This window comes from Canis lupus, chromosome 12, assembly GCF_048164855.1.
Source record: "Canis lupus baileyi chromosome 12, mCanLup2.hap1, whole genome shotgun sequence".
Lineage (NCBI taxonomy): Eukaryota > Metazoa > Chordata > Mammalia > Carnivora > Canidae > Canis > Canis lupus.
In genome coordinates, this window is record NC_132849.1 from 36161399 (window position 1) to 36233487 (window position 72089).

Here is a 72089-nt window from a genome sequence, read left to right on the forward strand (position 1 = left end):
ACAACTTTTATTTAAACATTTAAAAATCAACAGCAAACTGTTATTTTGGGAAAAAATTGCGACTTCTTTTAAGCTTCTTTATATTCACTGGGGTTGAGGGATTCAAAATCAAGGTGGAGGAGCACAGAGAATTTTTCAGGCAGTGCAAATATTCTGTGTGATGCTATAATGCTGGAACCATGTCTTGATGCATTTGTCCAAACCCACAGAATGTATGACACCAGGGTGAATCTTATGGTCTCTGGGTGCTTATGATATGTCAATGAAAGTTGACATATAGTGACAAATGTCCCACCCTGGTGGGGGATGTTGATTGTTGAGGGGAGGGTGTGCTGTGCATGTGTAAGGATGGGGATATGTGGCAACTCTCTGTACCTTCCTCTCAATTTTACTGTGAACTTAAAATACTCTAAAAAAATAAAATCTTAAAAAAAAAACAAAAACAAAAACAAAGGGAGACCAATTGTACTGAATAGCACTTCCCCAAGGTAGGCTGAGAGCAGCTGCATCAGAATTACATGGGCTGCTTCTTCACCACACAGGTTTCTAGACCCCAACAAGGACTACTGAACCAGAATCTTTGTGTTTTGGACCCAGGAAGCTGAATTTTAAGAAAAATGTTCAGATGAGTTTCTTTCCCTCGCCACCCACCCCCACTGATGCTTGGAAGCTACTGGTGTAGAGAAGAAAGGCCTGAGCTCTATTGTCTGATGGACTCGTATCTTGATTTTGTCATTTTGTAGCAGTGTGACTGTAGGCAAGTGCTTAACAACTTGATGTTCCAGCTTTCTCAACTGGAAAATGAGAATAATACTTTTTCCTGGAAAGGATAGATGGTCTGAACAACCACCGCCTGGGATAGCACTGGCACATTGTGAACACTTCACACCTAACAGCTACTGTTGTTACCCACGTGTCATCAGAGTGAAAGAACCTCTTCTGAAGCCAACAGAACTGCGAGTCTTGTAGTAAAACACCAAACATTTTCCATCAATTTACTTTTCAGGGTGTTACTTGAAGGAGAAGGAAGCAAGTGATCACATGGAAGTATGTGTTATCTTAAAAAGTTCTTCTTTTAAGCTGTGGGCACCTGTGCTTTAGGGGACATCATCTGCCAGAACAGGGGTTCCCTCCTACACCTCAGAAACTGCCAGAGACTCCCAGGGTACTTGTTGGACACCTGGATTCTGGAGCTCCAGTCCATATTTGCCAGATCAGACCTCTGACGCTGGAGAATTGGAACCTGTATATACAAGGAGCTCCTGCATTGGTTTTTAGGAAACCCAATGAAGCTTTCAATCATAGACTGACTTTGGGAAAGCACAGCCCAGCCCACAGTGTTTTATCTTCTGACATGATATCACTTTTCACTTCTTTCGTCTGAACACTGAGTCCAGGGAATATGATTGCTAGTGGTAGTGCTAATAGGAGCAGTAATAGTAATAATTACAGCTAACGTTTATTGAGCACTTCCTGTAAGCCAGACGTTGTTCTAAACTTTACATGCATAGGCTCTTCAATCCTATAGCAATCTTCAAAGATAGGTATTATAATTACCTACATTTTATAGGAAGGAAAACTTAGGCACAGCTGTTAAGTACAGAGACCTGGGAGCCCCTGCTCTTAATCACTAGGCTACCCTGCGTTTCTCTGGTTAATTAAAGAGAAAATGAGTTTGGGAGTGGACTGGATGCAAGCAGCCCCTTTAACCTGCAGCTCGGAGGTGAGGGGGCTTTCCTTCTTCAGGATGAAGGTGCCCCTGGGATGATGGGTGTGGGGGCAGGGAGGCCTGGAAACAGCAAGTACATCTTGGAGCTGCATCATCCCATAGTGTGGCCGGGATGTTGCTGAGGGGTTCTCTCCCAGCTGCTGTCACATGCTGGCATACCGCAGGAACCAGGGGCAGAGAACACCAGGTCTGCCATGTTGAGTCCATCAGAGTGACTGTGAGCTGAGAGAAACATCTTCCACGCTCACCTCCTCACTCCCATCAGGAAACACAAGGATCTTCCTGCCTGGAACTCCCCATGCCTCATTTTCCAGGACTTGGAGGCCATTTTGTGGAAGCCCCAGAGCCTAAGGCTTCATTTATTCTCTGTTTTCCGACTCTTCCTTCAAAAATGGCAGGTATTTCCATCATCCATGTCCCTGCAGATAAACACATAAACTCTTTTCTGTAGCTGGTTTTGTTAATAATTGCTAAAATGAACAAGGAGATGGCAGGAATCAAACCAAATGCATACAGTCACCTCGCAAGGGGATCAGGAATCGCAGGTTTTCAATCCGGTTAATATATCTGGGATCCCTTTCTTATAGACTCCTCAGATCAAATTCTTCTCTTTTATTCATTATCTCACCAACCCTCCAGAGCCTCAGCCTTCAGGTGCTCTGGGAGACTGTTCTCCACCTTGAGCGTATAGCAGAGTCTCCCAGAGGCCTTGGTATAATTGCTGGGCCCCAGGCATGGGTTAGGTCTGCACTGGGAAGGAGGATTTGCATTTCTAACAACTTCCCAGGTGCACGATGCAGGGACCGTCCTTTGAGAACTGCTGTTCTGGTAGACACAGGCCTACAGGTACAATTCAGGCAGAAACATCTGTTATTTAAAGGGGAGGAGGGGCCACCAGACAAAATACAGAATGCTCAGTTGAATTTGAATTTCGGATAAACAAATAATTTTTTAATGTACATATGTCCCAAATATTGCATGGGACAGACTTCTATTAAAAAATTATTTGTTGCTGATCTGAAATTCAAATTTATTGGAGTGCCTGTGTATCCTGCATTTTTATTTGCTAAGTCTGGCAACTCTATTTCAAGGGCATAGCATTTGCAAGCTTCCTGATAGCATAATAGCTACTCGGTGATTCAGGCTATTTTCTTAGATATTTTCCTTCTACCATCTAGCTCTCAGGCTCCTGAAATGGATTTTCTAACTCTAAGATGGGTCTGTCCTGTCCCGGTCTTCCATTGAGACACCACTCTAGGATCTATCTACCTGTTGACTTACCACATTCTAGGGTTTAGTTTACTATAATCCCTTGGAGCTTACTATTGCCATGTCTTCCTACTAGAATATTCCTTTTCTGTATGTGAATCTTTCAATATGCTTTAGAAGTGGTGATTTTAGACAAGGCAGGGGAGAAGTTAGAGCCCAAAAAGCACACATGGTCAGCTCCCTACTTTGCTGATGCCAAGACTGGTCAAGCTGGTATACCTAAGAAGACCCCCAAACAAGGCCAGAGAGGGAAGGTGTGTCTATCAGAGCAAGCAAGCCTGGTGACTTTGCTATGCAGAATAAATATTAATAACATAGTGTGTGTAACTGCTGTTCGTTGGCAAGTTAAGGATTGCAATTTGTGTTTAATTTAAAATCCCATTATTGTGCCTGTGAAGGCATTTCTGAATTTGACAAGCTTACTTTGCTAGGATGTGTCAATTTCAGAATATTGTTCCTAAAAGCACAAAAGATTTCTTTGGCGTTGACAATGATGATGATGATAATGATAAGATAGATAAGGAAATTATTGAATGGAATCAATCTCACAAGCCTTCAGTTTAGTTGGACTTTAATGTCTGAGAGTTCATCTGCCACTTCTGGTCATTTCCAAAAGGAGCAACTGTATTCGAACTCACAGCCCAGCATTATTGTGAAGACCACAGAGTTTGGGTCTATTTCCTGCAGATTTCTTGAGTGAATATTTAGAAGGGCAACATAGTTCTCTTCTTTCGAATACTAATAATTCTGATTCAAAGAGCAGTAACTTGAAACGTTTTTCCAGGAATGCAGCCGTATTTCCAGACACTCTAATAAAGCTAATCGGAACCTTGAGGGTTTATTTTTGTTTTTCTCTGAAGAATGGATTCCTGTTAAGTATTTGCATTATAAGTATGAAACCTACCATTGTTTGAGAAACAGATGTTAGAAGAGGATGCAATCAAAAGTAAGAAGAAATGACTGTAGCTGAGAACAGATATTTATTTTCACGTGATGGCTATGTATCTAGTGGCTTCCCATAATAAGCCATCAGTGAATGAAAAATCAAATAAGAAATGTGTCTGTTGTTTGTGTGCAAAAATGTTATTACTAACCCGCCGTTAGAAGTGGTATGCGTTTTGGGTGTTTTTCCATGAGTTCTGATGTATTTGGGCAATGTCACTCATAGGCTCTTGCCTCATCATACTATTAATCAGTAGCAGACATCTGCAAAAAAAGATAGCCATGATTTCTTGGTGTTTTCTGTGGTCAAGGAAAAAGTCCAGGTTTCTGCTCCTAAGGGGATTTGAGCCCATTTTCTCAAGCCCACTGGCATTGTCCTTTTGCATCGTACAGCACATGCTGCATTGCTATCTGGCAATAGACAGTGATAGCAGAGATTTGGAGGGTTTAATAAACGTGAGAATTGAAAGGTATCATGCATTTTCTTACCCAGAAAGCCAATCTACTCTCTTTCTGCTATACACTTTGTGAGCTAATGAAATGCCAAATATAGCAGCAGGGAAAAACAGTAGTCCATTAATACATTCCCTGCTTACATTCCATACCGATAAGCTATTTTGTTTGTTTGTTGGGTTTAACAGATTGTGCTTTAATTACAAGCCATTAGCCAGTCATTAATACATAAAACAGTTTGGATTTCATAAATATTTTTGAATATTATTCAACTCATTTAACATTTTAGTATACGGAAAGAATATCAGATTTAGGTGAAATACTTGGGTTAACTGACATCGTGTCACTTGTGGATAGCCCAGCCCTTCTGACTCAGTCCAGAGGGGCCCTGAGGATGGGGGTGGGGGTGGGGGCTCTCTGGAGTTGGACAGTCTTTGTTCTAGTCCTGACTGCCTCTTACTGGTGAACGGCCTTGGGCAAGTTCAGTTCTCTCTTCCTCCGTTTCCTTATTAACCAAATGAAGGCAGTTGTATTACTATCATCCAAGAAATGTTTTTAGCATTAGTGAGATAATCCATGTGAAGTGCCTAGCACTGAGTGAGCACAGAATAAATATTAGATAAAAATAGAATTAAAAAATAAAATTTTAACTGTGTCTTCACCATATTTGATGGATCTCTTATTATATTTTGCAGTTGTGGAATGAAGTGGAGAGTATGTTGGCTACCTAATAAAATGTAACTAATGAGTATTTGAATTTTGGAATAACCTTATCTTAAACACTGCGGATTCATTGGATACTGGTAGTAAAAGTATTAAGGGCATATTTAATAAAATTAAGGATCTCTTATATTCTGTCGTCATTCAAGAATCAACTCTTGCCTATTGCCTAAAGCCATAAAGAGAACAGTACAAAATAAATGTAGTTTTATTTGGCTTCATTAAAAATGGTGTTTCTAATCTTATTATTTTCACATTGATTAATAGGCTTTCGTATTTTAAACAATTCTCAAGGTCTATGATTCTTGGACTTGGGCAGTGGCACCATTAAGCCATTGGAAAACCAGTGAATGGAAACTGCACTCTTCAAGGATGTGGTTTCTGTGGTCTGGCTCTCCCTGCTATAGCAGTCATGGCTTGGTGGGCAGGAAAGTAGGCATGGAAGGAAGCTGGGCAAGAGAGTGAGGTAGTGTCAGTGGTAATCTGAGTGGTTAGACCACTCGAACTGTGAAAATTTAGTGTTGGTGATTTCCTGGCTGCAACAGTTTTCTTTGATGTAGTCTCCAGTCTCTAGGACCAGAGAGATGCAAGAATCAACAGAGAGGGAGTGTTGGAAAGGGAGGAGGTAAGCTAAGGGAACACACAGAATAGTAAGTCTTCTCTATGCCTTATTTGCTTTCCCACTGAGCAACTTAAAGACCTGGGGATTTTTTTTTTTTTTTAATCTAATTGGAATGGGCACTCACAGCTACTCCTGTCTCATTCTCTATGGTTAGAGATGAAGACCCTACCTTGGTAATTCTTGCCCCTATGAGGGACTCCATGTGAGTCATGGACATTCTCAAAAATAGTTTCTGCAAAAGTAAAATGTATATTTGCTGGCTGACTTATTCAGTGAACTGATTTGATAAAATTGATTTCTGCTTCATATCTTAAATGTTTTACACAATCTAACAGAAGAAGAAGAAGCTGAAAAGCCTTGACTCACATCTAACACACAGGTCTGGGTTTTTTCCCATATCACAAAGCCACTTGCTTATTGTGTCTTGTACTGATTCATCTTGTTTCCTTTTGTTCAATAAATTGCTGATGTCATTTCTTTTGACTATTTCTGAAGGGCAGCTAGGCTTGCTTTGTTTACTGTTTTATATGCTAGCACATATCAAGTCATATTTGACAGAACTACCAGAATTATCAAGCACTTACATATATATGCTCTGTATGCTGATCTCTCTTCAAGAAACCTTATATATATGTTACTTCATATGTCTTGTTGCAAGTCTGCAGGAGAAACATTCCTTCCTTTCACAAACAGAGATTCTGAAGCTCAGAACATTTAAATACTGTGCTCAAGTTTCAACATGTAATGAGTGGTATTCAAAACTAATATAGTTCAACTCCAAAGTCCATGTTCCTTCATTAGGCTATGAAGACTTAGACCTTTGCCTTCCTAGCACTGGATTACTTTGTATGGAACCCAATAATGTTTTTATAGTATTTTGCTGTCTTTCCAGACAATGCTATCTTTTTATTCTCAGGTAATTTCCACATTGTTCAGCTTATGCACAAATCAAGATTCTTTTCTCTGTATTTCAAATGTATAGACTTGACCATGCTATTTGTAGCACAGTGCAGGGCACTGCAGGACATACAAAAGTAAAGGAATCATGGTCTACAACTTTAGGAGGTTCTATTTTAATGGGGAAAAAACTGAACATGATAAGACCTGCTTACAAATGTCTATAATATGAGGCAGAATGAAAGTAACATTATTGAAATATAATTCATGATAGGAATTTCCAAGGAGAAGGCAACCACAGAAGCCTTTTCCCCTTTGGATATTGGTTGAGGTTTGGCTTTTGTACTAGGTATTTATGGGGAAGGAGGACGAGAAAGCTCACTGGCCACATTCCAATGGTTCATTGTCACTGCCTTATCTCTCACACTTGGGGGAGTGGGGGTTTCTGATGACTAGCTTGCACAGAAGGAGAGCTTGATTCATGAATGGGTTGGCTTGGTATGTTTATGAATGTCAACATTGAACTGCTGCTGCATGACAACCCCATTTAGGGGTGACCCTGTTAGAGGTGAGTGGAGAATTCTTAATGGACATATCTTTGGGCATTGTACTTAGTAGTCCACTTCACATGGAGAAATTGAGGTAAGGCTAAATGTAGACTTCTGAACAGTGGCAAAATGACTTAGCTGATTGATCATATTCTGGAAGGAGCAAAATTAGCAGAATAGGAATAAGTAATTGGAGCAAGAGGACCTATGGGATTAGCCACAGAATGTAAAGATATTTGCATCCTGCACTAACATGTACCAGAGAGTTTCTGCTGTGGAAGAGGTACTACACAACCAAAAGAATGACTCAGCCAGTTTACATCAGCCAGAGGCATATTTTTTTTTTCAGAGACATATTTTGAAGTTAGAGGCAAAAGAATTTCATGATGGATTGGATGTGGAGTATGATAGAGAAGAATCAAAGATGACTCCCAGATTTTGGCCTAGGCAACTGGAAAAATGGAGTTGCTATTAATTGAGGTTGAATGAAGAAGATTTTCGCATAAAGATGAAGAGTTCAGCTGGGACATGTTGGTTTGGAATATTTATTAGACACACAAATGGAGATACTAATAGGCATTAAATATATGGATCTGAAGTTGAGGAGAGAAGGGGTTAACCCAGAGTGTAAGAGTCATGACATGCTAGAAAAAAGTCATGGAAATGAACAAAGAAGGACCCAGGACAAAGCCTTTCCCTCACCTGTGTTGCTCATGTGTATAATGAGAGGACAGAAGGGTGCTCAGGATAAGATTTTGTCAACTTAGTAGTTCAGATTTCTGGGCAAATTTTACAGAGTAGGAAAGATTGAGAGCTTGGGCATTTTTTTTTATAGGTAGTGTCAGTGTGTAGAAACTTCTAGTGATCACTCATTTCTGATACACCTTTTTGTGGGGGGAGCACATGGGAAATTTAAACTTTGCTGCATCCCTTGCAGGCTTATCTAAGTAGTTCTGGTTTTTGGGTTGTGAGATGGTTGCCATTTCAATGCTGATGCATTCAATTGCTGGCGCAGGACCTTCCAGTGCACTCTCCCCCTGCTGTAGTGAACATGGAATCATGAGAAGAGGCAGGTGCCACAATATGGAAGTAGTCAGATCACTGAGGACTTATGACCTTGTGTTTTGCCCAGATGTGTAGCAGATTTTGGTGTGTGCTAAGCTACTGAGATTTTGGTGTCACTTGTTATCATAGCACAATATAGCCAGGCTACCATGACTGACATGGTCTGTTGTTGGCACACTTGTGGTGGAAGGTCATGAAAATAAGGATCTGGTCTCTGGAGAAGGGAGACACCAAATTTTACTCATGTCACAATTTGCCTCAGGGCTATGAAGAACAAAGATATCGTCTCTCCCATAATTGTGCTATTCTTTTCTATTTTTATTTGGGTTTATGCATTGTTTTTCGGTAATGTCTCTCTTTTTTCTTTTCCTTGGTGTTGCAATCAAGAACCATAAGACTTATTTTGACGACAATAAGTCTATAAATATTTACAACTCAGCTTCTCCAGTTTTAATGAACCAGGTGATTAGCGGAGACCCCTACGATGCTTAAAGATGTCACTCAGAGTGAAAGTTCACCTACTGAACAATTAAACAATTAATTCACTGATGGTTAATGGAGTTTCCAGTGTATCTAACTAACATTTATTAATGATAATGATGACTTTATGTTTTTAAAGCTTGTCAGTTAGATTTAAAATATACTACACACATCTCTGTCTCAATCTTTTTTGCCCTTGGTGGGTCAGGCCTGAGGATAAAAAATTTGTATGAATTTGGAGGAGGGAATAATTTTATGATGCACGGTTTTAATCATGTGGTGTTGTCTACTCACTCATAGTCTGTCTTCCTGTAATGCTGCAGCAGGAATACACTGCTGAGTTTTGGATTAAATAAGTCAGATATACAACATTCTGTGGAATTTGTAGTTGATGCTTGGTGAATATTGGTCTGAGTCCAACCCATATAAAAAGCTCAGCAAAACTAAAAAATATATAACAACAACAGCAACAAAATACAGAAACAAACAAAAAAAATCTATCCAACACATTTTTAGCAGAAGAAGAATTTCAGCACGAAGTTAAAGAATGAAACTCAAAATCATATGGCTTTGGTAGCCTTTCAGTACCAACAGCTACATGTTATGCGAAATCTATGAAATTGGCCAATTGATAATAGCAGAAAGCTCATTACCAAGCAAATACAAAAAAGCTATTCACCTTTGAAAGATTGCATTTTCATTACAGAAACAGCAGAAAAGGACCTAGAAAACTAATGAAAAAACATAAAAATGCAAATTACTGCAGCTAATTGGTTGTGTCTTCAAACATATTCTGAATTATTAATTTATAAAAGAGTAAATCTCTTCCTTTACATATAAGGAAATGGTATCCTTCTCTCACTGTTAGCATTAAAATGATAACACTCCATTCTTCTCTAGTGTAATTGTATCAAAATTTTGTTGAGGGGACAAAGAGGAAGAACCAAAGAATTCCATTTTTTTCCCTAAAGTTCTAAACTCTTCTGTCGAATAGCTAGTTATATGTTAAATTCCCAGTCTCTATATGCAGTTAATAAAGAACCAAACTGAAGGCACAAATTAGTTCTGAGAGGGTCGGTATTCTCACCTCTTGGTTCACTGGGGAAAACCAATCATTTTTCACTGTCTGGCATGGGGCCATTAAAACAGCTCTCATCAAGGTAATCAACATTTCCAGCTTGACAAATCAATAGTAATACCTCATCCAATGTGATATTTGACACAGATAACCATTCTCTTTGTTTTGAAATGCCTTCTCCTTTGGCTTCGGTGATATTTCTTATTTTCTTCTTACTTCACTGTATATTTCTTCTTGATCTACTGGCTCTTTCTGACATTTGGAGGATGCCAGGGCTCAGTCCTTCACTTTCCCCTTCGGTGATAGTGTTTAACCTCATGGTTTTAAATACCATGTGAATGTTGAGACTCCAGAATCTTGACTGTAGATCTGACCTTTCCTGGGAGCTTTAGACTTGTATGTCTGTCTAATCGCTGAGTCAACATTGCTTGTTTTATACCGAATGGGATTCCAAATCAATCCGCAACAACATGGACAAATCTCAAAAGCATTACGTGAAGTGGAAGAATCCAGAAACAAAAGGCTGCATATTGTATACTGTGTAATTCCATTTATAGGACAAAATTATAGTGATTCCCAGTGGTTTGTGGTAAGGGACAGGATTGACTGCAAAAGGGCATGAAGTAACTTTTTTAAGTGATGGAAATATTGTATTTCTTAATTATGGTGTAGGATAATGGTTACATGATTATAAACGTTTGACAAAACTCATTGACTACACACTTAAAATGGATGATTTTCTGGTACAAATTACTTGTACTAATTATTCTTCAATAAACTTGATTTCAAAAAATGCTCAGCTATCTTCTCATTGCAATTATGATAAAATAAAAATACTTATCATTCTTCAGCCATTTGATCTTTGTTCCACAAAGTAACTAAACTCCTTTCAGTTTCCCTAATTCTTTTCTTTGCCTGGAAATTTATTTTTCTGGATTTTTGAATTGCTAACTACATTTATTTCAGAAACCAATATCTTAGAGAGACTTTTCCTGTCTCCGGTGTCTAAAAAAGGTCATCTTTCTCCTTCAAGTTAAACTCCGTCTCAATATTCTAATTTAAGCACTCAGCACTACTTGAATAGTCTTGCTTATATATTTACTTGCTTCCTTGCTTCCTTCTTCTCTGGTCTGTACGTTTCTGGCAGAAATGGAAACTATCAGTTGGATTCACTGCTAAATTTCCCAAACTAAGGTCAGGATTGAGCATATTATAGGCACGAAGTAAATATTTGTTGAATGAATAAATAAATGAATAGCACGAACTTAATGTTTGTTGACTGGATGACTAACTGAACTCTAAACCACAATTGTAAAACACTGGCACTTCATACTTAATTGAAGCATATGGTGCAAAGAATGTGGATCAATGATGCTAATGGAGTATGTGCTTAAAACATGCACATCCACCAGCAGGCATTTATTAAGGTCTATCTGTATGAGTGTCACTGAGCTACATGTGGAGGTCACCTATTTAGAAGGAAATGTTCTGTCAATCATTTCTACCCATTTGTTCAAACTTTCTCAAATGAATGCATTTCATAGAAAACCTTCTTAGTTCAAACTGCTGCAAGAAACCTGTGGAAAATGTGGAAATAAGTCATTTTAGTTTTTTTTTTTTTTTTTTTTTTTGTATGTGTGTGAAGAATTTTGTTCTTATACTGGCTGTTAGGAGTGGTTCATGAAAATTTTTGTTAGATTTCAGAAAATTTGAAGCTAAGTATTATTTTCTTTAATAAATCACTCTTGGCACAGTAAAAATATACTTAGTTTTTCTAAATAGGTGTATTTAAAAAATAAGCATGTAGCCAACTCTATTTTGAAAATATAAGGGGTAGCCCTTCCTTGGATATCTGTTAGTATGAAAAATTGGGCAGTTAGTGATGGACTTTCCTGGCACTTAACTTGGCGAGCATTTTGATAATGTTTACAAAATTATACCAAAAATTTTAAATCTGAACACATGTGTTTTTATGTGTAAACAAACTTGAACCACTCTGTGCTACTATAACTGAAGGAATGGTACTTCAAGATAGAGCAGTTAAATCACCAGTAAGAAACACACATACACGCACACACACAGTGGAAAACAGAACTCTTCTTTATGATAGTTACAGTCTAGTATTGATTCTTGGACCTTACTTAGTTCTTCTTTTGTTTTGTTATTTTGGTTTTGATGGACACATTAAGCCAAAGAAATCAGAAGGCAAAAGCCTCTTCTTGGAGTTCAGGGTTGTGGGACACAGAGCCCAAATGATCCATCGCTGCAAGAGCTCTCTTCTGGAAGGAGAGTTTGAGGTGGAAGCAGGTGACTGCAGAGTGTAGGTGGGAGAGGAGTTCAATGATGCTGACTGTCATCTCTGCTCTAGAGCCTCCAACTATACTTTTCCAAAGTGAATAATTATGCTTAGTGATAAAGATGATCAAAAGTTCTTGGCAATTATGTCTTCCAAAGTAGCACCAGGTCATGGAAAGTAACAGTAATTCAGGAACTTCATGATTCAAATGATCGTATATTATGAGAGATCTGAAGTGTCAAATCCTAATTGTAAATGTTTTGCTGTAATTCGTATCTTATTGCAGAGTTTAGAATTTAACTTCCTTTAGTATCATCCTAATGTGAAACAAGTGTATGGTTTTATTTAGTAATTAACATGTGATTATGTGAAATTGATTAACCTATGTTATTTTCTTTTCCTTCCCTTTTAAAAACAAAATAGCATGTACTGACTATGTACTTTATGTTGAACCCTTTATAAGTGACATTTTAAAGATTCTGATGCCCGACATTCTTGGTAAAAGAGTAATCCTTTTGCTACCCCTTCAAGCAGTCATCTCTTGTCTCCTGAACTCATAATTTTCAAGATAAAAGCTGAAAAAATTAGTAAAAGCCATTATCTTCTATGCCATTATCTTGCCATTATCTTCCTGCCACTATCTTCTATGCCACCTCAAAACAGACACTGGCTCGTTAGGCCACATTTCTGGAGTAGGCATTGCTTACCCATTTTGCTTCTCGTCCTTGACTGAAGCAGTTTCTTTAACTCTGGATTTATGAGGAAAGCATAGCATTATTTGAAAGCAATTGAAGTGACACTACAGAATGAGAACCATGAAGAGTATCCTATTCATTTGTCTTAAAAGAAGACTTACTAGAACAATAAGAGAAAGAACATAATAAAAATAGGTACTACTTGCTGTCCATTTGCAATCTATCAGGTGCCAGAGCAGAAGCTTTCAAATAATCACATGTCATTTACAACGACATTTAAAGTAAGTGCTACAGAGGCTCAGAATAGTTCGTTTCCTGTTCTGAGGATCAAATAGTTAGTTATAAAATGTCAGAGCCAGGGTCTGTGCCAAGTTTGTCTGCTCAGTTTATAGACTACAGTATCTCTACTTCAGGATACTTCTATATAGTGTACAATGATATTCTTGTAATCATATCTTCATCTCTGAACTCTGGTTGAGTTCAGACTTGTGTCTTTGTTTTAGCTGACCTTGGTTTAGAATTGTCTTCAGGGTATCTTAAGCCATTCTTTTAGTGTGCTGTAAATTATGGGGCTGTTCCCTTCTGTTTATCAGGGCTCTTATTACTAATTATAGAAAATGATCAGTCTGTTGTCTAAAATAGCTCAAAATTCAAATTGTTAAATATTCTGCTCACTAGCCTGTTAAAAGGCAGTCTCTTATGCTTTTTTTTTTTTTTTTTTCTTTCTGTTTTCTCCTGCTTCCAGTACTTCCTATCCTAGGATTTTGGGTTTCAAGGTCCTGGAGTTCTTTGTTTCTAAGCATACTGCTTGCTGTCTTTGGGTTCCCCATGGTCAGCATTCTGCTTGCCTGGGGGTGTTGGAGAGGATGTTTTAAAGGGAGGGGCACTACTAGGTTGGATCAAAACTGAAAATAGATGTTTGCCATCCCTCTTCTTGCAGAATGCAGCTAAAATCCTTGCTGGATACAACAGTTACCGGTTCTACGCTTCGATCATTTTATGTCCCCTAACTGTATGAGCTACACAATGAATGTTGATTTTTATTTTTAAAATTATCATTATTTTTTAAAGATTTCATCCATTCATTCATGAGACACACAGAGAGATAGGCAGAGACACAGGCAGAGGGAGAAGCAGGCTCCTCTCAGGGAGCATGATGTGGGCCTGGACCCTCGGATTGGGATCATGCCCTGAGCCAAAGGCAGACAGACGCTCAACCGCTGAGCCCAGGCATACCTGAATGTTGATTTTTTAAAAATGTCAATCGGAGAAGGACAATCATCATATGGTTTCACTCATACATGGAATATAAGAAATGGTGAAAGGGATCATAAGGGAAAGGAGGAAAAATTAGAGAGGGAGACAAACCATGAGAGACTCCTAACTCTGATAAACAAACAAAAGGTTGCAGAAGGGGAGGTGGGTGGGGGGATGGGGTGACTGGGACAGGCAATGAGGAGGGAGGATACTTGATGGGATGAGCACTTGGTGTTATACTATATGTTGGCAAATTGAATTTAAATTTAAAAAATGTAAAAAAATAAATTAAAAACGTTTAGAATAAAGCTGTGAAAAAAATTTTAAAAATTAAAAATACATACCTTCCAAACTGAGTTGTCTATAATTTTTCAACTAAAAAGTGTCCCTTTACTAAATATTTCTGTATTTTCCACCAGAGTAATAAAAATTAAAAATTGAAAGCCCTGAAACTTATATCATGATGAAAATAAATACCTAAGGCATTATCTGAAAAATCAAGATTGAATCCAAGCTGCTACAATGTATGTATTTTACTTTTTGAAAAGCCATTTTTAATACATTTCGTCAGGTATTTTACAAATCCTAATTGAATTTAATGAATATTTTTAGACTATCTGCTAATCTTTTGGGTCTGAGCTAGAAATTTGCCTGTGTAAAATAAGTACAAACCAGTTTCTCCACTCAAGGAATTTATCATCTATTTAGAATATGCTAATATATAGTGTATAGATATATGTTGGCTAAAATTCGTGATAGTGTAAGTTTATTTTTTGAATAAGGTATTTAGACAATCAGTGATTGAGAGCATTTTGAATAATGTCTTCAATGTGCTAGCCCTACTAATCCTCTCACCTCAGCTGTGAAGCTTTGACTCAGTTTTGGAAAAAAATAATATCCTCAACAAAGCAATTTTAAACCTATGGCTTTTTGGTATCTACTATTATTGCTTTTCTTTTCATGTAATAAAGGGGCAATGTGTTCCTTTATCCTTTTCTTGCTCTGGAGTCACTGAGCCACTTTTTATGGTCTTCCTGACTTCCCGCCAGTTGCATCTCATTTCTTATTTTGGTTTTCCTGACTACATTCCAAAAGGCTGACCTAAAGTCAAGTTATTTAGTTTCCTGGGAAAAATAACTTCTTTCCTATTCTTTTCACCTTGTTCTCCAGTTTTCTGTTGAGAGTTTAATTCACTAATTGGTATATTTCTTTTATGTCCCTACTTAAGAGCAGCATAAGGTACCATAGACTTCTTGTCTTAAAATATATTCTTTTACAACTTATTATCTTAGAATTATAAGTTGCCAACATTTGTGTGTAACACATTTCTAAAAAAATACGTGAGGATATTTGACACAAATCTACAAATATGATATTCAGGATTTGTACTGTAATAAAAACCTGAAACTGCATCATTAGCTGAAAATGGTTACTTTTTCTGATGAAGTCACACAAACGTCCATCTCATGCTATATTTAATGCTTTTGTAAAGAGTAAACTTTCGAGAAATAATCTGAAAATGTGTCTAGCCAGAATAATGGAAAAGGAGTGTGGAACATCATGAATCAATATAAATTTATTTTTGAGGAAAGCAAAATGACCAGCATGGACAATGAAAATGTTTCAAGCACTATAAAATGTATTGAGTTCCAGAGACCAGACAATTTTGTATAAAATGCCCTTTGGATTTGTTTTCCCCAGGATGATAAAGAGTGGAAACAATGTACTAAAAATACAGAAAAAAAATATTCTGAGAAGCATATTAAATCAGAGAAATGATAGTGTCATAATTGATCCCATAAAGAGACTCTCAGAAAAGTAAACTTGATACAACTAGTATGAAGCTTACAATGGTGAATCCAGCTATCAGTGGTCAATGAGAAACAACTGAAAAATTCTATTAAAAAGTTTGGAAAAAATAAAATAATACTAAAAACAAACCCTGAAATCGCACTGGTATATGTGTTTAAGATGAGGTTTCTTTTGTCTTTGTCAGGGAAATGCAAATCAAGACCACAGTGAGATATAACTTCACACCTGTCAGAATGACTAAAATAAAAAACACAAGAAACAACAGGTGTTGGCGAGGATGTGGAGAAAAAGAGACACTTTTGTACTACTGGTGGGAATGCCAACTAGTACAGCCACTGTGGAAAACAGTATGGAGGTTCCTCAAAAAATTAAAAACAGAATTATTATATGCTTCAGTAATTTCACTACTGGATATTTATCCAAAGAAAATGAAAACAATAATTTGAAAAGACATATGCACCCCTATGTTTATTGCAACATTATTTACAATAGCCAAAATATGGAAGCAACCCAAGTGTCCATGGATAGATGAATGGATAAAGAAGTGGTAGATATATTGCTCAACCATAAAAATGAATGAAATCTTGCCATTTGCAGCAACATGGATGGATCTAGAAGGTATAATACCACTTGAAATTTCAGTCAGAGAAAAACAAATGGCGTATGATTTCACTCATACATGGAATTTAAGAAACAAAACAGATGAACAAAGAAAAAAGAGACAAACCAAGAAACAGACTCTCTCTATAGAGAACAAACTGTTGGTTACCAGAGGGAAGTTGGGTAGGGGGAATAGAGAAAATAGGTGAAGGGGATTAAGAGTACTATTATCATGATGAGCACTTAGAATCATCAAATCAGTATATTATACACCTGAAACTAACATAACACTATTAACTATACTGAAATTAAAGTAAAAAAAAAATAAGATGAGGTTGTACACTCTTTTATTCTGATAATGTGCCTGCTTATTGGCTATGTATCCTCCATGGCTCTGCTCAAAATAACCCCTCCAAGAAACATAGAAGCTTTTACTACTCTCTTGAGGTTTGACCTTTCACTCTAATTTAGATTTTCTTGGTCTTGACGTTTTTTATTGATATGTTAATATTATTGATTTTATTTACTGGAAGCCATTTCACATCTTTATGTTAATAAATTTAACATATGTGACATATGCACAATGATCACCTGAAGAAGATATAGGGATTATAGCCTTTTAGTCTAACTGATCAGAGATCTCTCTTATGTCATTCAAGTTTTCACTTATCTAGAAAAATAACATAATTGATAATGATGAATATAAACACAATTAATAGTTACACCCACGCTATTGCTTTAGAATAAGATTTGAAATATAAAAACAGATGAACAGACTAGTTGTTATCAATTAATCTAAAAATTCAAGATAATACTTTTGAGGATAGGTTAAATGATTTTTCTGGAATCTTTTGCCTCCATTTGAAAGGTGGCTTCTTCAAATATTAGTTTTGTGATGTCAGGCAATTTATTTAATCTATGCTTCACTTTTTTCTTATCTGAAAATGGGGAAATTAATGGCGTCTACCTCACAGGATTGTTTTGAGGATTAAATGTGTTAATATTTTTAAAGTGTTCAGAACAGTAAGCAAGTATTTAAACATGATCTAAGTGTTTGTGTCTTGTTATCCATCTCTCTCAATTCAATGACTATCTGTCCAGCTATGTCAAGTATGGTATCATACCCATCCATTAAGTCCTAGATTGCAATTATTGAGTATTTTTAATTGATGTTTTATTTTTTTAAATCTCACTTTTTTTGCTTGTTGCTCAGATTTCTAAAACAAAAAATTCCTTAGATATATTAAACACAATTATTTTATATTCTGTGTTCACAAAAACTCTCAGTTGGGAGATATTTGTATTTAAATTTTTTGCTTGAAGGTTTTTGAAATATCCAGGAAGAATGGATTCAGCTGGGGGACTCATACAAGAGCTGAATTTTGGTTCAGAATTTTCAAGGACATTTTTCTTTTTATTCTTCATCTGGTACAAAGGTTCATTCAAGATAGGAGGTTTAACTTGCTACAGTGTGGGCTGGGATTGGGCACAGATCTATTTCTGCCTCACTCTTTCTCTGAGTTTGGAGGATATAGTTCTTTATATAGGGTTTGTTTGTTTTTTAAATACAGGGATCTTTTACTCCTTTGGTGGACTTCTCTCTCCTCGGCTCTGGAAGGCCTTGAAAAAAATCAAAGCTGAAGTGCTCCTGGATTCAGCAAATGCCTTTGGAGGTTCAGTTGATATTTTATTTTATTTTATTTTATTTTATTTTATTTTATTTTATTTTATTTATTTTATTTTATTTATTTTATTTTATTTTATTTATTTTATTTATTTTATTTTATTTTCCTTTCAATTCTTAAACTTATTCTTAAATTTACTTTTTTTTAAATTGGGGTTTGAACACTTAGCATGATATCTGTCATGTAGATATTTTTAAGTTTGCAATACACTGTTGTTGACTATAGGCACTGTGTTGTGGAAAGATCTCTAGAACTTATTCATCTTGCATAATTGAAACTTTATACCCTTTGAACAACCACTCCCTGTTTCCCCCTCCTCCAGCCTCTGGCAACTGACCATCTGTTTTTAGCTTCTATGAATTGACCTTTTTAGATGCTGTGTGATTCCACTCATATAAATTTAGATATTTTATATAAGTGGAATCACACAGTATTTGTCCTTTTGTGACTGGCTTATTTCACTTAGCATAATATCCTCCAAGTTTATCCATGTTGTTCCATATGGCAGGATTTCCTTCCTTATAAGCCTGAATAATAAATATTATACAATGGAATCATTGTATGAATATATCACATTTTCTTTCTCTATTCAGTCTTTGATGGGCATTTAGGATGTTTCTATATCTTGGTTATTGTGAATGATGCTTCAATAAATATGGGAGTGCAGATATCTCTTCAAGGTCCTGATTTCAATCTTTTGATTAAATACCCAGAAGTGGGACTCCTGGATCATTTGGTAGTTCTATTATTAATTTTTTTAGTAACCTCCATACTCTTTTCTAGAGTAGTACCATTTTACATTCTCACCAACAAGAGTGCAAGAGTTCCAATTTTTCCACATTCTTGTTAACATTTTTTGTCTCATTTTCTTGATAATATCTATTCTAACAAATGTGAGGTGATACCTTATTGTGGTTTTGATTTGTATTTCTCTGATATTAAACATCTTTTCATATACCTGTTGATCACTTGTATATCTTCTTTGGACAGATGTCTATTAGGTCTTATGTTCATTTTTAAAAATTGGATTGTTATTATATCAAGTTATATGAATTCCTTATGTATTTTGGATATTAACCTCTTAGCAGATACATTGAATAAATGTTTCTTTGTTTGCTGGATGCTCTTAGACCATTTCCAGAGATTTTAAATGGTTCTTTTTACATAATTTTTCACCATTTTCTCTGGGAGTCGGGGAGGATTGGGTCAATGGAGCTCCTCGTGGTATCCTGCCAGAGATGGAACCCATGTATTTATTTTTAAATGGCATAATAAACACATGTGATATAAATGATACAAATACATGTGGATAGAGCATTGATACTCATTCAAGTCTTTCTATGTGCTCTTTATTGACATGAGACCCTGCTTTCCTCTCAAGTGACCAAATTTTGAAATTTTATAGTGTTCTTTACCTTAAAAATTTACTTTATCAAATAATGATGTAGGCCTAAAATATGTAATATTTTGTATTAATTGTTTTGGAAATTACATAAAGACTATTACTTAAATATAGCCTTCTGGAACTCAGTGTTTGGCTCACATTATATTATTAAGATTTCTCCATATTGCAGTATGTAGTTGTCATTTGTTGTTTTACTTCTACACAACATTCCATAGGTCCTTTCTCTCTTTGATGGATGGTTCCCAGTTTTTCTTTTTATTCAGCGTTTGGCTCACTCTGCTATGATTTCCAACCCATGAACTTGAATGGAACTGGTGACAGCAGCTCATTAATTACTTCTGTAATACCCAACCAAATGGACACCTATCAGTCCTCATCCTACAAGACCACACACTGCCATTCAACTGAGCTAACTTCTCCCTCAATGAAAAACGTGCTCTCTTGGTTTTCATGACACCTCTAGGGTCATGAGGTCATGACACCTCTTGCTTCTCTGATCCCCTCTTTGAAATTTCCTTTGTCCTTTCCATCTTCTTTCTATAACTTTTAAATTATATTCCTGATGGCCTGATCCTGGGAACTCTTGCCTCACTAGGCTCTCTCTCTTTCAATGTTGAAAAGTATCACCCGAGCTACTTATTACAATGCAGATTTGCAGGGGAGGGGTTCCCAATGAGATTCTGTTTTAGTAAGTATAGGGTGAGACACAAGAATGCATTATTAACAAGTATACATCTCTGAGGGGATTAAAGTAGTTCTCAGAATTTATGCTACTGTCTCTCCTGTAAAAAATTCTTTTCTTAACTTGTGATGTGTTCTGGAGATTTTATGAAAGTTAATTTATTTTTAAAGAAATTGCTGGCACTAATAACACTTTTAAAAACCTTGCATTTAGAATTGCCTTTAAACAGAGCACAGTAGCTGTCAAACAGAGTTATATAATATTTTCTATGCTTTGGAGATGGCACCAATGGAAGAGCTAGCTGTGTGGCAGAGCCATTGGTTACTAGGACTGATAGAGTCATTGGTGTTGGTCAGGCTAAACAATTCTTTGAAGCAAAGGGAACTGGAAAAACTCAAAAACCATAGCCACCTAATACGAAAAAGTTGATTGATGGAAAAGACTTTCCCTGCTATCTGTAGTTTTGGGCAGTGTGGTGTTGATGTGCAAGATGATGCTAATAGATAGGCAGGAGTAAAAAAAAATAGCATTTTGTAAGCCATATTAAGGATTTTTATCTTCATCTTGATTGGAATAAGATACCATTGGAGAGTTTTAGGTACAGCAGTCTCTCCCTTATCTGCAGTTTTGCTTTCCATGGTTTAAAGTTATCTGCAGTCATAACAGGAAGCAGGTGATTCTTCTGATGATAAGCAGAAGGTCACTAGTAGCCCAACACTATTACAATGCCTACGTCATTCCTCTCACTTCATCTCATCACACTGGCACTTTATCATCTCATGTCATCACAAGAAGAGGAAGAGTGAGTACAGTAAGATATTTTGAGAGAGAGGTTTCCTATTCACATAACTTTTATTGAAGTATATGTTAAAATTGTTCTATTTTACTATTAGTTATTGTTAATCTCTTCCTGTGTCTAATTTGTAATTTAAACTTTATAGTTATGTGTGTCTAGGAAAAAAAAGCATATGTAGGGTTTGGTACTATTTGTGGTTTTAGGCATCCATTTGGGGATCTTGGAAAGTATCCTCCACAAATAAGAGAGACTGTATAGTGATAAGGTGAAGGCAGCAGGTCCCCTGATTCCAGATGTATACTTTGAAAAGGTCACTCAAGCTGTGTGTAGTGAATAAAATGAGTGTAGGGTTCAATTGTGCTTATTGATTGAAATCAAGGAGAGATAGAGTGTAGCTTGAATCAAAGTGGTAGCAATAGAGATGAAATTTGATTGCACGGATAATTATGATTTATGATAAACTGGACTTATTGCAGGATTAGATAGAGGAAAGGAGGGAAAAACTGTTTGAGGAACTTACACATTCCTGACTATACTACTGGACGAATGAAGGTGACATTGATTGAGGAGTGGGCTGATGCTAAAAGTCCACTTTAGGGCCTTTGATTACATAAACATCAGTGTCTTTCAATCTGAATGATAGTGACCCACATGGACAAGTCATGGCTTGTGGTTTTCCTTCCTTTTTTTTTTTTTTAAAGATTTTATTTATTTATTCATGAGAGACACAGAGAGAGGGAGGCAGAGACATAGAGGGAGAAGTGGGCTCCATGCAGGAAGCCCGATGTGGGACTCGATCCTGGGACTCCAGGATCGCCCTGGGCCAAAGGCAGACGCTCAACCACTGAGCCACCCAGGCGTCCCGTGGTTTTCCTGTTTTAGCAGATGGACAACTAAAGAAAATCGTTTTGTGTATTTCATGTGTCTTAATCTCTCATCATTGACAGTTATTCCCATATGGATGAAAACATGGTGCTGACAATTTTAATCCCCTGAAGAGAGAGTGCCTCAACTCTCTCTCTGGTTCTAAGTCCAAACATCCAAGGGGATGCACTCATTGTTCCAACTTGCTCAGCTGTCTATCCTTGGGCTACTCAAAAGTGCCCAGATGGGTGGGGCCATGTAAGTGCATAGCAGTTCCTGTGGGAACCATGTGAGTGAAAGAGGTAGGAAGAATTAAGGGATTGTAAGGGTTAAGGGCATACTGTACAGTAGGTGTCTATGATATACTTATTGAGAAAAGCAGAACAAAAGCAATTCACTCTCTACAGGACAATGATGGTTTTATAATGTTTGCCCCATTTTCTTTTGGGTGAAACATATGCACCCATAGTACTTTCCATATAATATAAAGTACTGTGTAGTACTTAACACTGTAAAATACTATAAAGTACATACCTGTTTTGAGTACTGAAGTGTGGGATGAATTGTGCTTTCTGGGTTAAAGCACATAAACATTTTATTTCCTTATGTTATGATTTTCCTTCGGTAGGTCCTTTCCATCTCTATAAAACTGGCCAAAAAAGAAAAAAGAAACTTGGATATAGTAAATGGGGTGTAATGTTATCTTACCACATCAAGAAATTGTCAGTTCATTCTATAAGAATGTGGATTTTATGTATTTCCTGTTGTGTGTATGAGGAACCCCCAGTTCTCTAGCCCCCTGTTCCCATATTTGCATCCTCCCTCACCCCATCCTTTAAAATTGTACTCATTTTACTTCAGGAAATGTTAAATGATTTCTCTGATCCAAAACTGATTCACTCGGGTAATCATTCCATCATTTCGCTGAGGTTAAAAGAGTATAAAAATTATGATGATACTTAAGAAGGAAAATGGAAAGATAAATTGGTTATGACTAAGACAGAAAAAATTGAAACACAATTGCTTGAGTATAGATGACTTAGGCAAAGGGGAAAGCCAATTATCCTAGTCAAAAGATTATAGGCAATAATTGTAAAAGCTTTTCTACTTGCATAATCATTTTGCATCAGAGTAGGATTGTTTATCTCTCTTACGTGCCCATATTGATAAATTGTAAATTACACTTACTACAATAGTGACACAGTAAGATATCCTTTTCTCTTCAAGTCAATACACTTTTTGAAAGGTAAGGAGGTTACTTAGAGTATTTGATACTTCCATCTTTAAATACATTTGTTGCTCATGTATCTCTTGCATGGTTTTCTTTGGGAAAATCAAGGTGGTGTTGGTACACAGGGACACTGAAATTAAAGAATGTCGGAGGAGATCATGGAGAGGATGTTGTCACCAGTTGACTCCTGAGCTGGTCCTGGGCAACCGGAGGCTCTTCATCCTCTCTCCTGTCCTTGGAATGTACGTACTGTCCACCCTTCCTGCAGTGGGATCCATTTTCAAGGACGTAGCCTTGAGACAGCAATGTGTTGCTGAGGCATCTGGATGGTATGTGTGACTGGGACACCTTTAAGGCCTCCATTTAACTTCTAAGATTCTGGCCGGCAGGTATGGAGATCTGGTCTTACAGCACAACTCTGGCATGGAATAAGTTGTCTTGCTTATTCCGCACACCACATGCCAATCTGGAGTGCTCTCCCTTTCCCCTCTAGCCTTGCACTCTGTGTATGGAGGCCAGTTTCAGATTTTGCTTAGGAAGCTCTGAGGTTTGTGAACCTACAGACAGATTAAAAGATATCTTTTGGTTCTGAAAAATAAACAGTAGGAGGCTCACATTTTTTATGTTTTTTAAGTCCTTTGAGATTTTTTCTTAAATTATAACAACTCCTAATTAGACATTTATGATATCTTGTAATAACAGATGAATAATATAAAAAGGAAAACCACTAACTAGGAATACTTTGATACTCTCGTTTTATCATGGAGTAAATCTCCCAAATGCCATATTTAAACAAGATAAGCCATATTTCATATATTTCTATCACTCTCCTCTTTTCCATTCACTGTAGTTGTGGGGACATGTTAAGGCAATCTTCTCCTAAATTTTTTTTTAATCCCTTGAGTTAGAAGCAATGTTAAGAATAAAGAGAGACTTACAGACTCTCATATAATGTGCCTTTCCTAGGTCCTGAAAAGAAAATGATAAAGGTATAGGGAGAGGAGGATTAATACATATTTTTCTCACTGTTCATGCCTTGATCCTATCATCCATCCATTTGTTTATTCATCAACATTTATTGAACATACCTTATGTTTCAAGGAATGAGGAAATAGCAAAGAAATGCAATCATAGCCCTGGTGGAATATAAAAGAAAGATATGCAGACCTAGTTATTACAAGTCAGAATGATTAATGCAATGGGGTCGAGTGGAAGGTATAAGCATTCTAGGGGTTGAGGAGACCAGTCAGGGGAATATCTTCTGACAAGTGTCATTTGAATTTAACATGAAGGGACAAATTGCTATTGGAGTGGAGCAAAGAGAACAGATATTCCAGCGAGGAGGAGTCATGTGCATGGTGTGGAAAAGGTAAGCTCATTGTGGGTCATGTGTGGCTTTCCACAGCTAATCCTTAGGATACCTGAGAGAGGTGGTGTGTGAAACGAGATGAATGCCTGATGGGGGAAATGTTCACGGAGATGGTGATGGAAAATGGTCTTTTCGTCCTACTTATGAAATGCCATTATTAATCTTTTCTTAACTTTGTGAAATCTTGCCCAAAGCCATTGTCTACCTGGAAATTCCTCCTAAGTCAGATTTGTACAGCTTTGAATTTTCCTGATTAATGATCAGTTCTCCATTTCACTTTATAATATGTAGGGTTGGTCCAAGTTTCATAACTATTTCTTTACATTGATAAGCCAAATATGATTCCTTTTCTTCAGTCTTAAATACCAGTGAATGCTATTGTGAATTGATGAACCCCTGTTATTTGCAAAATTACCTCTATTGTTGCAGCCTGACAAATTACTAACAGATACACATCACAAAAATGCCAGGCACTTCAGCTCATTTAACTGCTTTCGTTGGCATTTTATTCCTTCCCCCCATGATTACTGTCATTTTTTTTAGCTCTGTGTTAAATCACCACCTAATTATGCATCATCACAGCAACTCATAACAGTTGAGCATGTCTCACTCCTAAATTCTAAAAGCAACTCTGTTGAGTCAGGCTCACGGGAGAGAGTGTTGTCACTTTTCTTGACTTTGCTTTACCCTCTGGGTATTTGGGATTTTTGAGCTCCTTTGTGATGGGAATCTGCTCTGGGAGAGTGGTGCACTTTGGAAAAGTTCATTGATCACATGAGTAAAGTGAGGAATAAGAAGCAAAGCAGGAAAGCTTCCCCCAGTTGTCTCACTGCCAAATTCAGATGACCTGATTCATCTTTTTTCCTTTCTAATTCACCTTCTAATAAAAGGCATTCCCTGATGGATGGAAACTGGAGGTTGAATCTTGAGTTTTGGGCCAAAGATGATCATGTTGTTACAAATGAATTAATCTCTGTTTCCTCATCTGTCAAATGTGCATAATCCTACCTTCCTATCTCATAGAGATGTGTGAGGATAAAATGTCCTAAATTATTGCTTGGTCTCCACCTGTGCAAGGCAGACTGTTTGCTGTGACTTTCAGGGAATGTTGCCTTTTTAAAATAGCTAGGAATATGCTTCTCAGAAATTGCACTATTGCTACTAACTTTCAGGTGGTAGATTTAGGGATTCCTGCAGAAAGAGTATCAGTTTTGATCCTGGTGAAATCTCAGTTAGAATTTGGATTCTAAGGTGAGTGAGGGGTGAGAGTGAGCCATTCATCAGTGGTCCTGGTGTATTTCAGGGGCTCCATGACCTCTATTTTCGCTTCTCATATATTTTTATTTTGATGCCTCGATAAAAATATCAAAGAATTTCAATAGGTTCATTTATAATCATAATCTCATCTGGGATCATCACCTGTTCCCATTTATCAGCATTGGCAAGGAAAAGTGGTACATTTTTATTTTTATTTAATGAAGAACCAGCTGCTTTAACAGATGTTTCATAAATTTAGAAGATGTCCTGCACTTCTTCATCAGGCAAAGAACACCTAAATGCTCTCTACATATTCAACAATGGATATAAGTACTTTGCTTCCTTGACCATTAAAATTTCTTGGAATAAATAAATCACAAATTATCCAACTTCCCAGATCAATAATCAATACATAATGGTAGATTACACAGGCTTATCTATGTAAGATAAGATACATAGTTTTGTGTTTTCCTTTGTGTTTTATCTGAAAGACCATTATTCAAAAAGAGATGATTATATAGTATGGTAGTTGGTGCTTCTATAGCCTGGCTTAATCTACAGTCCAGCAATGGAAGTATTATTATCTTTAAAGATGAAGAACTAGAGACACAGAGATGCTAAGGTCATTCAGGTAAAAATAGCAGAGTCTATATTCAAACTCAGTAACCTCAAAATGCATTTTCTTTTCACCCTTACTGGTCGTACCAGTCAGGTATAGTTCCATACAATTTTTCTAGTGAATGCATTAAAAATATTCTTTCATAATCCTCTGAAGAGATGTATTGTTCAAGGAACTCAAAAAAGTCCTTCTTAATGATCTCAGATTATTGGCATTGATTGGAAAAATAAAGAATCAGGGCTCTTACAAAGACAATGGAAAAGAAGAGGATTTTATATTATCATGTAAATTTAGGAAAGTAGTATGCAGTCAGAACACACTAGGCTGAGTGTCAGATTGTGAAGAAGGAATCTGAGATGTGCCTGGTAAGGGGTATAAGTGCTGTGTTCTAGAGAGGTTCATGGGCTTGGAAAGCTGTCCCTGATGTCAGTGGAAACATTCCCCCCAGGGTTCACTTTGTTAAAGGTTAGGCATTGCTTTTCATGCCCAAATCTTCCAAGTTACTCTGCATCTCTGAAGTAACAACTATGCCCTGAGGCGGGAAGTGAGAGCATAGTCCATAATTTAATTTTAAAAACTTCACCATTTTGTTCTCAGTCAGCTTCACACAGATATTTGTTTCATTCAAGCAGTCATGAATGTTTTGTTTTGTGGCAAGGGAAGCTTTTGTTGATCTTTCCTACTCTAATTCATTTTATTCTTTTGAAATTAATTAGAAGAGAATCAAAACATGACTTCCAACATTGTTTTCCTTGCGGTTTTTGTTTTGTTATGTTTTACTATCAAATATGAATTACTTCTCTGTGTGGCCTTGATCATTCTATAGAATCAGGTAACCCTGTTTTCCCATTTTCTCCTCTCATATATTTAACATCTCTTGCCAGGTATCTATTTAGTAAACATCCATCCTATCCATCCTCTATACAAATACAAATCTGTAGTTCAGAAGAGGGGTCTGGGCTACAGATTTAAATCTGGGAGTCCTTGGCATATGGTGGTTATTTAAAGCCAGGAGACCAGATGAAATCATGAAAGGAGTTCCAACATTGTAAGGATGGGCAGGCGAATGGAGCCAGCAAAGAACATGAGGAATGACTAGTGAAGTAGAAAGAAAACAGAGGATGCTTCCTGGAAATCCTAATGAAGAGAGTGTTTGGAGGGAGAGAGCTACTCTGCCAAATGCTGGTGATAAGTCAAGCAGCTAAAGACTGAGAGGCAGATCATAGGGTCATTGATAACCGTTAAAAGAGTAAACACTACATCTTAATGAGTATAAAAGGATTTTTTAAAAAAAGATTTTACCTATTTATTCATGAGAAACATAGAGAGAGGCAGAGACATAGGCAGAGGGAGAAGCAGCCTCTCTGCAGGGAGCCTGATATGGGACTCAATCCCAGGACCCCAGGATCATGACCTGATCCAAAGGCAGAGAGGGTCAATCACTGAGCCAGCCCATTGCCAGACCCTTAGATCTTTTTTGCGTATAAGGTCAGTATTTTTTATTGCAGCTATCATCACATCCCTCTCTTCCCTAATTCCTTAGTCAAAGGGAAGAATAGTGTAGACACTTTTTCATTTTTTCCTCACTAAATAATATAACTCAGAGGTATTTCTGCCTTAGTATACAGAGAGCTTCCTCATTCTTTATTTATGGCCAGGTAGTGTTTCATCTTAGTTTATTTAGAGAGTTTTCCTTTGATGGACACTTGGATTTTTTCCTGACTTTCAAAACTAAATAATGCTATGACTTTATGCATTTCACATGTGTTCAAGTATGTTTATAGGATAAAGTACCAGAAGTGAGATTGCCTGATTGAAATTTTTGTCAATTTTATATGCACTGTCAAATTTCCCTCCCTAGAGATTGTACTATTTTGTACTCCCACTGGCCAAAGTATGTGAGTGCCTGTTACTCTACAGCCTTATCGGCAGAATGTGTTGTCAAATTTTTGGATTTTTGCCAGTATGGTAGATGAAAAATGGTATCTCTTAAGGTTGAGGCTGACCACATTTGTGTATGCTTAAAAACTATTTGTATTTTTCTCCTGTGAGTTTTATTATCATATCTTTCACCTATTTTTTCTATTGGGTTTTTGATGCCTTTCTTCCTGATTTTTAGGAGCTTTTAATACATTAGAGAGGTGAACTCTTACTTGTGATATGAGTTGTAAATATATTTTTTCTGTTGTCTCTTAGCTTAGATTATTATGTAGAAGTCTTTTTTTTAAATGCCACTATGCATTTGAATTTATAATTTATTTTATATCTTGTAAACTTGAAGTCATTTAAAATGCCTCCCCCATGCCAAGCTCATGAAGAGATTTGCTGTTTTCTTCTAGTATATTTTTGATCCATACTAAGGTTGGCTTGGTACGTGGTGTGAACACAATTTGATCTTTTTCCAGATGGCTACTCAGAGGTCACAACTCCATTAATATATATCCATTAATATATATCTTTTTTCTATATCTATAATCCACAACTTTTTTTTTTTAGGGAAAGTACATGCATGTGCTCATGAGTAGGGGATGGGGTAAAAGGAGGGGCAGAGGGAGAGAGAGAGAGAGAGAGAATCTTAGGCCTCTCTTGATGTGAGGCTGAGATCTCAGGACCCTGAGATCATGACCTGAGCCAAAATCAGGACTCTGATGCTTAACTGACTTGGGCCACTCAGGTGCCAAGAAGTCCATATTACTTCTGCTGATTTGAGATTCTGCCATTATCATACATCAAATTCTCATATATGTTTGGCTTTATACTTAGATTTTCTATTATCTTCTATTGGGCTGTCCACATGATCCCATTGCTTTAATTATTGTGACTTTATAGTATATTTTAATACAATAACTTCCTCATTCTTTTCTCTTCCACAGTTTTCATAGTATTTACCATAATTTAAATAGTTGTGGAATCATTTGGTGTACTTGTATTTATGACATTAAATAAACAAAAAAAAAAGCTTTAAGAATTGTTTTTAGTTGATAGTTTACTTAAATCCTTTCTATCATCCATTTATTCCATCAATATTACTTGAGCACCTATTATGTGCTTAGCATTTATTACACATTTAGGAACATCAGTGAACAAAACAAACTGCTGCTCTCTTAAAGCTTTGTAGCCACCTACATTAGTCTTGAGTCTTTCAAGAAAAAGTTCTATTTGATTATTCCTTATATCATCTGAATTGAATTAAAACAGAATGTCAACTTTGCCATCTTAATATTTTATGAAGGAAAAAATATTAAAAATCTCATGCAACATCTATAATAAATCTTCCTTGATTCAGAATAGTAAAGAATATAAACAGTATGAAGAAGAAAGTGCTAGAGAAATATGAGATACCCAAGAGATACCTTGTTTTTCAACTTACCTCAGTTGAAATTAAGTGTCTCGTTAGTGTCATAAATTTGCAGTACAGTGACCATAGGAACAGTTCAGTAATTGACAAGACTAAGAAATGATCATTTATATACTATGTTAAGCATTTAAAATTTGACTTCTAAACTGTAAATAGATTGTAATAATAATTTTTTTGTTAAATTCAAGATTTATTCTCAAATTTCAAGAGTTATGACAGGATATTTGACATCAGGATTGAATTTGGCTGAATATTGCTTTTGCCACTTGACCACTTAGTATGACATAAAAATATGTATTCTGGGGTTCTTTACTATACAAAGATAGAAGCCAAAAGATGAGAATTACAGGTATTTGCCTGCCATGTCAGTGGCATCTCAGACTCATGACAATCTTTTTGTCAGTTAGAAGTGTTCTTAGCCCCCGATAAACTGTCCAGGGAGCAAAAGTTACACAGAGGCAACTTACCTGGACTTTGCCCTTCTGCCAAATAGGATCATTCCTTAGTTCTTTGGCAACTGCCACACTTGAAATAAATCATTTCAGGCCTTGTTATTACAAAACCAACTTATTCAAGGGCATAAAAAAAAAAACCCAAAAACACCTCATTCAAACAGTATACAACAAACATTTAGAACTGAGATGCAAAGTAATTTTTCTCTAGGTCTTTATTTATGTCACTGCTTATGCCTTAGAACCTCCTTCCCATCTCACCTGCCTTACTTTTCAAATTTCAACAATCACTTCCACAAATTCATTGTTTCTGAACCAGCTCCCAGGGACTTAAGAACAATACATCTTTAGATATTCATAGTATAGTGATTGCCTCATAGCAATGGGATTAATACTGTGGTTCTCAAATTTGGCATCCATTAGAATCACCTGGCGGGATTGTTGAATCACAGACTAGTGGGTTCTACCATCAGATTGCTGACGGAGTAGGTCTGGGAGGAGGTCTGGGATGAGGTCCAAGAATTTACATTTCTGATAAGTTCCTCAGAACTTGGTAATGCTGCTGATCTGGGACAATACTTTGAGGACCACCGATACATTATTATAATAATGGTTTACCTTTGTTTCTCCACTTGTCTGTAAGTTTATTGAAAGCAGATCAAATTTAGTTTCATGTCAATTTCTAGAGCCCTGAAAAAAATACCTGTCACATAGCAGATGCTTTATAAACAGCTGTTGATTAAATTATGGAGAGCTTTGTTGAATAGCGCTATTTTGGATGTATAAATTTTCACAATTTTTGTACTTGTGAGCTACTTTTTTCCCTTGGTAGCTACTAGATTTTTTTCTGGGACACTCAGTTTCAAAGGTAATTGATAGCTTTAATATAAAATATGAAGTAGTTTATCCAGGAAAGTTTGGATTATTTACTTTATTAATCACTAGCCGATATCAAAGATAATTTTTTTTTGTGGGGCTTGAACTCATGACCCTGAGATCAAAACCTGAGCTGAGATCAAGAGTCAGATGCTTAACTGACTGAGCCAACCAGGTGCCCCTAAATGATAATTTCAAACTAATGTTTTATTTATAAAAAATGGAAATAGGTTCTCATTAGAGTGCTGAGCTTCTATGTACTCTCAAAAAAAAAAAAAAAAACCTCAGCAGAGATTTCAGATAATAATAATAATCAATTTTACCATTGCCTTAAAGTGAAGTTGCATAGAATGAATATATGTGTAATAATGTTTCTTGATGCCAACCATTAAGACCTATCACATTAACTCTGGGGTGGTGATCTATGGATTCCCCAAGTAGAATGAATAATTGGCAAATATGTAGATAATTTGAGTAGAAAAATAGTACCAGTTTTCCAAATTGCCACCAACAATCACAGTCTACAGAAGGAAAATCAAAAGAATCAAAACAAAAAAACCCTAGAATATTTTGTACAAAATCGAAGACAGAGAGGGATGGAGAAGGAGAGGAATATCCAATGGAATGGTGAGATGAGCATAAGCCACAGCACACAACTTTACCTCCTCTCAAGGCAGCACTCTACACTGGTGTTGGTTTGTGGAATAATCATGTCTCCCCTGAAGTGTCTTCTCTCTTTCCATCAACACTTATCCACCTGCCAAGGCAACCTGCAAAGGGACCATAAGCTTTGCTTTCTTTTGTCAGGCTGGGTTACTCCAAATGTACCCCCTGGCCGTGTGCAAGTGAAGAAGCTGCAGATCAGACTGGGCAAACGTTTGGCCCATTGACCGTTGAGTCAAAACACAGCTCGAGACACACAATGTATATTTTGAAACAAATTATTTTGCAATATTTTTGAGAAATACAGAGCAAATACTTGAAATAAATCTTAAAGGTTAAATGTGTTGACAACAACATGTGCAATTAGCTTTCTTCCCATTTCTAGCACTTGCTTTAAAGATTTTCTTGCTCTCTGCCCAAATATTTGTTGATTTGGGAACTGATGAAAGAGATGGAAAAATACCCTCTAGTCTGTGACCTTATTCTTTGGCTTATGCTCATTGAAATGATAAAACTGAATGAGGTAATTTTCATTCTGCTATTTTCTCTCTCTCTCTTTTTTTTCCCACTCTTCACCCCACTTTTAGATTGCTCTTTCTTTTACCACACATTCTCTAGATGCATCTTCCATTGTTAGTGCTACCCAGAGTTCAAAAGTCTTTTCAGATGTAAAATTCTCCTACATTCATTGTCTGGCATTTAATTTTAATGTTTTTCTTTTTCTCCCACACCTACTACTTGTATTTTTCTTTTCCATGGATTTGATCTCTTTGGCAGCTGGCATTGTCTTCATTATTTCATCCTGATCACATAAATATTGTCAAAGCACTCACCTCTGTTTTACCCCAGAAGGGAAAAGAGTGGATAAAGAATATGCTACACCTTTTCTTTATTTCAAAGAGCAGATAGCTCTTTTGTGTGAAATGTCTCCCTTGTAAATTTCTTTATATTTCTCTGAAATAATTAATCTAGTCTTTGTTATTTAAAAAGTGGTGTCATGCGCTTCTACAGATTTGTTCTATGTTGGGATCTCGTGAATTCTTATCACCCACAGAAAAGGAAAATATTATAAGAAATGAAGAAAGATCAAAAATGAGGAAGAGGGCTCCATTTCACCTATTAAATTTCTTCTCTTTCCTTTAGGACAATGGCGTCGGATTTCAAATTTTATGTAAAGGCCTTAATTCTATATTGATGTGACTTCTAGCTTCCATGAAACTTAAATACAGTAAGTAATAATATTAGACTATATCTCCTAAAATTTCAAAATATATATTTAAAATTTTGCTAAAATGGGAGTATCTCCAGGAAATATATTCTCAATGTGTTATCTGTAAATTTTCATCAGTAAAATTTTCTATTCTAGTTTTAACTACTTAGCTCTTCTGGCATGAATGGATTATCTTGTTGATTCCGTCTTCCTTGGATCCAGTCAAAGGATCTTTACATTAATTTTGTTGAGACTTTTCTAAAAGGTAGGAAAGGTTAATGCTACTAGCTTGTAAGATATTGGCCTTGCTGATATAGTTTGTGGACTGAAACAAAAAGGACATTTCTTTATTTAGTGTAGTTGGTGTCAACTATTCCTGTGCTTCAGAACCATCTGGAAAGTGTCTTGAAAACTATAGATGCCAGAGATGAACTCCCAGACATTTGCTTTCAATAAGCTTGTAGGGAGGATGTGGAGGTAGGCAGGAAGTGAGTATTTTTAAGAACTTTTGAGATGCTTCTAATGTGCAGTTGGCATTGTGAACCACTGATTTATTATCAGATTGATAAACTGTGGATGTGCATAAAGGTGCAATAACATCTTTGTGGCACTAAGCATACCATGGTTTTTCAACATGTGTCCTTTTTTTTTTTTTTGATATATCCTTTGGAGTCCTAAAAGATGACTTGAACCGTTGCTCCACAGTGGTTAAGTTTGCCTCTGTCTTTTCTTTTGCATGGCTACTATATACCATTCCTATAAGTATAAATATAAATGTCCAGATTATTGACATAAAATCAGGGTGAGGAACTGGGAAGTGGGAAAAGCAGAGAGAGTCTGTTACAAGGTGGATTAATGAAAAAGAAAGCATGTGCTTTTGTTTCTGAATCTGGCAAAATGTGCCTCTAATCTAGTTACATCCATCTTGTCAACCTTGCCTACAAACTTATTGTTGTCTGTCTACAGAGATGTGACATTAAGTAGCCCATATACTGTGTTATTTATTTGTTTATAGGTTAATTGTTTAGAATATTGATCTCCTGGGCTCATTTTCCCATTCTTTCTCAAATACCCTTTCAAATCAACAAACATAAACTAGGACAGATTCTTCCACACAGGAGACTCTTAAATGGTACAGATTCTTTCTACTTGGTGCCTTTAAAAAAACCCCACTCTGGTAAAAGAGCAAAATCCAGTATAAATATTGTCAGCACTCCAGAAGTTACTGTAATGTTTTTGGTCTTCACTCTGGGAGGGATGCAAGAAACTAGTTGGGAGGCACCAGTTTTTTGACCACTTGCTCTTTGATTAATTTAGCAGTGAATATATAGAAGGAAGCCTCTTAGTTGCCATAAAATTCTATAAATTTTTCCAAGAAATTACTTGAAGATGTATTACCCAGCTATGTGAGAGCTTCCGTGGGACTCTAAATCTGTCTTTAAAATTGGAATAAAAAATAAAAGCTTAATTCTGAGCAGCAGGGATACAGGCTGTTGCTTGTCTCATTTTCTACTTTCCATAGTCATTATGACATGGTAACCTCTGTCTTCATTTTGTAATGCATTTTTTTAAAATTAGCAAACAGTAAATTCAAAGCCTCCTGCCTGACCACTGAGTAAGTATGTGACAAGAAGGTGGGTCAGGTGCTTGCTCAGGGATCTTAATTTCCTTGATGGGTTGTATAGGAATCCAGTTGGGAGATTCAGGGACTGAAGCACATGGTGGGCAGGCAGTGCCTGAAGCAGAACCTAAGAATCTAGGAGCTCAAGAAACCAGCGCAGAATCGGAGGGGACCTCTAAGAGTGAGGGCAGAGAATTGTGACAAAGAGAAGGGAGAGGCTACAATGAGGCTTCAGGAGTGAAGATGGGGGTGCGGGGTTGGGGAGCCAAGAGCAGGAGCTAGAAATGTAGATGCAGAAAGGAATTCCAGTAGCAAAGGTAGCTAGACTAGGGATGAGAGTTTGCAGAGGCATCAGAAGTGAAATGAGATGGGGGGAGATGGGTCAGAGCAGCCTGACAACAACAGTCTGCTCCAGCTGTCTCAATTTTGCTTTTGATTTTACACTAGTTTTTATTTTTATTTTTTATTATTTTTTACACTAGTTTTTAAAAGTATATTTTCTTTGATATTATTTGGTTTTATGATTAAGTTTGGTTTGGTTTGGTTTTGTGATTAAGAAATGTATTTTGGGGATCCCTGGGTGGCGCAGCGATTTGGCGCCTGCCTTTGGCCCAGGGTGCGATCCTGGAGACCCGGTATCGAATCCCACGTCGGGCTCCCGGTGCATGGAGCCTGCTTCTCCTTCTGCCTGTGTCTCTGCCTCTCTCTCTCTCTCTCTGTGTGACTATCATAAATAAATAAAAATTAAAAAAAATATATAAAAAAAGATTCTAAAAAAAAAAAAAAGAAATGTATTTTGTTCTTGCAGGACCTTATGATGTTTGACATTGGATAAGAAAATTCTCCACCTGGATAAGCTGTTTCTGGAAAGCACTGGTGCAGCCTCTGTCAGGTGAGGTTTCTTCGGGCCATTTTTTTTCTTGGGTGTAACTTCTAGCTTTTTTTTCTCATACAAAGAATCTAGATATCGCTAGGATCATATCTACACTTGCATGCTCTCATTGAGTGAAGTGTGTTTTTTAGCCATTAACAGGGCACAGGTATCCTGGTAGAGGATGAGTGTGGAACTTTGTGGAACTTCAGAATTCTTGGCCAATACTGAAACTTAGTGATATTGTCATCATTTAGGAATGTGTTCCACTCTAAGCAAAAGAGATCCTCTAAATGCTGGTTTAGACACACAGAGGCTTGCTTATGTGTCTCTGATTCTAAGAAGTCCAGAGGTGGACAGTAGAGATGGTCCCATGATATCGTGGGGTGCTGGTTCTTTCTCTTCCTTTACTAAATCTCTTCAGTGTGTAGGCTTTATTACCACGCTCATGGACGTATGATCTTCAAGTGGCTTTCACTTCAGTGTTCCAGGCAATAAGAAGAGGAAACAGTGTCATGTGGCAAGAATGGAGTTGGGGGTCCTTTCTTTCCTGTAACAGAAATCTTTCGTTTGAATGTCATTCACCCTAACTATGTCATGTAGCCACTAGAGCTACAGGGGTGTATGGAGAGGTGAGTATTTTTACCTTGGCGTATTGTCACCCTTAAACAAAATGGAAGTATTTATGTATGTATACATGTAAGTATGTATGTATTTATTTGAGAGAGAGAGAGAGAGAGAGAGAGAGAGAGAGAGAGAGAGAAAGAATGTACCAGTGAGGGGAGAGGCAGAGGGAGAGAGAGAAAGAGGAAGCAGCCTCCTTGCTGAGCATGGAGCAGATCGTGGGGCTCCATCTGAGGGCCCTGAGATAATATTCTGAGCCGAATTCAAGAGTTGTCCACTTAACCAGCTGAGCCACCCAGGCACCCCAAAATGGAAGTTTTCTTAAATGATGAGGAGTATATTGGATGGACAGCTACCAGTGTCACACAAAAGCTTATGCATAAGTGCAGGTGAGATTCATTTTTAATACATGAGATTTAGACCAGTTATAGAGCCAATGTCTAAATTAATAGTGAGATTAGTTAGATAATCCTCAGCATAGTCAGTGGATAAGGTCTGAGGCAGTTTTTTTCATAAAGGTATCAATATTTCTGTGAGTTCAAAAATAAGTATCTTAAAGTAAGGAGAGATTTTCTTTGTATTTGTATTAGATTTATGAAAAGGAATAAAATATGTCTCTTTTTTATCTACTTATAATCTTTAGCTCCAACCTATTCCACCCGTTTTAAGCCAGAACCAGAATGCTGGCTCTTTAATACTATAGAATTTTGACCTGCAGTTCCATGCATTTGCCTTCAAAAAGCATTGTGTTTATTTCTTTTTTTTTTTTTTAAGATTTATTTATTTATTCATGATAGACATAGAGAGAGAGAAAGAGGCAGAGACACAGGAGGAGGGAGAAGCAGGCTCCATGCACCGGAAGCCTGACATGGGATTCGATCCCGGGTCTCCAGGATCGCGCCCTGGGCCAAAGGCAGGCGCTAAACCGCTGAGCCACCCAGGGATCCCGTTTATTTCAAAAATAGTACTAAAACTCACACTTATGTAGAACAAATCTAAAAGTACACAATTGGATTTCTTTATTTCATTTTTTATTTTGCAATAATAAGGTACCTTATTATTTTATTATTTCTTCTTCTTTCTTACCCAATAGGTAGCATATTATATGTACTCTTCATACTTTACTTTTTATTTTCTTATTTACTATTTCTTGGGAAAAAGTTCTTAGTTTATAAAGAGCTTCCTCATCCATTTCCACAGCTGCCTAGTACTTCATCGTGTGGATATATCAGAGTGCGTGTGTGTGTGTGTGTGTGTGTGTGTTTGTATATTTTTTTATTGGAGTTCGATTTGCCAACATATAGTATAACACCCAGTGCTCATCCTGTCAAGAGCCACCCTCAGTGCCGGTCACCCATCCCCCTACCCCCCACCCACCACCTCCCCTTCCACTACCCCTTGTTCGTTTCCCAGAGTTAGGAGTCAGAATGTGTTTAAACAATATCCTGTAATATCTAAATTTTTTGGAAATAAACTGTACATATGTATTTTGATATTGTTGTAAGTGTTTCTTCAGTGTCAATTTCTAGAAGAGAGATTGCTGTATCAAAATGTAAACATTAGCAGTTTTGGTAGCCATTGCCAAGTCCTGCCCCTCCCCCACATTAAGACTGGCAACAGTTTGTGTCAGATAGTTTGGGCTACTATAACAGATTAGTATTGACTAGGTGGCTTAAACAACAAACATTTATTTCTCACAGTTCTGGAGGCTGGAAAGTCTACGACTGAGGTCCAGCAGATTTGGTGTCTAGCATGGGTTCCCTTCTGGGTTGCAGACTGCCAACTGTTGTAGTCTCACATAGGCAAAGAGAGCGAGAACATTCTGAGGTCCTATTAATGAGGGCATTAATGTCATTTTTGCGGGCTCCACCCTCATGACCTAATCATCTTCCAAAAACTATCACATTGGGCGTTAGGATTTCAATGTATGAATTTGGGAGACACCAAAATGTAGTCTATTGTTGTTTGCATCCCAATTAGCAACGTATGATAGTGTCTCTGTCTCCCCACCGCCTCCCCAACAGAGTGCGTTGCTGTACTTCATAATTTTTTCCCAATCTGACAGGGAAGAAATGGTGTCTGTCTGTTTTTCATAGGTGTTTCTCTTGTCATGGTGAGGAACGTCTTTTCATATGTTAAACAGCCATTTGTACCTCTTTTTGTGAATTGTCTGTTCATGTCATTTGCCAATTTTTCTGTTGTCTTACTGAAACCCTGCTGTGTTCCTTAATCTTCCTGCAAACAGCCCAACGACCTGAGAAAGAGAACGTAAGTATATGTGCAAACAGAAATTTCCAAATGCTTGTCCTGGGTCTGGTACCTGCCTAGTTGCTTAACAATGAACGAAGTAATACCGAGTAACTCTATTATCTTCAAGTTTCTGATTCAAAAGGACTGGCATGGGTCCCAGAAGTCTATATTTTAAACAACTGTCCCCAGAACTGTGGTTTTGCTGCCTCACCATGTGTGGGAACTATTGATAAAGAGTCTTACTGGAACAGCAAGACTAGCTTCAGGACCCTTCATTGGGAAGAGAATGAGCTGGTTGGGTGGCTGGTGAAGGCTGCTTCAGACCTCAGGAATACACCAGAACATTTTAGCTTATCTATACATTTTACCAGGTCAGCTTTGTCCTCCCTGGGGAGAAAGGAAGTGCTGATTAAGCCATTTCTGGTCATCCAAATGCAACTGGATCACCTAGGTATCTTACCTCTAAGAGTAAATCAAAACCCAGTGTTGCATAAGATCCTCAATGTTTTTACTGATCTAGATTGCTCAACTAACTTGCTGTTTTCATTTTGCTGGCTTCTGTGTTCTCAGATTTACATTTTCATTTCTCAGGACTACCTCATACTCTGCTTTTTGGGGTCACTTGATTTTCTAGACTACTGACTTTGACTCACCTCATTCCTTTTTATTTTATTATGGTCTCTTGGTTCCGACTGCTCCTTTGGCTCTGGGAAAAGAGATTTTCAGTCCTAAGAACACAGGGCCTAAGTACTCCATGCTTTCTATATGGGTAGGGCTTAGAGGCAGCAGCAATCTTGGGTTGAATGTGGGCCTGGGAGACCTCTCCTGAAGATGTGTTTGCATAGTGAAAGCCTAGATTTTGCTTAGATTTTCTATTTATTCAGATGGAGGTCATGGGGATTAATAAGTTAAGTGCCTCCAATTTGCTTCCTGGAGTAGCCATTAACATACATGTGGTAGGCTGGGCCTCTTTGCACAAATACATATTATACCTAGGTTACAATACAATATATGACAACCTGGTAACAATCTAAGCTCCTGATCCTCATATTTTCCTAGCTACAATTCTTTTCTTTTTTCTTTCTTTTCTTTTCTTCTCTTTTCTTTCTTTCTTTCTTTTCTTTCTCTCTTTCTTTCTTCTTTCTTCTTTTGAAGATTTTATTTACTTATTTTGAGAGAGAGTGAGAGAGCACAAATGGGGGTAGAGGCAAAGGGAGAGGGAGAAGCAGACTCCCCACTGGGCAGGGAGCCTGACATGGGGCTTGATCCCAGGACCCCAGGAGCATGATCTGAGCTGAAGGCAGATGCTTTACCAGCTGAGCCACCCAGGCACCCCAAGGTACAATTGTTTCTGAATAAAACACAGGCAGATCTAAAAAACGTAGAGCAATAAATTTTTTTGAAACAAGGAAAGCTGTACATCATGATAGCTTTCTTTTTAGTCAGAAGAAGATATCATGTTCTTATTTTTACAAGTGACTATTTAATCCAAACAAGATTGAAAAGGGCATATGGGTCAAAAGCGGAGATTTGAGAGTAGTTGGAGGTTATAGTAGGGAATTAACAAGAGAGCAAAGTTGGTTCACATTGGGGAAAGAATGTCTTCACATTGTGCCCACCTGGATTTTCCTGTCTTTGACTTTCTGAAACTCTGGTCTAATTCTCATATTTATAGAACTTTGCCTTAAAGGTCAAAATCACTGTACAAGAGGTGACATTAATATAATACCAGAAATCACTTAAAAAGAAGAGTGAAAGACCAAGTGTGACTTAAGTCTGAAACATGGACAGGTGTCATCAAAAGCAGAAAAACGGAATCAACTATACTATTTCTGTAGGTGGAAAGGCCACAAAAAACCACAGATGTTTAAACTTGGAAGGAAACATCTTAGAAGGGCTCTTTGGTATATGGCCTGAATATTCTTTTGGAATTCTACAATATCTCCAGGGGAAACAAGGATCTTAGATAATTTTCTTTAAGAAGATTTATTTTAGACACATAAAAAGTAAGGCATCTCTCTTTCTTATAAGTACAAAGAATATGGGATCCTTCTTCCTATTTTTTATTAACTTATTCTTGGGCTTGGTCTGCCTTTTAGGTGTATTTAATTTACCTATTGATCAAAATTGGGTTAGAATCCTTCACTGAGGTTATTGGTTTCTAGTCCTGTAGAATGTACCTTTTAGCTCTCTGATGTGGCCTTCCCCGTCTATCTCCTTTTGTCTTGAAGACCATTGCTTCTCTGTAGAAAAGTTCTAGAATATGTACTATTGGTCATTCTTAATCTCTTGTTATGGAGTCTCATTATTGCAGATAGGCTGCAAGTAGATTGTCTTTAATATTCTCCTGAAACATATCCACTTTGTGTGTCAATGGATAAATACCATTATGGAATAAACACAGCATTGTTAACTAAATATAATTGGTAGTTTGGTTATTTTCTCCTCAACGGTTGGAAGGAACAAAAATACATTCTTATTATTTTGGTTGGTCTGTTATGATTAGGCTAATCACAAGGAAACAAAGTACTTACATTTAATTTGTAGAAGCTACTAATTCTTGCCTTCTTACTATTCAGTTTTTTAATGAGGTAAAAAGTCAATGGTGCTATATGAAACAAGTGTTGTGCCCAAAAGCTATTGGGGTATCATTTGCATTTGCCTCCTAAGAGTCCCATAATTGTTCTTGAGCACCTTTAAGAGAAAGAAGATTTGAGCTTCAGGAGGCCTTCCAAATTTTGAGTCCATTCAGCAATGTTTAACAAAAGAAGGTTTAGCTCAGTATGCACTCAATCAGTGATAGCTTGTGTAAGAAAGGTGATGTTGCTATTTTCCTCTCATCCAATAAAGATTATTTTTCATCTCCACTGAATAAAGAATGAGGATATGTGGTTAGGTTAGATGACAGAAAGAGTTTCATTCTGGCTACGATTTCTTCTGTGGTTATGAGCTCTCTTTTCCAAGAGGGAAGTGGTTTTCAGAGTGCAGAGACAACTGACTGTTTCTTCAGGTGACCTAAATGCTGTTTTATCTGAAATATAAAAATGTCTGTATTTTGGATTCTCTTGTGTATAAATAATTTATTTGTAATTTAAAAATTTTAAAGCCCTAGGAAAATTTTGGAGACTAGCAAGTGAGAACAGATGGGATAGAGTCTTTGAAAACTATAGGGTCTTTGAGATTTTTTTTTAAAGATTTTATTTATTTATTTATGACAGACACAGAGAGAAAGAGGGGCAAAGACACAGGTGAGGGAGAAGCAGGCTCCATGCTGGAACCCTGATGCAGGACTCGATCCTGGGTCTCCAGGATCACATCCTGGGCTGAAGGCAGCACTAAACCGCTGAGCCACCCAGGCTGCCCATGGGTCTTTGAGATTTTTTGATGAGAATGATGTCATGGTACAAAAGTCAAAAAACCTTTTCTTCAAGGACTTCAATTTCTGCCTCAAGGTGAAGTTATAAGATCGATTTTAAAAAGGCTAATTCACTTGCAAGAAAATTTGGTAAACAATGAAACTATGCATAATATACATAAGGGTTAGTCGAATTCCTTTATCTTCAATATCACCTGATTGTCCATGGTGGGACCCAGGACTGTAGTTCACTGGGAACTCAAGGTTCTTCCATCACTATGTGTCCCACCTTGCTAGAAAAGACTGAGTGAGGAAGACCCAAGAGTAGTCCATCTCTGCTCTGGTTTTCACATGGTTTGGAACAAAAACAGGACCAATACAATTTTCTCACTTGTTTATTTGAATTAAGAAGCAAGAAGGGAAATTGCTAGTTAGTGGTGAAACCTGAGGTCAAAGAGTCAGCATCCAGAGAATTGTAGCAAACTTACCAACTAGTATAAACCACAGAAACTTAAAAATTCTCTTCAGTCAAGAGAAGAGAATGGAACGAGCATCAGAGAGGATTTGAGAAGCCCCAGGGGAGAGCTTCTAGGCCTTCTCTGCTTTTAGTTTCTTAAAACCTCTTGACTTTTATTTATTTATTTATTTTTATTTATCTACGATAGTCACACAGAGAGAGAGAGAGAGAGAGGCAGAGACACAGGCAGAGGGAGAAGCAGGCTCCATGCACCAGGCTCCATGCACCGGGAGCCCGACGTGGGATTCGATCCCCGGTCTCCAGGATCGCGCCCTGGGCCAAAGGCAGGTGCCAAACCGCTGTGCCACCCAGGGATCCCCAAAACCTCTTGAGACTCTACCACCAGTCCTGAGATTTCATATACTTATTACATTCTTAAAATACATTTCATCTTATTTGCAATATTATTTGTTTTCTTTGCAGCCAAACTAGCCAAACTAGGATAATCAGCTATACCTAAACACAAATAATTTTTGTATGGATGTGTTCAAGCAGCAATATTTTTCACATTCTTTATTCCATTGTTTCATTTTGCTTCCATAGCAAATACATTTTATTCTGAGATAAAGTGGTTATTATTAATGTGAATAATTTTACTGATTTTATTTTTATTTTTTAAAAAAGATTTTATTTATTTCTTTGAGAGAGATAAGGGGATAGAGAGGGAGAGCAATGGGGAGGGGCAGAGGGAGAGGGGGGAAGCAGACCCCTCCGGCTGATCAGAGAGCCTGATGTGGGGCCTGATTTCATGACCCTGAGATCATGACCTGACCTAAAGGAAATGCTAAATTGACTGAGCCACCCAGGTGCCCTTAATGTGAATAGTTTTAAATAATATGTTAGTGACATAAGTTTAGTCTAGGAAACTGAAAACAAAATACATTTGAGTATTTGGATTCAAATCTATTTGTACTTAAATCAATTTTTATTTTTAGTAAATCCAATACATGCTCTGTACTCTTTTTTTAATGATTTGTTTATTTTAGAGAGAAAAAATATTTATTTTAGAGTAAGATAGAGCATGAGCAAGCACATGGTGAAGGGCAGAGGGAGAGGGTGAGAGAGTCTCAAGCAGACTCAGTGCTGAGTCCAGAGCCTGACTTGGGGCTTGATCTCACAACCTTAGGATCATGACCCTGGGATCACAGCCTTGAGCTGAAACTAAGAGTCAGGCACTTAACCAACTGTGCCACCCAAACGCCTCTCTATGTGTTCTATTCTGAGTTATGTAAGTTGACCTTAGTGGTTAACAGAGGGATGATGACAATTTAATGGAAGGGGAAAATGACAATCATCTAAATATGTAGAAGTAACAGCATTTGATGCAACTTTTGGGTTTCTATGTGTATAGATATCACCTCACTGACCTATAAAAGAAGTTGTTTTCTTTTATTGAATAATTGTTTCCAAGTGAAGAGTTAAATGTGTTTACTTTAAAGCTTTACTCTTACTTTGGATCAAATCTCATCTTCTCTCTAGTTATGGCCGGGGCAGCTGGATGTGGAGGAGGTGCAGGCTGATGCCTGGCTCTGAGTCCTCCCTCCACCCAGTCCTTTCCTGGGCATTGACTTCTCTAGTGTCATGGACAAGATAAAATATATGGGGAAGCAGACATCTTTTTATGTGTCAGCGTTGGGTCCGTGTCTTTTCTAAGACTCAGCCTGGTTCTAGTTGATGCTTATATCTGTTGGCATGAAAGTTTCCACCGAGATGGTGTGCTTTGTTTTCTTCAGGGGCATTTACCCTTACTCCAGCTCTCATTGTCACAGAGGCATCCCCCAGGAGAAGCAGACATATCTCCCTTTATGTCTCTAGAAGTACCTACTTCAATTCCTTTCTTGGAATGGTCATCTGATCAATTGGTCCAGCAACTGCCTGGGCATTCTCAGCCCATCTACACACAACTTTCTGTGGAGCTGGGATGTTTTCCTTCATGGTCAGAGAGATATGGAGGGCTGGGACAGGTGCCTAGGAACACCAAAGTCTTTCAACTCCCTTGGCACTGCTCCAATGATCTCAATCCTTTATGAACCTTTAAGCTAGAAAGAGACATCATTTTTTATGTTCAAGAATGACCTCTAAACTTTAAAGGAAACCTGGAAAGCACCCACCTCCTCCTCTCTATGGTGGGAGAAACACACCCCAAAATGGTAATATGATGATATACCTTTGGAGTTCCAGAATCCCTTAGCCTGCTTTTCTCCACGGCATTGCCTGCAAGGGCCTGCATGTTCTGTGGCTGAGCAAGTCTCCAACCAGAGAACTAGATGAAATTAATTTTCTTTCTGGAATCTCCAGTCTTCACAAATGATTATCTTAACTTTTTGGAAGGGAAACATTTCTGATTCCACTCTCTTTTCTTCATTAGCACTGTAGTACCCACTTCATATGGCTCCCTGGTCTTCTTTTTGGATGTGGGGATTAGTGAGGGATCGACCATTTGGTGGAAAGTCTGCATTGTGTCTCTCAACAAGTCCTGCAGGGAGGTGCTGGCTTTAGCTCCAACTGAGGACAGCTCCTTGTCAATTGAAGGTCACTTTTGCCTTTGATCCAGAACAACACAGAAAATCCCACCTTACCTATAAATCAGAGACTCTATTTGTCCCCAACTCTCAATGTTGTTTTCTGTGCTTTTCAAATAATTGGAACTCAATAAACATTTGTTAAAAATAAAGACAGGAACAGTTTGGATAAGTTCAACTTTTATTTCAAGAAAAAAAATTTAAAAAGCTTCCAAGAGAGATGGAAAAGGGCTGATAGAATGAAAGGCTATATAGAGGTTAGAAGGGATTTATGAGAAGAAATCAGGTCCAAGTAATCTGACATAATTCCCTGCTGACATTCTCTGATGAAAATTAATGATTGGAAGATGATATATTAAGATATTGTATGCAATTTAACTCAGTCAAAGTTGTGCATTTTATAAAATAGTAGAGAAAAGGGGCTTGGGAATCAGTATTAAACCAAATAGCCAGCAAGTAGAAATAAATAATCCAGTTTTAGGCTGTGCCTGTATAGGATGAAGATATCAACCATTTCAGTTTAAGTGAGTGTGTGTGTGTGTGTGTGTGTGTGTGTGTGTGTGTTATCTCATTTGACTTTTATTTGACTGACTTGACCAAATTGACTTGCTGTTTTGAAGCCATGGAAACAGACTTGTGATGTGCTATTGGAAGAGACAAAATAAATACAGATGGGCTTGGGTGTTTATGAAATTTTTTATGCTTCATATGGCTATTTGTGGGATTGACTTGTGTAATACAATTACTAGTTCACATTTCCTTTAAAGTTTCCCCACTCTTTTTTTTTTTTTTTCAAATGGAGATTTGTATTTGACGTAGGGTAGATTTTAGGAAAATTTGTAAAGAAGGAGTTATCAGTTTCTGCTTACTATAGATACTCAGGGCCTCCAAAATTCAGGAAGACCCTCCTCCATTTCAGAAGCATTCCCTAGTGAAATTTTAGTGCATTGACTTTCCGCTATCTCTCCCACTGCACGTGGTAGGTTATTTGAAAAGTAACCCCTTTTTATCTTTGCATTACCAGTGACTATCACAGAGGCTGGTACAAAGTAGGCACACTATAATGGTTTAAGGCAAGAAACAACAATAATAATAATTATACCAGTCTTATAACCTAACCATGGTATTTCATATGCCTGGAGTGAGATCCTGGTTGCCCAAGTATTCCTGAGATTGCTGGCTTCTCCCTAACCTCTTATGTGATTACTCAGTTTCTTATTGATAGACAAGTTCATAACAGGGATTAGGATTGCTTGCTGAAATACATCTTGGTTAGTAGGCCACTACTAACTTCCTGGGCCTTGCCAGCTCACTAGTCAGCATCGACTCCTTCTGCTAGCCCTCAACTGCAGACACATTTCAAACGGAGCATATCTCTAGGGAACCATTGCAAAATCTCCTGTTCCACCATGACCATTGTCTGAGGGAGGCTCCTGCTTCCATATTTGTGACTGGAGTCTCACCCAGCTCAGACTCTCTGAATATCGATATCATTCAAAAATTAGTTCCATCTTTCTTACTGCTGGGGCCAATTTCAGCTCATAGAGGCCAGTCCTTAGTTTGAGTAAGTCCTGTGGCTCCAGAACAATTTGTCCCTGGCTTCCTCCCTTGGCCCATAAGCAGACAGTCAGATGAGATAACGTTCAAGCTGCTCCAAGCTAAGGTCATCCTGGATAGAGTAGCCTTTTGCATCCCTCTGCTCTCCTTACAGCCACCCCTTCTGTCCACCAAGAACTTGCCACCCACACTGCTTCAGGAGGCTGAAGGGCTTCCAATGTATATTAATGTTATTGCCCTGCTGGCTAGAGTTTTCCCCTTGGACTGGTCATATCCCTTATTATATCCCCTCAGGATCATGATCTCTACTACTTGGATTGATTAGAGAAATTGGACAGTAAATGTTTAATACAGTCTGCAAATTTTCATAAGTCATGTATTATATAGAACCATCCCCAGAATCAATAAATGCATTCCCACAAATGATTGAAGTATGTAGAGACTCTTCTGAATAAACTACAAAGAACAAGAACAAATAAAAATTGGGCTTTATAAAAGCTGTTGTATCTATTGAATCATCTGAGTAACAGTTGATGACTTAAAATAAGACACAAACATTTATTTATTTTTTTTTAATAAATTACAGAGCATTTTCTGATACAGCATTTTATTTTTTTTTAAATTTTTATTTATTTATGATAGTCATACAGAGAGAGAGAGAGAGGCAGACACATAGGCAGAGGGAGAAGCAGGCTCCATGCACCGGGAGCCCGACGTGGGACTCGATCCCGGGTCTCCCAGGATCGCGCCCTGGGCCAAAGGGAGGCAACAAACCGCTGCGCCACCCAGGGATCCCGACACAAACATTTATTGTGGGAAATATTTTCAAGGAATGAAAGCTAGTCTTTTTATTTGAGAAGAAGATAATACTTGAGGGAGTTGGAAAACTTTAATAAAAGATGTATTCAGTCTCCATTGAGGACTTCTGGTCACCTCTTGATAATTCGAGTTCTTTAATGTTAAGAAAGACAAATTGAATTTGATGAAATTGATATTTATTGCATTCTGTGGGTTTATGTATGTGGTACCTACCTCAGGGATTTGGTGGCTACCAAAAAACCCAACTACCGATAATTTATCTTCTTTTCTGATTGTGTTTCCAATGTGCCAGACGTCCCAAAGTTGCCCTCTTTCTCTCCTTTCTCAAACACAGTTCACTTCCCTTTTCCTTAGAAGATATCATTAAATGCTTTATTACTGAAATGGTTACAACCATCTGGTAAACTATCTCTATTCAATATTTTCACATTCTTACCAAGTTTTCTTCTATTTCTCTAAGATTTGGGAGGAAGAAATATCTCTTCTTGGGAAGACTAATCCTCCACTCTTGTACAGAATCTCATCCCTCAGCTTCCAGGGAAGAAGACACTGCTAGAGTCAGGTGCTATGCCATTGCACGCATCATCAGGTCTTTTATAAAAAGAATCTATTCGCCCTCTCTCTCACTTAATATTTTAGTCTATGTCACCTTCTTTTTACTGAAAAACAGTAGAATAGCTTTTGAGTACTGCTTGCTATTTTTTACAACTTTAACCTAGTCCTTTCTTAGTGAATTTCCATTAGCCTTGGATATTCATCATTCTACTCTGTTTTTTTTTCCAGGATTAACAATAATCTCTTAATTATCCCTGTACATTATTCTTAGGCTTCATCTTCCTCAACCTCCCTGCAATATAGGGGACAGTTAATCCCTTCTCTCTTCTTGAATAGCTCTCTTTGTTTTCATAACATCACATTCTCCAAATTCTCTTTCTTCATTTAAAAAATATCAGCTTTATTGAGATATAATTCATGTAAATGATTTTTAGCCAATGGAATTTGAGTAGAAGGTATACATGCCATTCCAAGTCTCCTCCATAGACACTTGCAATGCTATTTTTCATGCTATTTCCATCTTTGGCTTGGTTTTTGAACCTATAAGGCACCATGTTGAAGATGGAAGAGATACCAAACAAAAGTAGAAAAAAAAAAAAAAAGAGGCTGAGTCTCTGACTCACTGCTTGGAGGGGAGCCTTCTGCCACCCAAGAGCACTTCTGTGGATAGAAGGAAGGCAAAAACTACATGCATTTATGTTTAAGCCATTGTCCCCTTTCCACTTTCAGGTTTGTTGGAATAAATGGTCCATCAGCATATTAAAGTCATCTGTGCCAACATTCTATATTTTTATTTGCCAACTTTACTACTGAGATTTAATCTTTGTGTAATTTTCCTTATTACTATAAGTAAATATTTTTGTAGATTAATTTACCATTTGTATTTAGTTTTTGCAAATTGCCCAGTTATTTCTTTGTTAATATGTCTCTGAAGTTGTTTGTTTTTTCCTTATGGGCTCTTCACATTTTAAGGACATAATATTTTATCTGTTAGAGAGATTGTCAATATTTTTTCACAACTTTGTACTTTGTCATAATTAAAAAAATTTTTTTTTGTTGGGGATCCCTGGGTGGCTCAGTGGTTTAGTGCCTGTCTTTGGCTGATCCTGGAGTTTTGGGATCGAGTCTCATATTGGCTCCCTGCATGGAGCCTGCTTCTCCCTCTGCCTGTGTCTCTGCCTCTCTCTCTCTCATGAATAAATAAATAAAATCTTTAAAAATAATAAATTTTTTGCTGCTTAAACATTAATAATTTTACATAGGAAATTCCTTTATGACCTTCATTTATGGTTTTCCTTTGTTGTTTCTATCTTTGGTGTCATTTCCAAAAAGTCCTTTCCCATTCTGGAATTATATTCTAGAAGTTTCGTGAAACTTTTAAAACATCTAAATCTTTCATCAATCTGAACTTTGATACAGTATAAAATTCTTTTAAAATTCTTTTTGTCTTTAGTATTTGGTCCAAGATCTTACTCACAGTAGGTACTTACTTAATGAATATGTGTTAAATTTTATTCTCTCCTTTTAAATATTTAGGATTGGATTAAGTCTGTTGTTCTTACACTGTAATCCTTAAATCAGCATCATCAACAGTACCTGGGAACTTGTTAGCAATGCAACTTCTTTTTTTTTTTTTTAATTTTATTTATTTGAGATAAAGAGAGAGCACAAGTGGGGGGGAGAAGGGCAGGGGAGAAGCAAACTCCCCACTGAGCAGGGAGCCTGACACCTGCTCAATCATGGGATTGAGCATGGGACACCTGGGATCATGATCTGAGCTGAAGGCAGTTGCCACCTAGGTGCTCCAGAAATACAAGCTCTTGAGTTCCACTCCAGACCTATTGCAGGGCCCAGCAATCTGTGTTTTAACATGCTGTCCAGGTGATTCTAAAGCAGGTTAAAGTTGACAGCCCCTGGAATAGAAAATGTGGAAGACCATATTTGTAGCCAAAATATCTGAGAAATATGTTTTTTCATGTTAACAAAACCTGCTTCAGAAACATGATTCTCTCATTATTAGCAGAGTAGGAATTAGAAAAGAGTATGTTTAGTGCTAATCCTGCTAATCATGATGCAATGAGGGTCATAGTCCCTGGGTTTCTCAGCCTCCACTCTCTTTTCCTACAGGGTGCTTCTGGTTGCCTCAGATGCTCTTATTTTTTAGGAAACTTTCTCTAGAACATCCCAGCCAATCTTTTATTCCCATGCAGTACATTGCTACAAATGCTTTAAGCCCTTCTCTGTCAAAACTCCCTGCTCCCAGTGCCTTGCTCCAATCTGCAGTCTTAGAGGAGAGTTCCAATGCCCCAGGGCTCTTGGCACACATGTGCCAAGTGCTCAATCAACACAGTAACAACTCTGAATGGCTAGCCAGATCTAGGGTCTGTTCCTGGGGGGGTCACTCAGGTGCTCCTTGCATCCTTTTTTTCCTGACACTGGCATCCCTGGAGCTGGCACTGCAGATTTCTGAGGTTAAAGAATGCTTCTGATCGCGGTCCAGGGATATTACAGATCTCAGAGTTTAAGCAAGCATTTTTCATTTATTGTCTTCCAATGCTGTCTACACCTAGCTACCACCTTGAAAACAGCATTCTTTCCTTTTGCTCACTGTAGCTCTGGAAGACTCATGAGGAAGAGCTTATAGACAGTATACTGGGAGTTATGTTTTAACAGCATATTTATTTTTCTCCAACTTAACGTTAAGATGGATTAGTCTTTAGAGAGAACTCCTAGTCTCTACCACCTGCAGAGCAGTGGGATAGATGTTTCCATTCTAATCTGAAGAGTGGAATATGGTAGTGAGTGCTGGTCATATTCCTTCCAGGATGCCCTAAGGGATTTCCTATTATTTAGCGAAACAAACAACTCACCAAAAACAAGAGTTCAAGCTCTTTCAACATATGCCACACTAACCCCAGACACACATTTCTCTGATATCAAAACTGATATTAACCACACCAAGGCAATGATGGTGAGATTAAGTGTATTTATGTGGAGGGGAATGGTGAATGAGGTTTAGGTAATAGGGATAGGGATTCAAACAAGAGGAGTAAGAGATTGCCACTTAAGCCACAAACAAGGCCTAGTTATCATTTCTGAGTGTGCATGTGTGCACGTGCAGGCTCATGCACATACTCATACTTCAAAAAGCCCCTGGGTATGCTGTTGCTTTACTGGGAAATCGGAAAGGCCTATCCTTCTTCTTAAGGATAGGATCCTGCTGCGGGGCTGCCGGCCTGGGAGAAGGCAGGGCGGTGCCTCGGGGTCCGCTTGCACCCCCAGGCTCACATTCAGAAAGTGATGCTCTACCTGACAGATGCTCACTGCAGCAATTTCTGGCAGCGTTCATCCTAAGGAATTTGTGTTTGGGGGTGTCGGGGGGGTGTAGATAATTGGCAGGCTGCTCATGCCCATCCTTCCGGGCCCCTCTTCTGCTCATCTTGCGGCCGCGTTGGGGTGGCTCGCGGTCTCCGCCCCGCCCGCCGAGCCGAGGCCCTGTCCCCGCTGTCTGCAGCGCGTGTCTGCAGCGCGTGTCGGAGCTGCTGGCACAGGCAGCGGCGCTCCTTGCCTTGACATCTCATCTCTCATCCTTCCTCAGATCTCGTCAACCTACACGGTCTGCTCCGCCAACAGCTAATAGCGAAATGACTGCGAGGAAGCCAGTGACAGCGGTAGCTGTCGGCATTTATTTTACCTTTGGTTTCTGCTGCACAGAAAATTCCAGCACTGATGAGGTCTGAGCTGTGGGGGAGACACGGGGAAGTAAGTGTGCACTGGGTTTGAAGAAGGTGGCACTCTCAAAGCTGCCCTTTCTCCTACAGTAACATGACACTTGGGCTGAGTAGTCTCCAGCAGTGTTAATGCCTCCTTTGGACGTTTGTCCATGAAGATCGCAGGCTTGACAGGAAGCATCCAGGGTTGTGTACTGTCACCAAGGCTCGAGGACTATGTATTTCTGTTTCCTGCATAACATTTGTAAGACCTTTTATAAATTCAGGGCACAACAGGGTAGTTAGTCTCCTACTATAGTTTGCATTTTTGCTTCTCTATTGTTCTTACCAAAATGACATCCCATAACATCTGCTTACCCAGCTCAGTGCTGTACAAAGTAGGAACAGACACTGCCCTGCCCTCCAGGGCAATCCAAGACATGCTCAGATAGAGAAAACATTATTTCTGCATCCCCTTCTTTTCTATCTAGCATACAGCTTGTCATAGTGCATGGGGTAGAGAGGCTTTATAGTCAGACCTACATCCCAGTCATGTCTTGCTGTGTGATCTTGGGCAATACATTTAGCTCCTGTGTCTCAGTTTCTTCATCTGTAAAGTGGGCACAACCATGAAGCCTATGTTTTAGGGTTGTGCAAAATTAAACCTAGTGTTTATAAACTAAGCTGCACTACAGTGAGGGTTCAATGCCTGGTAGTGGTTTTGACATTTTGGAACATTTATCTTATGTGTTGGATTTCACATTTCTTGTGATGCTTATGGAGGGGCCCTGGGTGAATACAAAGGATTTAAGCTATGAAAGCTGTTATTTCATATTAACCATCCTCTCTTCCATGCATCCTTTCTGTGCCTTCTGCCGTTGAATCAAGTTATGGAGCTAGCATGGAATACTTATGAAGTTACCCACATTGACATGAAGGTATCGGGATACATACATACACACATATCCATCTGTATGATAGATTCATAACACACATTATCTGGATAGGTTAGTTTGAATATAACATTTCAATTAATCAATTTGTGCTTCTGGATGATTTATAAGATATTGGTCTTTTTAATTTTTTATTTATTTTTTATTGGTGTTCAATTTACCAACATACAGAATAACCCCCAGTGCCCGTCACCCAGTCACTCCCACCCCCCGCCCTCCTCCCCTTCTACCACCCCTAGTTCGTTTCCCAGAGTTAGCAGTCTTTACGTTCTGTCTCCCTTTCTGATATTTCCCACACATTTCTTCTCCCTTCCCTTCTATTCCCTTTCACTATTATTTATATTCCCCACATGAATGAGAACATATAATGTTTGTCCTTCTCCGACTGACTTACTTCACTCAGCATAATACCCTCCAGTTCCATCCACGTTGAAGCAAATGGTGGGTATTAGTCATTTCTAATGGCTGAGTAATATTCCATTGTATACATAAACCACATCTTCTTTATCCATTCATCTTTCGATGGACACCGAGGCTCCTTCCACAGTTTGGCTATTGTGGCCATTGCTGCTATAAACATAGGGATATTGGTCTTTTGATTAATTATCTTCAACTAGGGTGAGTTATGTTTGCACTTATTGCATTGATGTAGCTAATGGAGAAAGTTCCATATGGACATCTTTTTCTATTAACAAATATGTCTTTAAGTATATGTTCTTGGTGCATTTATGTATGTAATAATTTGAGTTGGTAATTTGTTCATGTATACAAGGATCAACCATTGTAATGAAATTGAGGAACACTGTTACAGGTTAAATGATAATTATGTTTGATCCTTCTGCTTAACTAGTTAGTACTGGCTATGCTTATACTGGATACAGCTCAAGTAGAATGACTGATAGGTAAGATGAGGATTTTTTTATATCAATATTTCACTAATCTCATAAGTCCTTGGGCCAGTTATCCATTACAGTCTCAGGAAGATGCTCCTATGGTGTTTTTTTTTTTCTCTGAGCAGGAAAATGAGCTTTCTGATGTCCCCTTGGTTCTGTCCTTAGCTAGATAGCTAACAATTTCTTATACTTGTAGCAGCATGTACTCTTCAAAGTCCTTTCAGTTGAACTCCATGATACTGACCCCATTTCTAGTTTCTATCTCCTTGCCTCCATATATGAAGAAAAATGCCAACTACCCAATGATGTGAGGGAAAAGTGGGAATAATTCTTTGGAATGTTAAGCATTTTTCCTTGAGAGTTTGAAGGTCCAGTGTACTGTGAAGGCATAGGGCCATTTTTGGAAGAATAGAGGGAAGCTGGAATTCAGAGTTTTGGCATTCTTTCACATTCCAGAGGCTGGAGCCTGTGTGTGTGTGTGTGTGTGTGTGCACGCTTAGGGGAGACTTCTTGCTTATATCAATCATAAACCTCCTTTGTTGTTAGCTCATTGAAGTATGAGTTACTGAAACAAGATTGTGAGTAAATTGAAGTTAGAAAATCTTTTTCAGAAATGTATTTGTCTCAAAATGCTTAGCGTAGTGTAGGGAAATTTTAAGCACCCAGTGGGTTCTTGCTAAGTGAAATTGAGAGATACTTTTTGCTTCTTACTGCCTACCTAACATTGGGTTGCATAAAATCAGCTCATGGGAACTTGTTCATATTGTCTTTGTGGATAGTAAGGCAAATGCTTACTGGAAGGAGGGTTAATGAGATACAAACAAATTCAGGTTGTAATAAATGGTCCATGCTCTTTTTTGATACCTAATGATTCTAAATTACTTTTAGTGATAGATGCCCATTGACTTTTTCACAAAGTGGCAATGTGAAATCAGCTCCAAGATATGGAAATTGCTTAAAAATAAGTCTCCCAGAAATTAAACTGAAAACAAGAATTACTGATACAGAGCTGAATGTCTGTTGTATGGTAGCTTGCTGCCAGTTGGGAGCTGTTTCAAGGATGGAGACTTTCCTAACCAGAGCTAGGGTCAGAGATAATTAGAACTGGCAGTCAACCGTGTACATGACCAAGAAACATACTATGAAGCTGAGGTTTGAGAATATTTGCTGCCCCCTACCATTGTTATGTTAGTGTTATTGCTTATGGCTAAAGGGTGCTGATAAGGACAGGACTGTGGGAAAAGAGGTAGTCCAAGTATTTTAAGATGAGCACAGTATTGTTACTAAATATATTATGGGACAGCCCGGGTGGCTCAGTGGTTTAGGGCTGCCTTCAGCCCAGGGCGTGATCCTGGAGACCCAGGATCGAGTCCCGCATCGGGCTCACTGCATGGAGCCTGCTTCTCCCTCTGCCTGTGTCTCTGCTTCTCTCCCTCTCTGTCTCTCTCTGTGTGTCTCTCATGAATAAATAAATAAAATCTTTTAAAAAAATATATTATGTCGCCACTTATTGAATCAAATTATCCTTGTTAAGCCAGGGATGGTCATGGGAATTGTAATTTCTCTTGTCTAGGTGATTTATTCATTTTGTGTTTCTTTAGTTGCTTTAGGATGGTCTGGCATATGCCTAATCACCCAGTAGAATTTGCTTGAAGCGGTTGTTGTCCTAGTAATGGAGTGATTGAGGAATGTGCTATTTTTTTTTTTTTGCCTCTTCTTTCTTTCTTTCTTTCTTTCTTATAGTCACAGAGAGAGAGAGAGAGAGAGAGAGAGAGAGAGAGGCAGAGACACAGGCAGAGGGAGAAGCAGGCTCCATGCACCGGGAGCCTGACGTGGGATTCGATCCCGGGTCTCCAGGATCGCGCCCTGGACCAAAGGCAGGCACTAAACTGCTGCGCCACCCAGGGATCCCTTTTGCCTCTTCTTATGAGCTTGGTGGAAGACCTCAATATCATTGAAATGTGATCCTTGGTTTCACCTCTCCGGATGCTTTGTTCACACCTAGAGATTGAGGTACTTGTTCCTGATACTGTTTACCTCTACCTAACTGCAGAAGACCTGTAAGAGACATTCCCATCAAAGGTCAGGCATGCAAATTCTGCCCTTCTATGAAAAAAGAGGGTGGTTATTGAGATTTGTGTGAAATGCTGAAATGTGACATGTTTATGACTAAAAATACATGCTGGCAATATCATGTCCAGAGTGGGAAAGTTTTATTTTGTAATTTCCATAACTCAAAGAGCTTGGTGGTTTTTACTTTAGATTTTAATTTATTGATGTTCTATACCTGCTTGTAAAACGCTGACCCTCTGGGAAGTATACTTTGATGCCTACAGACATCTAAAAACCAGAATTCATAATTTTTTAACTAAAGTCTTAAAAATCCTTTATTTATAGCAACCTTATGAAGGAAAACTGTCTTGCGGTAACAAAGTACTTTGTGACTTCATGAAAGGGGAATATAAATGACAGTTTAGGAACTCTATAAAATCAGCCTCTTTTGTTAGGGCCCTTTAGTTTACTGGTACGTCTTTAGTGCATTTTGGGCATCTGGCAAAATTTAGCTCTTTATCTTAAATATTATCTCAATACATATATACTTAAAAACTGTGCACACCTGACTTTGGAACCTGATTACAAGTTCCAAATTTTGAATATAAAATAGCATTCGCTAAAAAAAATAATGTTTTAAAAATGATTCAATTTAAGGGTGCCTGGGTGGCTAGGTCGTTTGAGCATCTGACTCTTGATTTTGGCTCAGGTTATGCTCTCAGGGCATGAGATCGATCTCAATATTAGACTCTGCACTGTGCATAAAGCCTACTTAAGATTCTTTCTTTCTGGGACACCTGGGTGGCTCAGCAGTTGAGCATCTGCCTTGAGCTCAGGGTGTGATCCTGGGTCCGGGGATCGAGTCTCACGTAGGGATCCCTGCAGGGAGCCTGCTTCTCCCTCTGCCTGTGTCTCTGCCTCTCTGCGTGTCTCTCATGAATAAATAAATAAAAATCTTTAAAAAAAAAGATTCTCTCTTTCCTTCTTCCTCTGTCCCTCTCTTGTCTCTAAAAAAAAAAAAAGGCTTAATTTAAAATATTGTTCTTTGCAGTTTATGGATTTTTCTAAAAAGTAAACTGTTCAACAAAAAAAAGCCAACCTAAAAATCCTATTTAGAAGATCCTACATCTCTTATCATTTATTTTACCAAGATTACTTTCTACTAATTCTTGTTGAAATTTATTTTGGGTGCCAGATTCCATCTGGTTTTGAACATTTCATTTACTCTCACACAGACATGGTGAACTGATTCATAAATGATAAACAGAGAATTCCAATGTGAAAATATAAAAATAACCCCTTATTTCTAAAAATAAACAATATTAATACATTTGACCTCAAGAATTTCATGTTTTTGCAAAGATTCTGTGTATAAGAGGGGTTAACCCAATCAAAAGTATATTCCTGGAAAAGACCCCACCCGACACGAGTGCAATAGGTCTTTGAGACTCCGAGGCACCCCTCTTCTGGTTGGTTTGATGCTCTAATTGTATCTTCTACTTTCTGAGACTATGCTTGGTGTTTTCCCTTCCCTCCTTGACTTTATTCTGAAACTTTTGACTTTGGCTTGGTGACCTGACTCAGACTTCCAAGTTCCTATACTGGTCAGTGAGCTGTTGTGTCTGCTTCTCTTTGAAATGCCAAAGGCCAGATTTCCCAAGTCAACAGGTGACTGGACCTGAATTCTTTTTTGTCACTGCTTGACTTGACTAAGCTTGGAGTTTGGCTGTGTCCTAATTTCACTAAGCTCCATGAGAGTAGAGCCTGACTCCTTTATAGCTACCATCATAAAAGAGCTATGGAAGACAGAAGAAGGAGGTTCCAAAGGAATCCTTGAGTGAAAATTGTAGTAGATCTACACCTTTTCTTGGTCATTAGTTTAAAGATTTCCTACAGGGTTCACTTAAATGAGTTGTAGCTTTTTTTTTCCTAATTTTCTTCTAGGCTTTAATGTACAGAATAGAATGACATTCTTGCTCTTTACATTTTGGGAAGGAATGTAATAAAGTGGTTGGATTAAGAAATAGAAGAAGAATCAATGTGAGGTAGCCCAGTGATCTGAAGTTATGTGGCTTTGATTGGAGCCTGGTTTGAAAGAGGATGACTAAGTACTACAGGCAAATCAGTTGAGTGGGCATTTTATTAATTTGGTTCATAAAAAAGAGAGTCAATCAGTATCACACCTCGGGGAATATTCACATAAAATCAGATTCAAATATGACTAATTAAAAGGAATTTCCAGAGTAACTCAGCATAATGCCAAATTAAAGAGCAAATGCACCCGAGGAGCTGGAAGCAATAAGAAAAGCTGAGAGGTTTCTCAGGAAGAAGCTGTGGTTAGCACCTGCAAGAGCCTTGGGGAATGAGACTCAAGGTCAGGGAATAGAACTGAGAAAAATTGGATGGATTGTACTGGTCCCAAAAGAAAATGCTCAAAAAAGACAGAGTCAAAAATAAAAAAGAATCACAAAAAGTTATATTAAAGTGTACTTAAGATCTGGGTCCTGTTTGCCTTGATGACCCAAGGGGAGCCACTTATGATGATATATGGAAGAGAAGGATCTGGAAGCCTCAGAGGCCAGGAAATAGTGAGAGAGATAAAAATGTAGCCAGGAGAGGAATCTAGGTTGAAAGCTGAGAGCAACTGGATTACATAACAAGCTGGCAGGACCAGGAAAAGATAGAAACATTGGTTGGATATCAATGTTTGTTGTTAAAAAAGGGTTGAAAAATATAGGCTGAGGTTTGGGTGAATCCCGGGGTGAATTTTGAAGGAATTATAGAGAATAGATGCAAAGCATGAACACTGCGGGTGATGAGTAGATTTACTAGTCTGTCCACAGATCTATGTCTGTGGACTAGTATGTCCACAGTGGATGTTTTGAGCATCCACTATATAATTCACACTATAATTAATATTTTGGAGAGATATACAGGCAAATGAGATACATCTCTTGAGTCTAAATTGCTTGGTATGGTCATGGAATATCTTGGCACCTAACAGACATCGAAGGCATACTTTTTTTTTTTTTTTAAGATTTTATTTATTTATTCATGAGAGACACAGAGAGAGAGAGGCAGAGACACAGGCAGAGGGAGAAGCAGGCTCCGTGCAGGGAGCCCGACGTGGGACTCGATCCCGGGACTCCAGGATCAGGCCCTGGGCCGAAGGCAGGTGCTAAACCGCTAAGCCACCCAGAGATCCCCAGGCATACTTTTTGACTGTCTTCTTTGTGTTCTGGTCACAGTGGAGTGATAGAAGTAGCTCGTACAAGCTGTTTGCTAGCATCTCTTACCAATTCCGTGTTCAGTGACATCATGTTGGAAACTTGAAATTGGCCATGGTGGAAGTATTTTCAGCATAGAAATCAGCAAATACTACAAATCAGGGCTCCCTCTTCTCCCTCTCCTTCCAACTCAGTCATTAAACTTTTACCAGCACACTGGTACTACACTGGTACTTAATCAGTTTAATTTAGCAAATATTAATTGACTACTTCATAAAAGTAAATCCCTGTGCCGGATACTTGTCATCCTGCTTTCAAAAGATATTTTCCATTTCCCAATAACTTGATTACTTAACTGGTTTGAAGCTTTCCTTATTTAACTAGTGCCATCTTTTAGAGTGATGGTTTGCCTCCACTTTCCTGTGTAATGGAAATGTAAAGCCAACACAAGTTTGTGAATTTTCTTCTTGGATTTGGAGTATTGGCAACATGTCCCATGGATGCGCAAGGAAATACCTTCCCTTCCTACTAGAACTAGACCTTCCCTTCCCCTACTTTCTACTAGAAATTCAGCTCCTGATAGGTATATAGTTACCTTTAAAAAGCTGTTCTTTAAAAAAAAAAAAAAAAAAAAAAAAAAAAAGCTGTTCTTTGCTTGGCTATTCTGACAATGATATAAGGTGGAAATTTGGGATCAGTGATTACCTAGGGGATCATGGATGGTTCTTTTGTTATTTTTTCCTGTGAAAAGTAGAAAAATTATGTTTCTTTCTATCCCTATATAAGATTTCCTTCATAAATGTATACAAACTGTGTCGTGGCCCTACTACCTCTTAGGTTAAACACTCAGGGTCACTTCATATTAGCAATTTCAGATACACTAATTCACTAACATTGAGATTAGAGTGGGAATCACCTCAGTGCTCTGTTAATGTCAATTACCTCTGCAACGGTCAGACTGGAGAAGGATAAGAGTCCCTGATGACTGATTAAAATATGGTATCCTGAAAACTAAGTGTCTAGTTTGAGTGCAGATGTAGCACAAAGATTTGTTATCTGAATTGACTCAGATTGAATGCTAATATTGAGAAAACTCACCAGGAATAATATAACTGTTATATTTCTTCAGTCGGAGTAAAAAAGAAAGAACTTCATACTTCTGCAGCTGTGTTAAAGTCAGGAAAATTGGGATTGAAATCTTTTGAGATAACTTTTAAGTCACAAAGCCTACTGATGAGAAAGTAGAAGTAAAAATAGTAGAACAAAGCATGGCATTAAAGTTTCTATGATCTTACCTCCTTAATCTAATTTTACCATTTGATTTATGCTTTTCAAATATTATTATATATAACTCAAAATTTTCTTAAAGGAGCAGGACAATTTTTTTTTTTTTTTTTGTGGTGGATTCATTTCCTATTGGCCAATGCTATTGTCTCCAGGTGCCACCCAGAATTTGAATAATGACCTCCTTTTAAGATATAACTTTGGAAAAGATTTCAAGAGATTAGAAAATGATCAGTCAAATAGAACTAATATCAGACAGGGCATTGAGCTTTAAAAGAGCCAGGTTTTATTTTAACTAATGAAAAATCAACATGTGAATAATGTTGAGAAATGAAATAAAAAATCAGGAAAAGCAGTTTTGAATTGCTGTTTGGTTAAGCTATCTCATGAATGCCTAAATGCAGGAAATATCTGCATTCCTCTAAGGCTATGATGATACAATTTCACTTATTTATTTAATTTTTAAATTGTAGTTTTCTTTTTTTAATTTAAAAAGGAAAAAGAAGAAAACAAAATTGGACAGAATCTTTATTCTCAAAAAATTCTATATATTAAAAAATAGTTATATATATGTATATATATTGATGGGTACATATATACACATCCATATGCTCATGTGTGTATGTACATGTCTATTCACACATATGTACATCTATCTATATAGACCTTATCTATGTATGCATATAGGAATGTATATGTATGTATCTATCATCCATCATTGCTATCTATCTGTATTTGTCAGAAAATTCAAAAGTTTTTTCTGATTTCTGTAAGATTGAGGACTGAAATAATGCAAAATTAAATGTTGACCTGAACTTACACGAAAGAAAAATGGAATCTTTGATCACCAGGAACAAATAGGGAACTCGGAAAACTAGAACTCCAAGCACCTCATCTGAGGTTACATCATCCATCTGATGCTACTCTACTATCTTATATGCTTTACATGGGTCTGAGTGACCCAGTTTCTCTGTTTTTGCACTGTTATTTAGTGTCACCACTATTTTCTTGTTTTGGCCGTTCTGATAGGTGTAGAGTGATATTGCATTGTGGTTTTAATTTGCATTTCCCCGATGGTTAACACTGTCAAAGATCTTTCTTCTCCTAGTATTCCCACATGCATATTTATACCTCCTGTAGTTGTGTCACGGTCCCTGGACCCTGCTGCTACTCCCTGGTAAAGTGGAATGTTGACTCACATTACCTCACTGGGATGGGTGGGTACGAGTTCCCTCGCAGCCCCATCCACACTTTCCTGGTGAAAGCTGACCACAGCCTTGCACCATCCAGGTGCTGCTGTTGAACAGGGTGTAAGATGAGCACCTTCCTGTTCCTCACTGACTCCCAGGCAGCGATTGGCACCACTTTGCATGGTTTTATTATGCTTTTTCAATGACCTGGGGTGGTGGAGGCTCAATTCTATGCTGGGATCACTGAAAGGGTGCAAGGGAATGGGAGGAAGAGAAAGGGATTTCTTTCTTTTTCTTCCCTTAAAAAAATTTTTGGGGCTAAAAATACACTTATTTTGTCCTCATTATTTTTTTATTTTTTATTTTTTTTTGAGTAGACTCCACACCCAGCTCATGACCCAGAGATCAAGACCTGAGCTAAGACCAAGAGTCAGTCAGGTGCTTTAACTGACTGAGCTACCCAGGTGCCCTGTTTTGCCCTCATTCTTATTGGTAGTTTTGCTCTATACAGAACTTTTGATCCAGTCATTTCTGTTTAGCACTTTGGAGATTCTCCTCCATGGTGTGTTGCTGCTGAGAATTCTGCTATCAGCCCTCTCTGTTTTCCTCCACAGGAATGTCTTTTAACTCTGGCTATAGTTAAGATGTTTCCTCTTATTATACTGTTTGTCAGTGATGTTTCATTTATTTGTATTATTCTGGGTAGGCAGTTCAGTTCACTAACTTAATTTGGAAAAATTCTCAAACATGCTCTTCTAATACTTCCTCTCCACACACATTCCCTTGGTTTGCTTTTTTTTTTTGAAATTTTGTACTTGTCTTTCATGGTTTTTATTTCATCATTTCTCTATGTAGTATTCTTTTTGACCTTTTCAGTGGGCTCTTCTAATTTACCAATCCTCTCATCTAGTCTAGAGTTTATGCCAAGCGATGAATTTCTTTTTAATTTCCGTGACTATATTTTTATTTCTGTGTTTCTAATGAGATTTTTTTCTTGCCATCTGATCTTGTTTTATTTCAACTTTTTTTCTTTTGTATTTTCTTCTTATTTTTTAAAAATAAACTTCATATCTTGAATATCCTAAAACATACTTAAAGTAATTTTTAGATGGCAATCTTATTTTTGTCTGGTCTAGAATGAATCCTTCTCCCAGTTGTTGATTTTTGTTGTCTATTTTTATTAGCCTCAGTGTTTTTCATGTTATTTTAAATCGTGGTGTGTGGGTTCATCTTTATTGTGAGTTTCTTTGCTTTCTTTCCCTCTTCTCATTCTTTCCTATCTGGTGGTTACCTTCTCTTTGCTCCCAAGATCCTATGTTGGGACTTTGGGGTTTATGCCCTGCTCTGATAATGACAATATTGCAGATCCAGTCAACAATTCAGAGAATAAAAGCAACAATACAAGAAATGACAGGTGTTGGTGAGGATGTGGAGAGAGGGGAATCCTCTTGTACTGTTGGTGGGAATGCAAACTGGTGCAGCCACTTTGGAAAACAATATGGAGGTTCCTCGAAAGATTAAAAATAGAAATACCCTATGATCCAGCAATTGCACTATTAGGTATTTATTCGAAGAATACAGGAACACTAATTCAAAGAGTTATGCACTCCAATGTTTATAGCAGCATTATCTACAATAGCCAGTTAGTGTCCATTGACTAATGAATGGATAAAGAAGATGTGATTATATATATGTGTATATTTAATAAATATATAATAAATATACATATATAATATACACATATATACACATATATTATACACACAGACATACACAATGGGATATTATTCAGCCATAAAAAAGAATTAAATCTTGCCATTTGCAATAATGTAGATGAGTTAGAGAGTATTATACTAAGTGAAGTAAGTCAGTCAGGGAAAGACAAGTACACAAATGATTTCATTCATATATGGAATTTAAGAAACAAAAGAAATGAGCAATGGGGAAAAAAGAGAGAGGGAGAGAGAGAGAGACAAACCAAGAAACAGACTCTTAACCATAGAGAACAAACTGCTGATTACCAGAGAGGAGCTGGGATGAGGGGATGGGTGAAATAGGTGATGGCGATTAAGGAGTGCCCTTGTTTTGAAGAGCACCGTGTGTTGTATGGAAGTGTTGAATCACCTGAAAATCATATTACACTGCATGTTAATTGACTGGAATTTAAATAAAAACTTAAGAAAATCAGAGTACAGTTCACTCCTGTTCTTGACCTTGAGGTTAGTCTGTCTCCTTTGGACCATAAGTCTACTTAATTTGAAACCACAGGTAATTTTCTTCCATAGGTTTTTCTAGGCTCCCTTCCTAGGTGTTGGAGGCTCATTCCAATCTTGGCTTCAAGCAGTGAGACTTTGGTCCACTACTCATGAGACACTTCTTGTCCTTTTATTCATTTTATTTAGAATCTAAGACAACTGGCTGACTTCTACTCCCAAAACTCTGTAGAACCAGAGATTCTTTTGTTATAATATGTATATGAATATGCATAGAATATGCATAAATATTACATACTACATGAAATCATGTTATATTCATATATATTCATACTATATATGAATCCCTAGCACTTAGCTCTTAGCAGAGTGCATCACATCAGGTGACTACATATTAAAAATTTATAAGATTGAAGTTGGCTGACTATGTTATGACCTTCGTTACTAATTTAACATAGTGAATTTTTACACTATTATAATATTTTTCCAAAGAGTTTTTTCTTTGTTAAGCACTGTAATTCTATGGTTAGCTGAAGTTATACTGAATCAAATTTAATTTTTGAAAATAAATTTACTTTTATGTTGGTAAGCCAGACTCTATCCTTTGGCTTCAAATGAATTAACATGATTGTGTTAGATTGTAAAGATTCTAGCAGGAGAAAAAAAATCAACAAAGAGACTAAGTAGCACACTTACAGGATAAAATTTCCTTTTTGGGGAAGAATAATTGTTTTTAGGAAGTTACTCTGATAAATTTATACTCTTGTGTTCATAGCTGGTGATCAGACTTCTGGAAAACTTCTGGAATCCTCAAAAATGTGGTAAACAATATAAAAGCTAACTGAAAGTAAAAAGAGATGATGTCAGTAAAGGGAAATGATGCTCATGAAGCCATGAACTTTGCAGATGGAGTTGCCCTTAATGGTCTAATATTGATTCAAAACAAATTTAATTTTAAAGTATATGGACGTTTATTTAATAAATTTCAGAAAAATAGATTAGAAAAGTTGAGGAAGGGAAGATAGTGGGGGTAATAGGGAAGCTCAGAAGACACTTGACTCTCAAAAATAAATTGTGATGTGTTTCTATTAAATGGATGAGTTATGTTAAATGGATGAATCCCTAAAAATAATGTACTTATTAGTTATCCTATCAGACAAAGAACAAGTACAGCTGATCTTGAATAATGTAAGGGTTAGGGGCTCCCATCCCCTGCACAGTTGAAAATTTGTGTATAACTTTTGATTTCCCTTAAACCTAACTACAAATAGTCTACTATTGATCAGAAACCTTACTGATAACATAAACAGTGAATTAACACATATTTTGGATATTATATGAATTATATACTATATTCTTAAAATACAGCAAGCTAGAGAAAAGAAAATATTGTTAAGAAAACTACAGGGAAGAGAAAATACATTTATACTACCATACAATAAAAAAAAAAAAAATCTGCCTGTAAGTGTACCTGCACGTTCAAACCCATGTAGTTCAAGGATCAACTGTACTCCCAGGACAATCACAGAGTAGTCTGGAGTCAAGCAGAAACTCCATTGTGCTACAAGTCATGAGGATATCACGGTATTAAAACCAAGTATACCATCGTTTCAGTTTCTTTTGACTGCTATAACAAATTAACACAATCTTGATGACTTAAAAGAAAATTTCTTCTCTCGGTTATAGACCAGATGTTGGCAAGGACCACCGTTGTTCCTAAATCTCTAGGAGAGATTTTGTCCCTTGTCTCTCACAGATTTGTGTGGCTGTCAGCATTCGTTGGTTTGTGGCTGCAACATCTTTGGCTCTGTGTGTTTCTGAACTCCATCTGCCTCTCTCATGATGATACTTGTCATGGCATTTAGGTCCCACCCAGATGATCTAGGATAAGTTTTTTGTTTTCAGGATCTCCAATCACATGTCTTGCCATATAAAGTAATATTCATTCTTTTGCCACATCAGGTGGCATATTCCAGAGGTTAGGACATTATCTTAGTTTGCTGGGGTTGCCAAAACAAAATACCACGAACTGTGGTTTAAACAACAGAAATTGATTGCCTCATAGGCCTGGAGGCTAGCAGCTTAAGATCAAGGTGTTGGCAGATTTGGTTTCTCCTAAAGTTCCCCTTGGAACTTGTAGACAGCTGCCCTCTTGCTGAGTTTTACAAATTCTTTCCTCTGTGCACACTTGTCCTTCATGTCTCTTTGTGAGTCCACATTTCCTCTTAGAAGGCCACTATTCAGATTGGCCCATTGTACAGGCCATGTTTTTAACTTAATCTCCTCTTTAAAGACCTAACCTCCAAATGTAGTCATTCTGATGTACTGGGTGTTAGGGCTTTTACATATGAATTTTGGGGGGGACACGATTCAGCCTATACCAGATATGAACATATCTTTTGTGGGGGTGGGCATCATTCATCCCACTACAAATGTGTAAATTTCACTGAAATGAGAAAAAAAGTTAAATATAATCTACTATGCTCTACTCACCAATGCAGGCAAGTGTAGTATGTTTAAGGGGTAGTCTCATCAAAACAGCTAAAATTTCAGAGGAAAAAGAACTCTATCAGGAATTGCTGACAATTAAACAGAAAAATCGCTTATGTGGAATAGTCATTTCTCAATGAGGCAAGATTAAATGTAATGCTGGCATACTGCAAAAATCTCATGCTGATATTTATTTGGGAATATTTTAAACCTCTCCCCTTCATTTATGGATTTATAGACAACTTGTGAAGATTACAATAGAAAAGAATTCTCCTTTGGTTAAAGGAAAACATGTAATTTAAGTGGAGGCATAATTTATACTCTATACTGCAATTGCCTGACTTTAATGAGAAAATAAAGTAAATTCCAATATACTTTCCTGGGAATCATTCCAGCTTTCAATACTTGGCTGCAGTGGGATACCAAGAAGTGGCTGTTCATAGGGAGATGCCCCAAAGTCCATATCTATAAACACAAATAGGTTGCCTTCTTGGTAACATTATCTTTGATTACAAGGAAAGTGAACTAATGTTAATATAAATATTTTCAGATATATATCATGCACATACTGTGTACCTGGCACAGGACATCTAAAAACATAAAAATTACAAATATAAAGACTCATACCAACTTTATGGAAGGTCCCTTGTCTTGTATTTTGCTTCAGAAAAATCTAAACTCCCTTATTTTTTTATTCCTGCTCCAGACCTCGAGTTCATCTGCATTGTCCATATACATTCTGTTTTTCCTTCCATTTCTCATCTGTATGGCTTTTCCACTTACTTTCAGAATTATGGGCATAGGCTTGGGATTCAAGTATAGCACAAGCTTATTCAGCATAAAGTGTTTCAGAATTCATGATGGTTTGAACTCGTGCTGGGTTGCATGGAATTCCCCTTGCCCCATTTAAAAAATGTCTACCTGGAACTTCAGTATGTAACCTTATTTGGAAATAAAGTTTTTGCAGATATAATTAGTTAAATTAAGATGTGGTCATCCTGGATTAGGCTGAGTTGCAATCCACTGACCGGTGTCTTTATAAGAAGATGCACAGAGATGCACATGCACAGGAGACGTCACATGAAGCCTGGGAGGGCAGAGGCTGGAGTGATGCATCCACAAGCCCACAAATGCCACAATTGCTGGCAACCACCAGTAATCAGAAGATTCAAGGAAACATTATTCCCAAGAGCCTTTGGAGAGAGCATGGCTTTGCTGATGCCTTGATTTCATACTTCTAGCCTCTAGAACTATGAGACAATATAGATTTGTTTGTTTGTTTGTTTTGTTTTGTTTTGCTTTAAGCCACTCAGTTTGTGGTAGTTTCTTCTGGCAGCCCTAGAAAACAAATACAGGTCATGAGAGTGATAATTTGAATCTATTATGGAAGTTTACCCTAGGTGCAATTTATTTGAGGAATGAGCCTAGACATCATATAGTTAAAATTATATCAAAGTAGGGGTGCCTGGGTGGCTTTATTGGTTAAGTGCCCCACTCAAGATTTCATCTCAGGTCATGATCTCAGGGTGGTGAGATTGAGCCCTATTTCAGACTTAATGCTGGGTATGGAGCCAGCCTAAGAGCTCTCTCTCCCTCCCTTCTTTGCTTCTATTTATTGCTTAAATAGAAGCAAATCCAGGTACTGTGCAGTTAGTTGTATCAACTAAGATATTTGAGATAATTAGATTTTTCTGGGCTCTGGTCTGTGGGGTGGTGCAGAAACACATGTGTTTATGTTATTCCTTCTCAAATTAGGACTGGAAAATCTGGACCCCAAAACCCTAATCACTTAAATACCACAACAAATTGAGAAACATCTAGTCAGTTTCACAAATCTTTACCTGTAATTTGCTAAAAAATTAGGAAGAAGACAAGGGCAAATGTATTAAAATTTTGGTTTATAGGGAATGGTTAAAAGTTGGAAAATAACATGCATGTTTCTATAGCATAATAGCTGTGGGAAAATCTTCCTTTGGAGTAATTTGATTCAAGTAGTACTTTACTCAGTAGTAAAGAGAAAGCAATTTTATATTTACCTTTTGAAGTATTTTTTGTTTTTTGAAGGGAGGTAAATGATATGTTTATATGTTTGTTACCTGGCCAATGAACAGCTTTCCCACCGTACGTTTTGCTGCCAAATTGATTTATTGAGTGGTGGATAAGCTTTTTGTATTAGTTGGGGTTCCTAGTTGGAAGCAGCAGATTTGGATCCTGACAGAGAAATTTGCTGGAAGGATATTAGTGGGGAGGAGAATGCTCATGAGAAGGAGTATAGACAGGTTGTAGGTAGGAGTTCTGTCTAAAGAGTCATGGGGCATAGCAAGCTGTCCACAGCCAGAATGACCTGGGTGGAGAGCCGCTACTACCAGCACTACAGCAGCTGGGAATGACCTCCAAGTCTCCTCTATCTTTTCACCTTCTTCAGGATGAGAGTCAGTGTGTGGAGGAAAGTTGGCTTCTGATTGGCTAAGCTCAAATCATGAGTTTGTCCCATCTCTACCTGGTAGAAGGATGTGTTCCTCTCCTTCACAGTGGGAAGCAGAAACTGGGGTATATTCATTTTCTAGGGTGGTAGTAACAAAATACCACAGATGAGGTGTCCTAAACAACACAAATGTATCTCCTCTCAGCTCTAGAGGCAAGAAATCCATGTATGTGTCAGTAGGATTGGTTCCTTCTGAGGGCTGTGAGGGAAGGATCTCTAGCTCGTAGCTGGTCACATCCTCCCTATGTCTTGACATCATCTTCCCACTGTACCTATCAGGAAATGCTCTCTCCTTACCAAGACACCAATCATATAGGATTAGGGCCCACCCTAGTGACTTCATTTTAATTTACACCTTTAAAGACTCTATCTCCAAATATGGTTACATTCTGAAGAGCTAGGGATGAGGACTTCAATATATGAATTTTGGTGAAGTTTTTTTTTGGGGGGGGGAGAGGCACAGTTCAGCCCATAATACCGGCATCACCCTTCCATTGACATAGTACAATGTACAAGAGAGGTGACTCTCCCCAGAATAAAGATCGGGGTGTTCCTACAAAGAGGAATGGATTCTGGGCAGGTAAAAACAAATGATAAATCTCATTTTACTTCTTTTTTTCTCATTCTATTTTTTTGTGTCCCCATAATTATGAAAAAAAAAAAAGTTTAAATGATATGTACAGAAAACTTGAAAATCTAAAAAACCAATCACATATCATAATATTCAGTGTTGGTAAAGGTGCAAAAAAATGAACATGCTCTCTCTGCCGGTGGGAATGCAAGCTTTTATCCACCTTCTTATCATTCTACTTTTATGTACTGTTAACATAGAGTTGTGCCACTTAAGTCTTAATACTTCAAGAAGAATTTGCTATTCAGCTGCAAGGGGAGTGCGGTTAGATCATTATCTACTGTTATGCCTTCAGGATTCAGCTCTGTTTTCAAGCCAGGGCTATGTACTTTTGGGGCAGCCCCCAATAACTGAGCATGGTGGGGGTATTAGGGCCTGGCCATTTCTGTCCAACACTGGCCTCCTCTAACAGGCAATCTTTGATCTGGAGCAGCTGTTTAGTTTGTCTGAGACTTGGCCAAATCCACATGGTGATCTGAGCTTTGCCCACCCGCCTGGTCCTGCCTCCTCCTCCTTTCATCAGTGATAGGTCTTACCCTGCCCCAGGCTTTCTATGCTCCTAATTTCATCTCTGTCTGCATCCTGGAGAGTCCAACTCACACACATAACAGCAACACACACACACAGCCCATATTTTTAGTAATATTTTTGTTTTCTTGCTGTTCTTACGTTTCTTTGTAGGTCTTTGTTATTCCAGTCAGAGATTTTCAAACCATTGTACTTTTCAACGCTAAAAACCCATGGTTTTAATGTACTATCATTTGTTTTCTCTTTTACCCTCTTATCTTTAATGACAGCATGAAAATTTTGTTGTATGTTTTTTTAAAATCAGTTAAGTTGTATTATTGGCAATTCACTATCTTCAAGCTTAATTTGGGGCTTCTTAATTCAGTGACTCACTTAAGGCCTAGGTAGGAACTAAAGGAGAGAGAGACAGAGACAGACACAGACCGGGAGGCCAGAGAGCTGTTTCCCTCTGAGTATTTCCAGAGTAGAGTGTAAAACTGAGTGACTATGGGCAGCCATGGACGGTGCTGTGAACTTATAAGCAGGAGAAATACCTGCAGTTTGAAAGAAGAACTGAGCAGATAGAGAAAAACAGATTGGAATAGAGAGGACCTGTTCTGGTTCCCTGTGAAGTTCCGGGTCAGAGGGATCCCCACCCCCTCCGCCTCCCGTCCCAGCTCCATTCCTGAGTCTTCCCACTAGGTTTGGCGCAATCCTTTAGACGCTTTCTAATAAGTTCCCTTGACTTTACATGTATTAGTTTAGACTGGGTTGTGGTGATTTGCAACTCAGAAAGTTGCAATCACATAGCATACCACATAAACACTTCGTATAAAATAGTAGGCATTCAGAAAATTTAGCAAGATCTGCATCTTGTTACATTTTTTTAGGTTTTTTTTTTTTCACTACTTCTCAGGGGTCACGAAACTTTTTATTGTTTGAATTTATAATCTTAAGCTGTAGATATATGGTAATGCTAAGCACAGTCTTCTGCAACCTGTTGTCACTTATAAAATACTACTTAAAGAAAATAATAGCAGCGAGAGACAGAGGGAAAGAGGGAGGGAAAGAGACGGGGTGACCTTACTGATGGGTTTAAAGGAAAATTTTTCCTCTTCAGTAGAGAATCAGATTTTAGATAAAGGATTTTTGCTTGTATGAGGTGTCCAATTCCCAGTTCCTTTGGTTGGGCCATGTTTTAGGCTTACAGTAGTCAGGAGAACTAGACAGAAACAGCTTTCTGGACTGAGAGTGAATCTGGACATACACCAGCTGAGAAGTTGTCACTGGAGTTTGAATTACCTGAGAAGGAGGGTGGGGATCTTTTATTTGGCTGAGACTCTCCCTAGATTACCTGGGAACGTGGGTTTCCTCCATATGTATCCCCAAATCGGCCATAATATTCCACAAAGAATGCTGGAGGCAGAAATTCATAGAGATTAAAATTGGTAGACATGGATGAGTCCCTTCTTACAATGATCTCCTGATCTAAATATAATGAATAAACTGAGGCCCATGAGTTTGACTTCAGGCACCATGAAAGAAATTTCTGTCTTAGGGAGTAGTGCAGAGTATCCTTCCTTCCTTCACTAGCCTATATAACGCTGGATTTTCCTTTCACCAAGAGACAAGCTTTGATTTTTGCATGACTTTCCAGGTGTCTCATACTCCTATGCTAGTCTAGAGCTTTCACATTGGTCCCCCAAGGGGGGCCTTATCTTGCATCTGGACTAAAGGATTAATGGGAAATCTGTGCTGTGACCATATGTCTTGGGGTCATCTTTCAAGTTCTCTGAGATGATTACTCTCCTTGGCAGTAGTGTCTTATCTTTTTTAATCTTGTCACTCTCTGGAATAGGGCACTGGGGTCCTGAAAGTTGTTTTCCTAATCATTTTGTTGCCATTTGGAAATGAGTGAGCTCTGCTTTCCTGCCTTTTTCAGCTGTTGTTATTAATGATTCCAGACCTCTTCTCTGATCCTGGAATCTGTGACTGGAAAATGTAAGACTGCAGAGAATACAAGCCAGTGGTGTTTTCCAAATGTGTGTGCAGACTCTATGTCATCTATAAATTCATGATGATGGTGCCCACAAGGGCCAGAAGAATCTTCACATTATCTCCATACCCTTTTAACAGTTGACAAAACCCAGATTTTGTAAGAAACAAAGAAGGTAGGCTTTTTCATGTATAGCCTACACAGCTCATACTCAAGGGACCATGAGATTTCTGATGGTGCTATCTCTCAGCTATTATACTGAATGTACATGGTGAATCCTGTCACTTGGACATCAAAAGAAAAATGTGCACTTGACTAGACTTAAAGGTAATGTCTATGACAAGATAATTACAAGTAAACATGAGTAATTCTTGGTTATCTATTAATGGAAGAGAACAAGTAGATGGGCTTATTTTGGAAAAAAAGCAAATAATGCATCATCCTGTAGGGCCAATAGCTCACACAAGCAATGGAAAACCGTTGTAGACACTGGGCTTTGGAGATCTTTCCCCGTGACTTTCACTTTCAGTTCTGACTCTTTCTGATTGCTTGACTTAACTCCACTCAACTGACAATAGTCATGCCTATTTCATTAGGTTTTTGCAGGAATTAAATGTGATAATACTCATAATTTTAACATAGTTATAGATTATGTTATTTATAAAGCATCTAGCATTATGTTTGGTGCCTCGTAGAGTCTAATTTATTCTTTTATAGCTCTTTGAGCACTTCTATATGCAAGTGTTAAGTGCTGGGGATAAGAGGACAAATAAGTAAAAATACTTGCCTTCAAGAAGATTGCAGTCTAATTGAAGAGACAGGTCTATAAATAAACAT

General features: G+C 37.8%; 2 long non-coding RNA genes across 3 annotated transcripts; one reads left to right on the plus strand and one right to left on the minus strand.

The window, feature by feature from the left end:
• Positions 1 to 726: 726 nt before the first annotated feature.
• Positions 727 to 30579, minus strand: LOC140600702 (uncharacterized). 2 transcript variants are annotated; one of them, XR_012003865.1, is made up of 3 exons: positions 30443 to 30579; positions 22430 to 22544; positions 727 to 2148 (listed from the first exon to the last, which is right to left on the minus strand). It is a non-coding gene; the product is annotated as an uncharacterized lncRNA (long non-coding RNA). The 2 variants fall into 2 exon arrangements; XR_012003864.1 differs by lacking the exon at positions 30443 to 30579 and adding an exon at positions 23084 to 23672.
• A 101-nt stretch (positions 30580 to 30680) lies between these two features.
• On the plus strand, positions 30681 to 35489 carry LOC140600703 (uncharacterized). Its single transcript, XR_012003866.1, has 3 exons — positions 30681 to 30819; positions 32864 to 32948; positions 35360 to 35489. It is a non-coding gene; the product is annotated as an uncharacterized lncRNA (long non-coding RNA).
• Positions 35490 to 72089: the final 36600 nt, after the last annotated feature.